Source organism: Dermochelys coriacea, chromosome 1, assembly GCF_009764565.3.
Source record: "Dermochelys coriacea isolate rDerCor1 chromosome 1, rDerCor1.pri.v4, whole genome shotgun sequence".
NCBI classification, from domain to species: Eukaryota; Metazoa; Chordata; order Testudines; family Dermochelyidae; genus Dermochelys; species Dermochelys coriacea.
This window is the reverse complement of record NC_050068.2, coordinates 87,218,002-87,287,844: the sequence shown is the minus strand read 5'-3', so window position 1 is coordinate 87,287,844 and position 69,843 is coordinate 87,218,002. Positions and strand designations below refer to the sequence as shown.

At 41.9% G+C, this 69,843-nt stretch overlaps 1 long non-coding RNA gene across 1 annotated transcript; it reads left to right on the top strand.

The window, feature by feature from the left end:
* The first annotated feature begins 31,890 nt into the window (after positions 1–31,890).
* LOC119850147 lies at positions 31,891–35,691 on the top strand. The gene is made up of 3 exons (XR_005290739.2): positions 31,891–31,951; positions 34,323–34,507; positions 35,331–35,691. It is a non-coding gene; the product is annotated as an uncharacterized LOC119850147 (long non-coding RNA).
* Positions 35,692–69,843: the final 34,152 nt, after the last annotated feature.

The window sequence follows — 69,843 nt, the reverse complement described above, 5'->3', positions numbered from 1 at the left end:
GTGAAGAAACAGATTGACAGAGCCAGAAGAGTACCCAGAAGTCACCTACTACAGGACAGGCCCAACAAAGAAAACAACAGAACGCCACTAGCCATCACCTTCAGCCCCCAACTAAAATCTCTCCAACGCATCATCAAGGATCTACAACCTATCCTGAAGGATGACCCATCACTCTCACAGATCTTGGGAGACAGACCAATCCTTGCTTACAGACAGCCCCCCAATCTGAAGCAAATACTCACCAGCAACCACACACCACACAACAGAACCACTAACCCAGGAACCTATCCTTGCAACAAAGCCCGTTGCCAACTCTGTCCACATATCTATTCAAGGGATACCATCATAGGGCCTAATCACATCAGCCACACTATCAGAGGCTCGTTCACCTGCGCATCTACCAATGTGATATATGCCATCATGTGCCAGCAATGCCCCTCTGCCATGTACATTGGCCAAACTGGACACAAGTAAAAGAATGAATGGACACAAATCAGACGTCAAGAATTATAACATTCAAAATCCAGTTGGAGAACACTTCAATCTCTCTGGTCACTCGATCACAGACCTAAGCGTGGCTATACTTCAACAAAAAAGCTTCAAAAACAGACTCCAACGAGAGACTGCTGAATTGGAATTAATTTGCAAACTGGATACAATTAACTTAGGCTTGAATAGAGACTGGGAATGGATGAGTCATTACACAAAGTAAAACTATTTCCCCATGGTATTTCTCCCTCCCCCCCCCCACTGTTCCTCTGATATTCTTGTTAACTGCTGGAATTAGCCTACCTTGCTTGTCACCATGAAAGGTTTTCCTCCTTTCCCCCCCCTGCTGCTGGTGATGGCTTATCTTAAGTGATCACTCTCCTTACAGTGTGTATGATAAACCCATTGTTTCATGTTCTCTCTGTGTGTGTGTATATAAATCTCTCCTCTGCTTTTTCCACCAAATGCATCGGATGAAGTGAGCTGTAGCTCACGAAAGCTTATGCTCTAATAAATTTGTTAGTCTCTAAGGTGCCACGGGTACTCCTTTTCTTTTTGCGAATACAAACTAACACGGCTGCTACTCTGAGAATTGTACTGGATATTTAAGTTCATTTTAATGTCACGTCTATGCCCTTTTTTGTTGATTTGCTGTGATGTTTCATGAGTGTGCATTGAATTTGCTTAGCCATCAAACTATCTGAGATATGTATGAAGTGTTGCTGTAGCCGTGTCAGTCCCAGGATATTAGAGAGACATGGTGGGTGAGATAACTGAGGTTTTACTGAAACTTTTCTTCAGCTCTAGGTAAGCTCAAAATTGTGTCTCTCATCAGCAGAAGTTGGTCCAACTGTATCATAAATATCCAATAAAAGATATTACCTTACCCACCTTGTCTCTTTAATACCTGAGATTTGTGACATTTTGGAGCAGAATATGATTTAGGCTACATCATGGCATTTATGCTGCTGCCCATTGTAAGAGGAGGTACAGTGATGCACTGCCTTAGAAGAACCACAAGGGAGATTGCCCCCCACATGGACACATTATCTTCTGGGGCTGCTCAGTGCATGTGCATGTGCGTGCACTCTGTACTAGCCACTGGGCTGGTGCAAATTGCTTCACTCAGTATGCTGGTCCTGCTCTGGGGGCTGCTGTGGAGAGCACAGAAGTAACAGAAACAGGCTAATACCTTTCTCCTGCCTATCTTTTAATGTAAACTGCTCCCCAGTGAAAGAGCAGGAGTGAGGAGTATCCAGAGCACAGGGACTGCTCTTGTAGGAGGAACATGCTCAGTTGTGTAAGTGGGAGAGAATTCTTGCATCGCCTAGCAAGCACCATCACAATTTGACCCTTTGTGTTTAATGGACATAAAAAACCCTACATTGCAGGTCTAAATGAAGTTTTGACAGAGTTAAATCCATTTCATTGTGCAGTACTGATAGACACCAATAAAAAGCAAATACAAAACAAAATATACCATGATTTCAAAAATATTGACTAACGCACAATTGAAGGATCTTATTTTTTGGCTTTGTATATTATCTTAGAGAGGCAAGGACTGGTCTGAATACACTGTGAAATTAAAGGTCAACAGTTGAATATTTAAACACAGCTATGCATTTCCCCTTTAGACATATGCTGATTAATATATCTGCGAAATATTGCCATAGAAGGGAAAAAACTCTTTTCAAAGTAGTTTAAATGTTTTTTTCATGGTTTAGTGACATAAGAAAATCTGTTTAAATGTAAATAATGAACTCCTTAGAGCAATGGCAATTGACATTAAACCCATGGTGGATAAACGTAATAGAAGTATGAATGCCTGTTTATATATGTTTTGATAGCAAACTCCTGTGATTTCTAGATAACATGGCTATATTGGCCAATATGGTAAAGTATATTTTCCGTCCAACATCCTTGAGGAATTAATTTCAAATTTTAACTATATTTAACACTCCAATATTAGTAGTAAACGTGCATATTGTTAAGTGCCAATTTTTCCCTGGGATGCACATATGCAAAGAAATGAAGGGTATTATGTGATGTGGAGAATTGGGGTCAAACACTCACAATTTCCTTCAACAATAACAAGAGAGGCAGGCATAGATCCCTGTGCACTAACAAGAACAAAGTGTGAGTTAACATCTCTTACAGGAAGTTCTCCTGCCACTACTTTAGCATGATGGTCTGATTCTACTTAGTTAGATAGATTAGATAGGACTTTTCATAGCAAGGTTAATACTCTTATGCTGAGTAGAACACTTTGAATGGAGCATTGAATATATACAAGAAATAGAGTAATTAAACTTAAAATTATATCCCCTAGTTTTGTACTCTCAAACACACTATAGCAGAATATCAAGCTCATTTTTTTAAATAGCTAGCTAATTTGAATACTCCAATTAGGTCTGACTCAGTCATCTTCTCTCTAGGTTAAATAGACAGGCACAGAGGAGTTGGAGCTTGACAGTGACCAGAGAAGGGTTGGCGGACACATCATCCCATTACTGCCATTTAATGCTTCAATAATGGAGCAAAACAAAGAGATCATAGAGGACAGGAAAAATAAATACCTAGAAAATATAGAGACAGTGGACCTAATCTCAAATCATTGAAGTAAATGGGATCTTTTCCATTAATGTCAGTGCACATAATCAAGACCAAAATGAGGGAAAATTCAGGGGAGAGGCCTGAATAAAGAATATGGAGGAAGAAGACAATAGTGGAGGGAGGGAATGGTCCAGGGAGGGGGAAGGAGTGAGATGAGGAGGAGAAAGCAAAATAAGACGTGCAGGAAAGAGATTTAACCAAAGCGAAGACTGAGAAATAAAGGTTGCAAATTAGAAAGACAAATCTAGAGGTGATGATGAAAACAAATACGAAGACATAGGCACAATGAGAGAAAAATTGTCTTGAGGTAAAAAATTAGCTGAAACCCCTCTGAAAACAAAGTGTTCACCCATGGGGAAATATTAACTGAAAAAGAACCAAAGGAAAAATACATCATATCACAGACAAAAAACTGAACAATACGGGTATAGAAAGAGAAAATGGGGAAAACACAAAAATTCAAAGAAAACGTAACAAGACTTTTTTTTATTTTATAAGTACAGCAGAAAGTTTGCTGCCAGATGGTATGACAAACAGAGCATATGTGGCTGTTCCGGAATTTGAACTTGAACTAGTGAATATTTTTGGCCAAATACAATACCTGACTGAATCTGCTGAAGCAGTACTGCTGTTGTCTTCTATCTCCTCCTCCTACAGTCTGTGACAAATGAAGGAAAATTAGGTGCTTTTATTTTCCTTGTCCCAACACCTGGCCCCCTTGATATAGGACCTCTGATGGCTTTTTCATTATTGGTACAAGGATGAGGAAATACATTCAATGCACACAACCCAGTTCAATCTACATCAGTAATGCATTATTCACATAAGAGTCCCCACATTATTCTCAGTAGAGTACCCATATATACCATCTCACCCATCTTCCACCCCACAATATGGCTAACTTTTGGTATCTTCATATATATTTTATTAGCACAGAAGGACTGTTCCCTAGATTCAGTTAGGTCTTCAGATGATGGAAATTAGTGGCACTATGCTGGATTACCCCAACGGAGAATCTTATGTGTCTAACACCAGATATGAAATTGAGCCTTTATCTGTATACTGAAGCCCATGAATAAACCTTCAAATGTAACTATATTCAGGATCAGGTAACTGTGATACATACAGCTCTCCAGGGTGTATAAACAGTTTGTGATAAATCAAGACACTTTCAGGTTGAACTACTGAGTTGAAGATCATCTATATAGTAATGGCACAAAAATGGATGTGCATTTATTTCCCTTATCATTTATAAGAGTAGTAGTAGTAGTAGTAATATTAGGCATCAGTCTCGAGAGACCATGGGTATGCACTTCTGAGAGGTAAAGAATTTACTCGGTTTTATGGCAGCCGCGAATGTGCCTAAAAAAACACACTCGAGAGAGACAATCTCTGCTGCATCTGTCACATTTAAAGGTGACGATTTGACCCTTTGGGCTTGCCTTCTGTGAGCTCTTTTCTCCTATGTTAAGATAGACTGCTTCCTCTCATAATTCCAGAGACTTTTGTTTAGCCCTTGTTTCCAAAGGCTGTTGTCTTGAGTGTAATCATATCATTTTTCCACATCCATGTCCATTTCTTTGAGGTCTCGCTTGCACACATCCTTGAAATGCAATTTTGGGCATCCTGTAAGCCTTTTTCCAGATGCCGATTTGCCGTAGATGATGTCCTTTGGGATGCACCCATCATTCATTCAGCACACATGCCCAAGCCAGCAGAGGCAACTCTGAGGAGTGTTTGAATGCTGGGTATGCTGACCAGTTTGAGCACCTCAGTATTGGTGACTTTCTCCCTCCAGGAGATTCCAAAGATTCAATGAAGACAACACATATCAAAGCTGTTGAGCCTCTTTTCCTGATGAGAGTATAAGGTCCATATCTCATTCCCATACAAAAATGTGCTGATAACACACACACGATACACACAAATCTATTTTGCCATACCCTCTTGTTCAGTTTAGACATTGTTGTGGCAGATTTTCCAGTTCAGATGCTGAGTTCTGTTTCAAGTGAAAGGTTGACTGTGATAGTGGATCCCAGGTATGTGAACTCATTCACCACTTCAAGTTTGTAATTGTTGATCTTCCTCAACTCCTTGGCACATTGTTAGACATTTCAGGATTATAGTAAGCCCGAAGTCTTGGCAGGCTTTGGAAAAGCTTTCCATTAGGCTTTGAAGATGAACTTCTGTGTGGGTTATCACTGCTGCATCATCAGCAAAGCCAAGGTGTTGGATAAGGGCCTCCTGGGTACTGGTTTTAGATCTGAGTCTTGCAAGATTGAACAACTTTCCATCAGAACTTGTGTGCAAGTAGGTGCCCTCAGTTGAGGTACCAAAAAGTTGTTTCACTAGCAGGGAGAAGAAGATCCCCAACGGAGTTGGGCAAGTACACAACCTTGCTTAACTCTGCTATGCATCTGGAAAGCCTCAGATACTGAGCTGTCATATTGGACTGTGCCATACATGTTTTCATGGAAGGATTGAAGAGAGGACATCCAATCTTTTCTAGAAGTGCAAATAGTCCGCTTCTACTGACAAAGTCAAAAGTCTTTGTAAGATCTATGAAAGCTACGTAGAGGGGCTTTTTTTGTTCTCTACATTTCTCTTGTAGTTGTCTCAGTGAGAAGATCATGTCTATAATAGATCTTTCAGCTCTGAAGCCAGATAGATTCAGAATAGATTCTGTCTGCAAGGGTCTGAAGTCTGTTCAGGACAATTTGGGCAAAGGCTTTTCCTATAATACTAAGAAGGGAAATGCCATGATAGTTGTTACAGTCACTTCTGTCACCCTTGTTTATATAGAGAGTGATGATATTGGTGTCTCTCCTTTCTTGTGGTACTTCACCTTCTTTCCAGCACAGGCAGAGCAACTCATGAAGATGTTGAAGTAGAATAGATTTTCTACAATTTATGATCTTGGATGGTATGCAGTCTTTTCCAGGGGCCTTTCTATTGGGGAGGCCATCTATGGAAAGGCTAAGCTCCTCAACAGTCAGTTCATTGTCAAGTTGGTTCAGAACAGGCAGGCTTTCGATGGTGTTAATGGCTGTGTCTGTAACAATATTTTCATGAGAGTAAAGCTCAGAGATTTGGAATTTAATAAAAGGCCAAACTCAAGAAGCTGAACATTAAATTTATTCAAATTTAATCTAAAATATAATTAAAGACACTTGAACAATGAGGTTAAATAGCTATAAGCAAAAGTGTTGTAAGTTCTGTGAACCATGCAAGTTGATTAGGACATGTTTCAAATTAATCTTGCTTTCATTCCTTCTTGTATCATCTGAGTCTTATAATTTAACATCTTTGCATTTTAAAATGTCTGATTTATGACTAGGTCTCTATAGTTACCAAAGCAGCCTCTACTGACTATTTGGGCTTGAACATTTAACTATTCAATTGCTGGAAGGATATGATGTGGAGATAATAAATATAGCATAGGGTAAGTAGGTAAAGCAATTGAAAGTGCCTCAAAACATATTCATTGGAAAGTATACCCGATGCCATTATTTTGTGCTACTATATCAAGAGAAGAAAACAAAAAACAATAGTATAAGGAGCTGCTGCAGCCTAGCTGGCTGCTATCACTATTTTGGTTATGTACATGCCACTTCTGTTCCTAAAGGCAAAGCTGCTGTCTCCTCTTCCTTGTCTGCTACTGTAGATAGATATTCAAAGGAAGCAAATGGGTCAAAATAGTCCCATCTGCCTCACTAAGTCATGAACTCAAACAACTATTTCAATATTAGTGAGATACCCAAGAGGTTAAAATCGAAGTAAAGAAAACCAGCTGCAGTGCTCATTGAAAAAAAAATATACTCCTACTGAAAATATGTTGCCTTCAGTTTTCATCAACTGGACACATTCTGAAGTTAACTACATAACACACTGAAACATAGTTCAATCTCACTTGAGGCCACCTTCAAGAAAACATCTTGTATTCTAGCAATCAACTCTATATCCTTTGATTACATCATAATTATGTTATGTCTATGCTATTCTTTTCAGATTGTAGCAACACTATTGTGTTTTTCATCTCTCCAAATTAAATGTGTTGTAAAAAGTCATGAACAAGCTAACTGTTCATGTAAATGTGGATGTATTTTTACATAAGAACTTGCAACACAAGATACAGTGTATCACTTACTTCCTTTTCTGTTTATAGTTTCTCTGATTTGCTAGTTTAGTTCTGGATAATAGACACAACAGAAAGGAGAGGTCCCTCCTATCACTTTACAGTAGTGAAAATTTGAGCTGCTATTCCCTGTTATTGGCATATTTTACTTATCTATACTCTATAGGCAGCTGACTTGCTCCAGCCTGTTCCTGAATGCTTATGTTTGGCCCAGGAAGTGTATGGTTAATGACTATGATGAGGCCTTTATCATGCAGTTGATAGAATTGAGGACATGAGTCTAATAAATCTTGATTTAAATATTTTCAAACATCAGTGGCCTCAATAGTGACTAATACTGTGCAGAGACACAACAGATGAAGTCCTGATTCTATTGAAATTGATTGGAGTTTTGCTATTGACTGCATTGGGGCCAGGATTTCAACCAAGGAGTGATCCTATAGTGTATGGGGCAGTCACTGAGTGCAAAGTAACTCTTTGAATTCCTGCAAAGTGCAAAGTCTGTTCCAATGTAGTGCCGCTGTTGGTACCATTCTCTCCAGAGGAAATAGGAAGTGAAGCTGACCTAGCCTGTAGTGTATGCACATTGCATCCTCTCTGCTAGGGTTATGCAGTGGCCTCACTTTCTAGTACAATATATTTGTGTGGAACACTGAGTCAATTAAATCCAGCATGTTCAAAGCAGAAGACATGCTGGGTTTGGCATTATAAAGAACTGAGTGATGTGACAGCAACAGCTCTCTTGATGGGAGAATGGCATTTGCAGCGGCTGTGAAGTTTCTTAGAGTCAGCCATCTACTAAACAAAGATACAGCTGTTACATGACATTTTTGTACAATTTAACATTAGCAAAGATGTTGAAAACCTGTAAAAGACCCTGCTCTAAATGGATATCATAAGAGATATCAAAACACACAAATGGAAATGTACAACCGGTATGGGTTTTTAATCTAGTTGCATTAAGAAATTAGAAATGAGCACCTTTTCAAGCAAAGAGGTTTCATATTGAAAAGAGATGGAAACTTCTTTTTCATGTTTTTATAAGAAAAAAACTCACCTTTTCATCCACATTTGGCAAGAAAAGGAATAGAAATAACCAATACTTTCAGGAGAAATACTGCAAAGAGAATGTGCCTGTTTACAAACAATTTAATCTGCAGATATTGATGGAAAATAGACTAAATTTTCAAGAACTCCCATAGACACACACACACACACAGATATGGTCAGTATAACTGTATATACCAAAAAGGCTACATTTTAATGGACAAATCAGATAATGGCAAATGGGGAGATCAGGGCACAGTTATCCAATATACCTGCAGTGGAAAGAATGACTCACAGGCCAACATGTTCCCTTGTCACTGGGCTTGTAGCAGGCTCTCCTTCTCTGGCAAGTGTGTCTATTTATACATGCAAAAATCTGCATTTGTGAAGTGGGATGGGGTTTATTCCCCACACTGGCAGAAAGCAATTAGCGCACCTTATCAATACATCAATATAATGGGTATTAATGCTGATTTATGTAATGATAGACTTGTATATGTTCATTTTCAGAAGTGACGTCAATGCGAACTGCAGGTTCTCTACATTGCTGAATGTAATCATTTATAATACCTATTGCCATGAAAGAGAGCAGGATGCAGTGGGCTGAGTATTAGACAGGAAGGAAGTAGCTCTTGATGTCTAAACCAGACTCTGCCTCGCAACTGTTGTGTGGCTTTAAGCAAGTCACTTAACCTCTCTCTATCTTAATATCCCTCTTTGCAAAATGGAAACAAAAATACACTCTCATGCCACAAGGATATTGTGGAGATTAGCTAATTGTAGCATGAACTTAAAAAAATATAAAGTGCTGTGTAAGTGCTAAGTAGTGTTGGAAGCCTGGCTTTCTTAAAATCAATCAAGATTTAGGGTGGCAACTTTTAAAATACCCAATATTGGCCAATATTTGCTCTTATGGAGGCCAGTTACATTAGTTTTATCATTTTCTTCCATGAGAACAGAGTTTGGGCAACACCTGACACCTTTGACTATCCCACCCTTACATGACTAATTTTCATCTATTTATATTTTATTTTTAAATGGGGAAAAAATGTTCTATCTTCCTCCCTCAGAAACTGAGTATTTTTCATACTGCAGACAAATTAAAGAGAAGTTACAACTATGATTCAATGAGCAAACAAATCTGAAGAGGAGATTGAAGTTTGTGCTCTCTATCCCTGTGGCCCGCCACTTCCCACAGATCCCATTGGCTGGGAATGGTGAAATGCAGCCACTGGGTGCTGCGGGGGGGCCATGCCTGTAAACAGTCAATGTCAGCAAAATGTCTCACGGCCCGCCTACCATGTTCCCTGATTGGCCTGGGGATGCTGTTAAGGCATAGGGGGAAACACTAGAGGCTATCTTTGCAACTAGATGTGTCTTCAGCTTGCTGCTGCAATAGACCTTCTTGCATGGGGTCCTGATGCCTTGCTTCTTGTTCCTGGTTTTGGCCCACTGCTCAGCTCCTGATATCTTGCCCTGCCTTTGTTCTGCTGACCTACTTGGCTCTGACCCAGTGTAGCTCCAACCTGATTCTACAATATCACACTAGTATGAATGGCTGCTTCTGACCTTGAACCTCTGGATGGAGCTCAGACCTTGTCATTAAGCCACCTCTAAACCAGCCCCGGCCTCAATCAGTGCCTGGAAGCTGGGATCCTGACAATTTTCATTTGATATCTTTTTCAGATATTAATTTTACTTGCCTAATATCCAGACTTATTTTATCCCAGGTGCAGTATCACTTGGCTCCAACTCTTGTGGACTGTTTTGGTACAATTGTGATAATGGAAACTTCTAATCCTTCACAGGATTTTTTTCTATAAGCAAAATATGATGTGACACTCATTAAGAACTTCTCCATTTATACAAACACAACAAAGTGCTACATATATGAGTTCTTTTATTAAAATAAACCAGCTTTGCCTTTTCTTTCTTTTCAATAAGAAATACATGAGTTTCAGGTTCTCTGTGATGTGCTGCTAGGGCTCCAAAATAGTATATATAAAAATAGAGAAATATATTATGTTTGTTTTTTAGTTAGGAAGAGCAAATATAAAACTCAGAAGTATAATGGAGAAATCTTTGGACATGGCTAAAATATTGGGTCCAGATTTTGGTACCTTTACATTGATTAACAAATAATTGTGAGGCAAGGTGCTTCTCAGTGCAAATAAGTGAATCAGAATATAACCCTTAATTAAGGTGTAGAAGAGAGTAGTGAGACTATAATCTTAAACATCCCATATGCCAGTAGGGAGAGGAGCAGGAGTCAATGAAAGACCTCTGGGGAAAAAGAAACAAAGTAGTATTTACAAAAAATGCATCCATTGCCCATTTTTATCAGACAGTGGCAGACCAACAAAATAATATGTGAGAAATCAAGAGAAGTTACCTGAGAATTTTCACTCCAAGAGGCAATAGGGTTCAGTGACATAACAGACGTGATGTGATTTTGCTCATTATACTGTGAGAGAGAGATCATACCACTGGTCAATACAAAACTACTCAAGATAGTTAAGTCCCAGGCAGACTGTGAAGAGATACAAAAGGATCTCACAAAACTGTGACTGGGCAACAAAATGGCAGATGAAATTCAATGTTGAATTCAATGCAAAGTAATGCACATTAGAAAACATGATCCCAACTATACATATAAAGGGATGGGGTCTAAATTAGCTGTTACCCCTCAAGAAAGAGATCTTGGAGTCAGTGGGGATAGTTCTCTGAAAACATCCACTCAATGTGCAGCAGCAGTCAAAAACCAAACAGAATGTTGGGAATGATTAATAAAAGGATAGATAATAAGACAGAAAATATTACACTGCCTCTATATAAATCCATGGTACACCCAAATCTTGAACACTGAATGCAGATGTGGTCACCCCATCTCAAAAAAGATATATTGGAATTGGAAAAGGTTCAGAGAATGGCAACAAAAATTATTAGGGGTATGGAGAGATTAATAACACTGGGACTTTGTAACATAACAGCTTGGAAAAGAGATGACGAAGGGGGGATATGATAGAGGTCTATAAGATCATGACTGGTGTGGAGAAAGTAAACAAGGAAGTGTTATTTATTCCTTCTTAGAACACAAGAACTAGGGGTCACAAAATTAAATTAATAGCACAGGCAGCAGGTATAAAACAAAAGGAAGTATTTCTTCACACAATGCACAGTTAACCTGTGGAACTCTTTCCAGGGGATATTGTGAAGACTATAACAGGGTTCAAAAAAGAACTAGATACATTCAGGGAGGATAGGTCCATCAATGGCTATTAGCCAGGACTGGCAGGAATGGTGTCCCTAGCCTCTGTTTGCCAGAAGCTGGGAATGGGCGACAGGGAATGGATCACTTGATGATTGCCTGGTCTGTTCATTCCCTCTGAGGCACCTGGCATTGGCTACTGTTGGAAGAAAGGATACTAAGCTAGATGGACCTTTGGTCTGACCCAGTATGGCCATTCTTATGTTCTAGATCTCAGTTAAGGGAAGTGTTTATGTTCTTAAGTCAAGTTAGATCACTGGTCCATCTAGTTTAGTATTCTGCTTCTGGCATTAAACATTAGTGATGCTTCAGAGAAAAAGTGATCTGGCCCACCTATACACATTCCAAATCAATCACTACTCTAGAAAGAGGAAAACAATGTTTGCTTCTAATGATATTTAAATTCCCTCATTGCATTGTCATAGCTGCTAATATTAATTAGTTGATATATGACAACTATTTGAATTCAATTTGATTTATCCAAGGAACTAGCTTCTCTGAAGATGTTCTGATTTACTTGGATAGTGACAATCAAAAATGTACATGATTCTTAATAGAATAAGGAACTGCATCTACATATTAAACTATTTAACAGAATGAAATAATCTGAGATGTATGTGTAAGAATATAGACCCCATTTTTTGTTTTTCATTGAAATGCAAAATCTTGATGAAAAAAAATCATCAAAAAGTTGACATTTGAAACTTGCCAACTATCTCTACCTTGGGGCTATGAGGAATCAGGCAACAGTTAGAGCAGATGTGAGGCTCCTCTAACTTATGCTGAAGAGCATCCCAGTCTCCAGCTGGCCTCACCAGTGACAGGAAGTGCACCTTTGTACTCCCATTTTTTGAGCTTCGCTGAGTACAGAGCAGACCCCCAAAACAGGGTCCTAGAAGTTAAGTAAGTTAAACATTGTGTTTTGTATTTCCCAAGGTACATCTTTAATATGACATAAATGAACATTATTAATACCATTATCATTGACATGAGGCATAAGTCTAATTATAGTACCCTGCACTGAAAATATACCCTTCTCTGGTAGCTTATTTCATTGGATTTAACAAAGAATACCAGAAGAGCAGGATTTCAACTCAACTCTCTGTCTAATAAAGCATCTTCATTTCTTTTATCTTCACTATTTTATAAATCACATGTTTCCAATGGCCTAGGCTTAATCACAACTGTTCATAGCTTTCTCAGATTGTGAGCTGAGTTTAGGCAGTCTTGACGTTGAATATGCAGCTACAATATGTTCATGGAGAAATACTATTTATAAACATGTTTATAAAGGAGGTATTGTTGTTGCTACTAAATGTATAAAAAGCCAATCCTTTAAAAAAGAAATTGCTATAAACATATTACAAACTACATTAAAAAGAATATATCATTACTAGTTTGTCTCTGCTTCTAATTTAACTTCAGCTTCCTGTCCCAAGCTTTAGACTTTAAAGGTCATGGAAACAGTCAGATAGGAAACATACACTGAGTGCCATGAAAATCTAGGGGCTTGAGTCTGTTTTAGTTTTTTATACTATTGCAACTAAACTTGGCACTAATGTTATCTGACTGGACACTATAGCTACTCTCCATTTTTCAACCTCTGATACATATCTATTTATTTTGGTTGGTAGCCACTGGACGAGTGGTTCTCAAACTAGGGTTGCCGCTTGTTCAGGGAAAGCCCCTGGCTGGCCGGTCCGGTTTGTTTACTTGCCGCGTCCGCAGGTTTGGCCAATCGCGGCTCCCACTGGTGGCGGTTTGCCGCTGCAGAACAATGGGGGCTGCGGGAAGCGGCACGGGCTGAGGGATGTGCTGGCCGCCCTTTCTGCAGCCCCCATTGGCCTGGAGCAGTGAACCGCGGCCAGTGGGAGCCACAATTGGCTGAACCTGCAGACGTGGCAGGTAAACAAACCAGCCCGGCCCACCAGGGGCTTTCCTTGAACAAGCGGCGGCCCTAGTTTGAGAACCACTGCACTGGACAAACCAAAGTCCTATTGCTGTTCATAAGTAGGAGAAAAGAAGACCTGTGCATGGGCCTGATGATGATATTTTGTGCTTCACTGTAATGTGAGCTCCCAGAGTCAGACTTTTGCTTCTTGGGGGGCGTGTGTGGCAGAAATTCCATGCCATGCTCTTGCCTGTCCGAAAGTGACAAATGTGATTTGAGCAGTATAAAACATTGGGAATAGATGTGATGGGGGGGACGCTGGTCATGATGAAGTTGAAAATGGTGAAATACTGAAATGACTGTTGCCTCCTGACTGCATGTAAACACTACAGAAAAAGAAGTGACTTCTTGTGTTAAAGCCCTTTTAGTTGCAGAAACCTGACCTGCTTAATAACTATAGGCCTGATCCAGAGCCAACTGAATATAATGGAAATATTTCTAACCACAATAGAATCTTTAGATTCCTTTCTGACAAGTGTTGAAGCATTTCATTATTAAGCTATATTTTTTCCTTTTACTAATGGCTGCAATCAGCTCTTCCAAAGTAAATTTTTGTTTAACACATCAGTATAGTCTCTCCAGCTATTTAATAGTTCACAGATATCCTCAATAAACCTTTTCCCCCTCCCCCCCATGAAACTCACTGTTTTGATTCATGTTACTACTGACCTTTTGGAATTCTTTTACTAAAAAGTCTACCTCTCCTAAGTTGGAGACCTGTTTCATTATTTATTATAAGACCAGGTATACATTTACTTTTACTTTATCACAAAGGCCACAATCAGCTCTTTTGAAAATTCCAACTAGGAACTCTTTTTATGGCTTAAACAGTTCCTTGATTTTGGTACTCAGTAAGTATAGGGAAGTGATCACTTCCCATTCTATCTTTTTATGAATTTCCCAGCTGCATTTACTAGCTATATTATTTGTTGCAGTATCCAGATTCAAAATAGCAAAGGATCCATCCACTGAATCAAATATAATAGGTGCTTCTAAATTCAATATTACAAGTTTACTCATATCAATACATTAGTCTATACATTTTCCATTTGGTCAGTTTTCTTACTTCCCATAGTTACTTATGATATTAAAGTCACCACAAATTATGAATAGGTTTTTGACTTTAACTATTTTTTCTAGTTCTACAATAACTATTTTTTCAATGGATTATAAACATTATAAATCAATGTGGTTTTTTTACTGCATTATATTCACAACTTTGTTTCTGTACATCCATTTCAACATAGTCCCTGTTTTATAAATATATAGATCCCCCTCATCTGGTAGCTTCTCAATCCCTCTGGAGTAAATCATAACATATTCTCGTAGATTGAAAACAAGTTTATTTATTAGCCATATTTCCTCCACACATATTACATCAGACTTTTTCCCATTTCAAAAATGGCTTTCTTAAATTCCTATCTATGCATTATTAAACTATGCATATTCCAGCTAAGCAGTTAAGAGCATGTTATTTAAAGTGTATCATTGCCTTAATTTAAAATCGTGTAAATGCAGTCTTTTGCAAGGTTGTCTATAGATATTTTTCAGTTGTTTTTGCTATGTTTTTAATCCTCTCAGGTTTTTTCCCCATCTGCAAGGTGCAGTTAATTACTTCTCTAATGAACGCTATAAACGTCTCTTTACCTACAAGCAGTACATCATCTTCCATTCCTCTCAAATTCTCCTCCCTGATCAGAGATGTGTTTTGCTGCCCCTGTACATCTTTTCTCTTACTTGTGTCTTCTCTTTTCTTTTTCTATTTTCTGCAGTGAATACCTTTGTTATTCTCTGCATAAGATATTTTTTAAATAATTTTATTTTTTGGTATTTCTCTAGCTTGTTCTGCTACTGCACACATTCTTTATATGCTGCACTGTGTTTTTCCCTTCAATTGCTGCATTTAGGTTCTGTTCCTTCTACACAGTTCTCATATAAGTGATTTCTTCCACATTTACTGCACCTCATTGTTCCCTTACAAATGGCTTCTACAATGTTCAAACCTTTGACAATTATAGCATTTTGGGGGGTGTGGGGCTTGGGAAGTGGGAATATATGATTTAACCCAGAAAGATTGATACCCCATTTAGATCCTATCTGGAAGTGTTCCACCTTTAAGTGTTATGCGTAAAGCCATAGATGACTGGTATTCTCCCTCTCTCATACTAAGTAGCCATTTTAAAAACAGTAATTTATCTGCACATATACTCCTTTTGATATCATCCTCAGACATTCCTAATGGCACTCCATACGTTACCCCCCTTGCTCCTGGCAGGAATTTAGGCAGTTGGCAAGTAACTATCATTTTCCCTAAGGTTACAGTTTTAAGAAAGGTTTCAGAGTAGCAGCTGTGTTAGTCTGTATTCGCAAAAAGAAAAGGAGTACTTGTGGCACCTTAGAGACTAACAAATTTATTAGAGCATAAGCTTTCGTGAGCTACAGCTCACTTCATTGGATGCATCCGATGAAGTGAGCTGTAGCTCACGAAAGCTTATGCTCTAATAAAGTTTTAAGAAAATGTTCAGCTTGCTCCTTATGTATACATTCTATCCATAGATAGAATTTATTTAACTCTTTGTGTATCACCATCACTTTATTTTATCCATTCTGTCATTTTCAAGGGGTTAACATCTCGTATTTTCAACTCTTCTGTCACTAATTTGACAATTATAAAATGTTGACTTTTACCGTTTTTGTTTTTCATTTCTATGTATTTCTTCTTTCCACACAGCTTGCTCCTACAGCTCAGCCTCACCATTTTCATCCAGAGTCCAGCATTCAGACCACCATCAAGAAGCCCCACCCCTTCCTGTCCCAGACTTTCCCATTTTAAGACTTGTCCCTCCAGGCAGAGCAAGTTTTTCAAGTGTGTCTCATTAGGGTTGGCTGAACTCAGAAGAGCTCATGAACGTCCTCTTTACCAGGGTTAGGGCATTCCCCTTCACACCTCCACAATATTACTCTCTGGCTCCTTCAGGTGTTTGTCAGTCTTCATCCTCTCTAGTGATTTATTACAAGACATTTCACCGCAGAAATATCACTATTAGATCTTTACTGTCCATTTTCAAACATATTTTGCTCAAATAAATGTTTTAACCACCAAACTCATAAAGACAAGAAAGTGTTCCTGATTTGTCTTCTAATGGTGGCCATATTCATTGCTATTCTTTCTATTATACTATCTATTACTCAGGGTCATTATATTTGCATAATAGTACTTCAGACTTTTCCTCAAAAGAGAAAGTTATTTGCTGGAGAGTACCTAACTTGGTGTGGAGAAAATATAGAAGAGTAACTCTATGTAAAAAACTGAACCCATGATGTGGGAATGAAAGAACAATAACTTCCATGATTAGCCTTGTCTTGATGCCATTACATTAAAAGTTACTCTCCTAATATAGAGATGCATACATTTATCCATTTTTAAATGTCTAGGTCTCTGGAGACTGTTGTAAATCAGAAACTCCACCTCAGGGATGGATTATCTTTTGCACCTGAACAGGTTTTCCTCTGGTATCTAGTATGAGTGTGTGAAGGAGAGGTGCATGAAAGAGAAACTTCTCTTTTTGATTTCACATTGAACTTTCTGGGAGATCAGATGGAACCACTGCAGAGGTGGTGCAAAATGGAGACAATGTTGTGGTTTCTGGCATGGTAATCCCTGTATTCCTTCCACTTACTTACTGCCCCAGTGATCTTCCCTAAGAATCATTACATGCTGTCAAAATTTTCAGACCCACATCAAACTCAAATTCAAATAAGTATGTTATTCTGAGATCCATATTTTAGAGCTGCGTATAGGAGTTATGTTAAGACACAGTTTTGGATATTTTCTGACATCTTCAGCAACTTTGGCACTGGAAGAAATAATGGCATTTAAATTAAAACTTAAGATTGTTTTAAGATCCAACATGAATCAGGAGATGAGCCATCTGGTTTTACTTTGTGGAACATTCTGTAAATATCAGATATTACTGTTATGACATAATAGATTACATTACCAAAATTAAATAAAAAAAAATCTAAATGTCCTTTTGGTGGTTTATAAACAACTATAGGAGACTTGGTTTTGTGGTAAGATGGGCTGTTTCATTTCATATTGTAGAAAGTTATAATATAATAAGGGGTGAGATTAACATTATTACATTCTATAATGAGAAACAAAAGGAGCAGACTTTTGAAACCAGATCACAAATAAGTTTACACACAGAATGTTGTTATTGCAAACTACTTTAACTAGTTGCATGGCCCAACTTAAATCAGGATTACATGTTTAAATATGATTGTCAGAAGGGGATAATATATGTGTTTATATTTTACTTCAGTAGATCACTGGTGGTAAAATTTATTATTAAAGGGCAAAATTCAATCCTATCACAAGCAAGCACAAATTTATGGGAACTGGACTAGTGCTGAATCTGGTTCACTGTGACTACTGATAATTATTGTTGATTATTATTGTTATTGGTATTGCAGTAGTCACGAGCCAGGACCCCAATGTGTCAAGCACTGCAAAAAAAACATAGAAAAAAAGTCTATCCGTACCCCAAAAGCTTTATAATATAAGTAGTCTAAGGCTATCAATCTGGTTTGCTAAACTGCAAGGTCCAATCTGGTTTGGTAAGTACCAGTGCAGCCCTATAGAACAAACTTGACAAACAATATTCCCTTGATTTTTTCAGTTAATACCTTACCTAGCAGGTGTGATAGCTACAAAACCATGAACAAAGGCTGATTGGAGATCAGGACATCTGGGTTTAGTTCCTGGCTCTCCTATGGACTTCCTTTGTGACCCTGGGAAACTCATTTAATTTCTCTCCCTCATTTCAAATGGGGATAATAGTATTGCCTGATCTCATAAGTTTGATGTGATGATAAATAATTAAAAAGCTCCGAAGTGATTATGGTGATAGGGGCAGCTTAAGTATCTAGATAGATACTTGTCTTACTTTACCATATCTGTACAATAAGGGTAAGGTGGAGACACTTACTTCCTGTTAAAACTCACAGGAGTTTGATTTATAATTTACTGTTTGCCATTTTTTCAATCGCCAACTGCTAAAACTGATTTTTTTTTTCTACAAGAGGCATTTGTATGTCTGGAATTGGAGGAGGGGATTTCAAATTCTACCACACTTTATAATATTTAATTTTATAATCAGAATTTCACTCTCTTTCAGTTTCTTTAAAATACATTTCACACAAATTACAGTCATCTGCATAATAAGTACTTAAGAATAAAATATCTTTGAAGTCTGTCAAGTTGATCACTAAAGCTTTTTACCCTTTGTAGACCCTGCCATTACTGCCCAACAACTATCCTTTTTCGTGTTTCTTTGACTTACCTTGGCGTGCAAAGCAGCCCAATGTTATGTGAAAGTGCGTAGGCTAGAGTCTAAATAATTAAAGTGCACATTTCCCAATCATTAGCAACACTACATTAATTTGTCAAGAAGATTGTACAGGGCAAATCAACTGTTTCTTTAAAAAATAACCAACATTCATTACAATGCTGAGATAAGGAAATAACAGTAAAAGTAAATATTAAGACAAAGTAAATGTTAACATTCTATGATTAAAAAAAGCAGCTGACATAGCAGAATGCACTAAAGCAATGAACAAAGTCTATTCAGGAGGAGAGTATATAATATAAGGTAGCTGTTTACAAGCTTGTAGACTGCACTATGTTCCATCGTGCTGCCATGCAAAAAGGCAAGATTTATGAGCAATCCTGTCTTCCTAGACTGATGGAGATTTGCTGTACAAAATAATGATGTTTGTAGTCTACATATGGCAAAATGGTGTTCATAAGTCATGGCTCATGAACCACCTGCTTCTGTGAACTAAACGTTAAAAAGGGGGTAATACTTTTTAAAAATCCCCTTGTAGGGAGGCGGGGTGGCCTCCTGAGGACCCGGAGCAGGAGGACCCCTGCACTGAGCCCTGGTGGGCAGGAACCAGGGCCTAGTTGCCCCTCCCCCAGGTAATGGGTGGGAGGAGCAGGAAGTATAAAAGGTGGCCCAGAAAGCTTAATAGGGAGGCAACCACCGGAGAGACCAGACACCTCCTGTGGCATCCCGAGCTGGGAAGTGGCTGAGGGAGCAGAGGACTGGCCTGGGCCACCAGGGCCGCTAGCTGATTCTGACCTGGAGGAAGCAGACAACTGGCCCGAACTGCCCAGACTGATGTCAGACCTAACCCCAGAGGGAGAGGATGACTGGCTCGGACCACCAACAGACCAGATCCCCGAGAACTTGCTTGTGGTCCCAGAAGCCACCATCAACCTTGACCCCTCCTCACGGCAACAGGTACACCAAGAAGGGGAGTGTGGAAGTGGCCCAGGGGTAGCAGACCCTGTCTGGCTGCAACGCTGACAGACAGTGAGTTAGCGTGTTGTGGCATGGATCCCCACTGACCCAGTGACAAAGTGCTTTGTCACTGCTAGGGTCCTGGGCCGAGATGCAGTGGAGTGGGTGGACCTATGTCCCCCCTGCTGCCCCAACTTGAGGTGGCAGTCTCCCCTTCCTCAGGCCAGAAGCCTGAGCCTTAGACACTTTGCTGCCCTGCCTTGATCGAGGGCCTAGACTAATTGACTGTTTATTTGCTGCTCAGCCTGCATACATGCCTGAGCCTCAGACTTTGTTGCCCCGCCTTGATCCAGGGCCTGGGCTAATTGACTGTTTGAAAATGAACCAGCAAGATGTTAAACTGAACGCTGATAGAAGTTGGCAGGGGTTGAGGGCCCCCAGCACCTCACAGAAATGCTTAGCTCATTGTAAAGGCAAGCTCTAAATAGATAAATCATATGTATTTAACCTATATTAACCTAACCTTCAGTGATTTATCATATCCCTACAAGAAGATTAAAGTATTTCCTATCCTTCAAGATGTTATTATCTTTGCTAAGTTAATACTCCCCAAGGAGCTTGTCAATTACAAATGTCTGTGTCCCTCGCTTTCACACTTATTCATAGATACTAAGGTCAGAAGGGACCATTATGATCATCTAGTCTGACCTCCTACACAACGCAGGCCACAGAATCTCACCCACCCACTCCTGCAAAAAACCTCTCACCTATGTCTGAGCTATTGAAGTCCTCAAATCATGGTTTAAAGACTTCAAGGAGCAGAGATTACATTCATATGTATTTTGGAGATGAAGTTTTTCTATTTTAAAGCATCTTAACTTCAGTGCATTCTCCCAGATGTCACTGTGGAACGACACCATGAGATAACTTCTTGAACTGCCAAAATAGCTGAGAGTGCTTCAGAAATGTTGTTTCTCTTTTTCTGGCAGAGATAGTTTATGTAGTACCTGAAAGGGAAAGTGGTATTACAGAAGGTCCATGATTTTGGTGGGACTCTGGGAGTGTGCAAGAGTTATTGGGGAGGTCTGGACAAGCTGGCATTAGCGTTACAGTTAAAATTCATCTCTCAGAAGGGATACTAAACAGAGGAACTGTACCCAGAGAGTATGCCTAGGCATCAAGCCAAAGACAGTGTCCAGGCTCTGCTCAGACCCAGAAAGCCAAGAGAATGTAGGATTTAGTGGTTGGATGCAAGTACAGCTAACTGCTAAGTCTTTGTGGGTAGGTCTCTGAAAACATCCACTCAATGTGCAGCGGCAGCCAAAAAGCTAACAGAATGTTGGGCATCATTAGGAAAGGGATAGATGATAAGAAAGAAAACATCATCTTGCCTCTATATAAACCCATGGTACACCCACATCTTGAATACTGTGAGTTATGGTTGCCCCATGTAAAAAAAAAATATATTGGAAAAGATACAGAAAAGGACAACTAGAATGATTAGGGATATGGAACAGCTTCCGTATGAGGAGAGATTAATAAAATTGCAAATTTTCAGCTAGGAAAAGAGATGACTAAGGGAGAATATAATAAAGGTCTATAAAATCATGACTGGTGTAGAGAAAGTAAATAAAGTGTTATTTACTCCTTCTCATGGCACAAGAACTACAGGTTACCAAATGAAAATAATAAGAAGCAGGTTTAAAACAAAACAAAAAAAGGACGTATTTCTTCACACAATGCACAGCCAACCTGTGGAACTCTTTGCCAGAGGATGTTGTGAAGGCCAAGACTATAACAGGATAAGACAAGAACTGGATAAATTCATGAAGGATAGGTCCATCAATGGCTATTAGCCAGGCTGAGTAGGGATGGTGTCCCTAGCGTCTGTTTGCCAGAAAGCTGGGAATGGATTAGTGGGTATGGATTACCTGTTCTTTTCATTCCCTCTGGGGCATCTGGCACTGGCTACTGTCAGAAGACGGGATACTGGGCTAGATGGACCTTTAGTCTGTCTCAGTATGGCCATTCTTATGTTCTAGATCTCAGTTAAGGGAAGTGCCTGGAAAGAGAAAGAAGTTCTCCTAAAGGAGAATATCTCCCAGAGAGCCACAGGCCACAAGTAGGTGGGATGTGTGATCTGTGAGCCAAAGGGTTTAGACTTTATTTCAAGTTTTTCTGTTTTTAATAAAGTCAAATCCAAGTAGAAAAATTTGTTCTTACACCCTTTTGGATTGTGTGGCATTTTAAGAGGCTCTGAAAGAAGGGAACTGAGGAACTGAGGCAGAGTGCTTGTAGCACCATATGAGGTCAGCAGGAGGCACAATAGGGCACTGTGACAGAGTGGGAGCCTTGGGCTGGCTCACCACTCTGTATATTTTGTAAGTTTCCCCATATGAGCCAAATTGAGAGAGAATTGATTAGGATTGGGTAATTAACCAGTTAACAAGGGGATATAACCTGTCAGCTGGGGACTGCTAGATGAGAGACAGGAAGGGAGAGGGGGAAGCTGGGAGGAGAAAGAAGCTGAGAATTTCATATTGGTTAGACTTTCATCCCTTCTCACTTGTCTAGGAAGTAGATAGAAGATTGGGAAAAGCCTTATGGTGATGGGACATGAAGCTGCCTAAGACACTGTAAATAATGTCCATTGTGGTGAATATACATAAGTGTTTGATGACTGCTTGCAAATAGACATTTAGGGTGAGGGAGAATGCCCTGTGACAGGAAGTTCATTGCGGGTTATAACATACTGTATGCTTCAAGAAAGACTAAAGTCTTTCTAATTTTTTGGTCCTTCTCTCATTCAAGAACAGAGCATAGAGAAGGTTTTGCATAACACCTACTATATCTCTCCAACCTACAAAATAAACATCATAGATCCCAGTAGTATCACCAAATTCATTATCCCAAGGGGATTAGAAATTAAAAATAACTGATGTAGCAACTGTAACATAATGCAGAATCAGACTCTTAGGGTATCTCAACACTGCAATAAAAAACATGTGGTACTGAATCTCAGAGCCTGGGATAGTTGACTTGGATGGTGGGGCTCAGGCTGCGGGACTAAAATAGCAGTGAAGATGCTCTGACTGGAGTCCAGGTTCTGAGATCCTCCCCACTTGTGGGGCATCAGAGCCGAGTCTCCAAAATGAGCTCAAAAGTCTACAGTGCAATTTTATAGATCTGCAGCCTGAGCTCAGTGAGCCTCAGTCAGATGACTCAGCTATGCCTTGGGTCTTTTATTGGAATGCAGACATACCCTTAGTATCTCTGTAAAAGGGAAGGCCAAAACCCTGAAGTGTCTGAGCATATTCAATTGTAGTGGTTCAAATTTAAAGTCTATATCCAATATTTGGGGTATTTTGATATTTCTAATTTACATCCCAGTGAGGTAGACCAGGATCAGGAGCTGCAATTCACTTTGCTCAAGCACATGAAGGCACAATTGGTCTTAATGTGTGCAGCACAAACTGAATCACAATTCATCTCCAGAATAGCACCAGGCAAATTCACATGCAAGCCTACAAACAGTACCATGTACATTTGTACTGTAGTCTGTCTGACTTATTCCAAGTGAAGTTGACAGTGTGTTTGCATTGTTTGTGGTTCTAATCCCAAAATAAATGGATAGGACTCAATGAAATTCTCCCTTTCTGTCTATCATGCAATCCCATCATCATGCCTTTCTGTTGCATGCACCTAGAAACTCATTTTTAGCAAATATGACAAAATGCATCTATATATGGAAGCAATCTCAGACAAGGCTGATTTGTGCATTATATTGCCTTTCTTGAGCAAGAGTAAACATTCACATAGGTATTGATAGAATTTGACCCTAGCATCCAACATTTTCCATTTGAGATAAATGGGGAGAGGGGAATATTGTGTTGATTGTTAATGAATTTCTGGAAGATGAAAGAGAAGAAATTTCAAGCGCTCCTTTACTTCATTTACTTTTATTTATCCAAGACGTTTTCTAAGGCAATCTTAACTTCTAGGAACTTTTAGTGTCTTTCCCATCCAGGTTCTCCATCAGTTTCCACTTCCATTTATCTAGATTTTGTTTTCCCACCCTGAACAATACCATTTATTTTGCACAAATGGGTTTCCATCTGGCTTTGGTTCATACCAAGGAATTAAAATAATAAAATAAAACCCCAGAAAGGACATTTCTGTTTACTGCCAGTATTTCTATTCCATATAGGTTCTTATAATGTGCTCTTCACTATTGTATCTGAATGTCCTCCAGTAGTGCATTACGTGACATGACTAACTTCTGTCATGTATTGTTGGTTTTCTCATCCTCTCCCCAAAGGGAGAAGTGTGCAGAAGTGTCTTCTTTTGGTAGTTTTTTATATATATATATATATATATATATATATATATATATATATATATATATATATATATATATATAATTTTTTTTAATATACCTGTTCTTCAATGCTTAGCCAAACAATTGGCCATAACAATCGTTCACCATTTGGTCCATTCCTTCACGGCCTCGAGGGCGTGTAGGCCTGAGAGTTTAACATCGGAACAGACTTGATGAACCCATGTAATAGGGCAGCGGTTCTCAAACTTTAGCAAGCCAAGGACCCCCATTTTGTTTTAAATTTTTTGTGGACCCCTAAGCCCTTGCTCAGCCCCAGGCCTGACTCCACCTGTTCCCCATGGCCCAACCCCAGTGGAGTAGCCAGAATGGGAAATTTGGGTAGGCCACAAATTTGGGTGGTCGGGCAATTACAGGGAGGTGGGTTGGGAGGGCAGGAGGGATGGGGGGCCAGCCTTCCCCCACATCTTGCAGCTAGCCTTGCAGGGGGTGATGGATGGACCTTTTGGCCAGGGGCTCCCCAAGGACCCTGGCACATACCCAGTTCTGTGAGGAGATGCTGCCCTCCAGCATGCATGGTTTCTGGCTCCCTTCCAGGTCCCACCGTCCCATGCTGGGCCTGGTTCCCCCAGGGGGTGGGCTACCTTTTTTTGAAGATCTCCTCTACTGCTGCCAGCCACCCACTTGCTCACCCTACTACCAGTGGTGGGGTCCCTGAAAAATGGGTGCTCGTACACCCACACCTGCTCTGCCTCCTGCACCCCCAGCTGCTCAGGAGGGCCTGGGGTGTTGGGTGGGCAGGGCATGCCCTCCTGAAGGACCCGGTCGAGGAAAACCCGAGCAGTGGGCAGTAAAGCAGACCTCACCTCCTGAAGTATGCACCGGGGATTATGAGGCCTGGACAGCCCCATGCGCTGAGCGAGTGTCAGGGGGCCCAGCTAGTCTCTCTGGTCATAGTCCAGGAGGTCTCTGACTCTGGTGACATCTGCCAGGACCAACCTCTGGCACACTGAGGGTGACTCCGCCTCCTGCACACAGACACGGAGGTTGTGCAGCAGGGGCTCCATGAGGAAATCCACCCCCTCGGCAGCTGCCATGGACCTGGTGGCCGAAACCAGTTTCCAGGTTTGGAGGAGGTCCTGGTAGAAGTCTAGCAGCCCGGAGAGGTCTTGCAAAAGACTCCTCAGATGGAGATAAAGGAGCTGCTGGCCGTATTGGAGCCCTCAGAAGCTGCACAGGAAGGCATGCGCCTGTACGCTCTATGCTGGACTACCTGAGCCATAAAGGAGCCTCTGCAGGGCCTGGAGGCAGAAGACATGGACTTGAGTGCCCAGGAACTTCAGGTCCTGCCCTCCCTCCTCCAGGGGCAGGTGGAGGACCCCTGCAGAGACCCAGTGCAGTCCTGGCCAGAAGAACTCCAGAATCAATGTCTGGAGGTTGGTCAGGAAGCCTGGGGCCGGGACCAGGGTGTTGAGCTGGTGCCAGAGCATGGACAGTACTAGCAGATTGAGCACCAGTGCCCTCCTTCCAAAGGAGAGGCATCTGAGTAGTCCTGTCCATCTCCAGAGCTGCTCTGCCACCCTGTCCTCTAAACCTTGCCAATTCTCCAGGAGAGATGGATGTGTGGCAGAAAGGTAAATGCCAAGATAGAGCAGCGGACTTGTGCTCCACCGGATGGCCTGAAGCGTGGGTGGGAGGGATCTCACCTGCCACCCATCCCTGACCACAAGGCCAGAGCTCTTGACCTAGTTGACCCGGGAGGAGGAGGCTGCCAAGTAGACAGCCTGGCAAGCCTCCACCCACACCAAGTTGCCCAGGTCCTGGACCACGAGGAGCATGTCGGCAGCATACGTGGACAGGACCAGCTGCAGCTCTGGCTCTCGCAGCACCAACCCTGTCAGCCTCCGGTGGATGAGACAGCGGAAGGGCTCAATCGCCAGAGCATACAGCTGGCCCGAGAGGGGGCACCCCTGCCGTACTCACCGCCCGAAGTTGACCGGTTCGGTCAGGGTCCAGTTGAACTTCACCAGACACTCCACAGAGGTGTACAGCACCCAGAGAAAGCCCCAAAACTGGGGTCTGAAGCGGACAACTCACAGAGTGCCCAGGAGATACCCATGGTCCACCCTGCCAAACTCCTCCTGATCCAAGGACAGAAGGGCGAACAACAGACTATTCTTACACCCAAGCTCCAGGAGGTCCCGGACCAGATACAGATCGTTAAAGATGGTGCACCCCAGGATGGTGTAGGTCTGGTTGGGGTGGACCACGTCCGCCAGCACAGACCCCAGCTACAGCAAGATGGCCTTGGCTAAGATTTTGTAGTCCATGCTGAGGAGCGAATGGGATGCCAATTCCAAAGATCGTGGAGGTCCCCTTTCTTTGGGAGCAAGGTGAGCACGACAAGGGGAGAACCCCGTTTGCCAAGGACTTGGCCCAGATGGTGACAAGGTCTGGGCCAAGGACATCCCAGAACATGCGATAGAACTCCAGTCAACCCATCCATGCTCAGGTATTTATTGATGGGCATGTGACGAAGGGCTTCCAAGAACTCTATCTGAGTGAGAGGCAGCTCTAGCTGGTCCCAGTTACCCACACTGACCGTCAGGAGTCTGTCCCAGAGCACTCTGCAAGCATCGGGATCGATCAGATCTGGGAAGAAAAGGCCCACGTAGAAGGCCCTGGCCCTCCCGCGCATCTCCTCCAGATCCGTGAGGGGGGTGCCGTCCTCTGCTAGGAGGCAAGTGACGTGCTTCTTGGCCCCCCTCTTTTTCTCCAGGGTGTAAAAGAAGCAAAAGCCACAATCCATCTCCTGAAGGAGGTAGATGAGGGATTGAACAAAGGCACCCCGGGCCTGATGGCCCTCGAGGGCCTGGAGCTCCTCCTGACACACTCTGTAGAAGGATGGATCCTTGGGGCTGGAGGCCAGATGCCTCCCTAGCTCTAAGACCTCCCATTCCAACAGCTCTATAGCTGCATCCCTCCGCTGGCTGGTGCCCTGGGTGTATTCATGGCAGAAGACCCATGAGCACACCTTGCCCACATCCCACCACTGCCGCACCGAGGTAAAGGTACGCCTCTGCCCTCACTAGGCCAGCCAGAACTCCTGGAAGGATGCCACAAAGCCCACATCCTCCAACAAGCTGTTATTAAAATGCGGCCCCGGCCCCTCCATGCAGAGAGAGGCTTTCATGGTCGCTAGATGGTGATCTGAGAATGGGGCCAGCCGGATGCTGGAGGAGTGGGTCCGTGAAAGGTGACAGCGTGATAAGTAAATGCGGTCCAACTGGGAGTGGCGCAACAGATTGGCTTCCACCTGGACAAAGGTGAACGTCGAGACATCGTCCGGGTGGTGGTCGCCCCAGACGTCCACCAGGGAATGATGGTCGACAATCTCCTGGAGGACATCTGCAGTGGCCGGGCACTGCTCAATCCCTAAGCGGTCCCACTCCTCGAGGTTGGTGTTAAAGTCCCCACCCAGGACCAGGCACTTGTGAGGATCCAAGGTGCTGAGGAAGGTGGACGCCTGCTGAAAAAAATTCAGCCACTCCGGACCCGATGTCGGGGTATAGACATTGATGAGATTGACCACCAGTCCCTCCATGTGGACCCAGAGGTGCAGCAGGCGACCCGTCACAGCCTCGGCGACACCCAGCACCTTGGATCATCGGTCAGGGGAGAACAGGGTAGCCACTCCAGCCGTACGAACTGTGAGGTATCTAAAACAGACCCTGTCCCCCCACTCTAGCAGCCAACTTGCTTCAGCTGATGGATCTGCTGTAGGAAAATCACAGAGTATCCCCCCCTCCCAAAGGAAGGAGAGCACCTGGAACCTGCGGAGACCCATCCTACAGCCCCGGGTGTTTAATGTTGCAAAGACGATAGGTGCCATAAGGAGGGCTAAGGGGATTCCTTACTGGCAGGGACACTCATAGCCCCACTTGGGCCGTGTAGCAAACCCTGACCTATCCTGTTGGTGAGTAAAGAGTCATGGAAGCCGCGGGCCCATTGGTCGGCTGAAGTGGCCTGCCTCCCAGTCCCTTTACCCTCCCTCAAGAGGGCCCTCACTGCCTGGAGGATTTGATGAAAATCCCCCTCATCACTGGAGAGTGAGCTGATCCTTTTTGCGGGACCCACAGACGTCTTTGAGAAACTCCCGCAGCTCTTCTCACAGCATTTGGGGGGAGGGGTCACTGGCCCCTGGAGATCCTCTGGTGGGGCCCTGTCGAAGCCCTGTGGCCTACCAAGATGGGCAGGGGGTGGACCCCCGGCATGGCGCCTGATGTGCTGGCGCCACAGGGCCCGCCTCAGGCCTCGGCCTAATGGGGGCAGCAGAGGGAAAATAGCAGCCCCTAGGGGGTCAGGAGAGGAGAACATGAAAGCCACTCCCTGGGGTCGTTCTATGGGAAGGGGAAGGAGACTGCCACAGGGGCGGCAAGGGTAGGGCAGAGGTCTGGGGCAGGGAGAGAGGCGGAAGTGGGATTGTGGGCCCCAGCAGCCAAGCCACTGGGGGGTGGCACCTCTCGGCCAAGCTCAGGGGTCTGTGGGGTGGGAAGGGGGCCCTTGATGATACCGGGCTCGCGCTCCAAGGCAGGTGTTGTGGCCACAGCAGCGGTATGTGAGGAAATAGCAGTGGGGCCCCCCACCCGGGAAGAAGGTCGGCTCCCCACATCAATGAGGGATGTCCCCGGTGACTCCGGTCCTGGCCGCGTGACACTGGCAGTCACCTCAATAGGCTCGGCGGCCGTTAGTGGGGTGCCATCTGCGGCTGGGCTGGTGGAAGATTCCAGGGGTCCCTTGGTGATGGGAGCAGAAGCAGCGGTTTGGGGGATGGAGCATGGGGAGAGTGGGGACCAGGGTGAGGTCACCCAGATCAAGGCCCGCTGGCAGAGGGTCGTCCTCCCCCTGAGTGACTGGGATCAGACCCAGGGCCTCGATCGCCTCAGAGATGGAGGGAAAGTCACCACCCACCATCACTGGAACCTCTTCACTGGCACCCAAAGCGACACTGGCCTCGGGGCTAGCAGGGGCCTTAGATGGCAAGGGGGTGGGAGGGGCTCCATCAGGGGTCACCCCAGGGAGGGACTCCGGGGAAGAGGCAGTGCTACCCTCCATTGCTGCCACGTCATCCCCAGCCGGCTCCGGCTGATAGGATTCACCCGGTGGGAAGGCAGAAGGCCTGATGTTGGTGGCCCTCTTCCTGGTCTTTTGTGGGGCCTCTGCATCCTCCACTTCAGATAGGAGGAGTGGAGCTTGAGCCTTCCGCTTGCCCCACTTCCACCTTAATAGAACCCAGCTCTTCATGGTATCATCTGCGGGCTGGCTAACAGGGGTCAGGCCAGGGGCAGTGGTACAGTTATTTGAGGAGGTAACGGTGGGGTGATACGAGGGAGGGAAGATTCCCCCTTGGGCGGGTCCTCTCCCATGCCTGGTAATAATCCCGCTGCACCCTCCTCCGTAGGTCCTGCCGGACTGCATGCAGCGGGGGCTGGGCTCTCCCGCTCATCTGGGCACACTGCAGGAGGTGCCCCTAGGGCCCGAGTGGGAGCAGTGGTGGGCTGGGAAGGAGGAGGGGTGGTTCTAGGCGCCAAGCAGCCAGGGGCACCGGCGATGACGGGGTCGGTGCTCTGCCGGGGCTCAGGGGTCCCGGATGCTCCTCTGTGCCGGGCCAAGGGGCAATCCCTCCAGACGTGTCCCATCACCCGGCAGAGGTAGCACTGGGTCTCCCCCATAGAGTAATGCACCAGGTAGCAGGCCCCCTGATAGGGGACCAGGAAGGACCCCTCGAGTGCCTCTCCATCACGTGCCGCCAGCGGCAGTTGAAGCTGCACCTGCCAGTGGAACGAGAGGACGTGATGGAAGGCAGGGTCTTTGCAGCCCAGCAGAAGAGGGCTCACAACAGAGAGGGGTTTCTCCAGGGCAGAGAGGATGGGTAGCAGGGCGGCATTGGAAAGGAAGGGAGACCACCTTCCCATACATTTTGGAGGCCACCACTATGGCCGTGGGCCCCACCACCGTTGCCAACTCCCACATGTAGGCCTCCACATGGCACCTTCTGGTGGGCACCAGAATTGGAGGGGATAAGGGACACGGCAGCAGTGGAGTCCACCCCTTTGCCCACCACTGCCGGTGCCCAGCAGGGGACAAGGGGGAGCAGGTGGAGGAGGGGAAGTGGGGGCTGCCCAAGAGGTCCCACCAGCCTTGTCCCCCACCATAGTGAGAGGGGAGGGAGGCAGGCAAAGGTGGGGCAGGGCAACCACTCTTCCCTGCTAGGCTGCAGGCAGGGAAGGAGAGCGCCGGAAGGGGAGGGCTGGATGGGCAGGAGGGCTATCAAATACTTGGTGGGGGGGTTCAGTCACCAACACAAAATGGGATTCCAGCTCCTCCAGCTTCACTAGGGGAGGGTGGCTAGAATAGCATGGGGGTGCAGTGAAACAGGGTTCAACTAAAACAGGAGAGGCAGAAGCGCATGGGAGGGTGGCATGGGCACACAGAGCGAGGACCTAATCAGGGCAGAGAGACCATGGTGGGTGGGGGTGGGAGGAGAACCAGGCTGGAGGTAGGACAGGGAAACCAAGGGACGAGCTCCAGAGGCTGGGGCGGGGTAAACAAACAAGCAATACTGCAGAGGGAAAAGGGTGGGGCAGGCAAACAAACTAAAGCCTGAAGCTGCTAAGGGGCTGGGGCAGAAGTGGGGAGCAAAGGCTGCAAGGTGAGAGCAGTAAGGGGAAAAACTGGGGGATCTGCTGCGGGGGGGGGAGAGCTGGGGGTAAGTCCAAGGGGAGGGGGACATGTGCCTTGGAAAGAGGCAGTTTAGGCTGTCTGCTGCTTCAGGCCCAAATGGTGGCAAAAGGGCATGGTTAGCGAAGCAAGCAGCTGAGTCCCAGACCCAGGAGCTGAGGCAGTTGGTAAGCGACCAGTGGGGGCGGTGTAAGGGGCAGCAGTGGTCATGGGGGAACGGGGGGGACACAGATGGACCAGGGATCAGGTTCCACGCCACACTCCCAGTGTCCCCACAAACACAGTAAATACCCCCAACACAAGAGCACAATTAGAAAATTACTCAGTCTTGAAGGCCCTCTCCACCGTGGTCTGCAGAGTCTCTACATGCTCCTTCAGCAGCAAACAATCCTTTTCTTCTCCATCTCCAGCAGCTCCCTGGCAGTAAGCAGAGCAGCAGTGGCTCCAGCAGGTAGCCCAGTGGCCAGGCAGGAAGGACCCTCCTCAGGGGGTAATGGTGGTGGTGATGGCGTCCACACAGCAGCAATGGCTGGGGCAGGGGTCCCTCACTCCCCTCTCCTGGGGAGCAGGCCAGCAGGCTCCACCAAGGGGCTGCAGCAGGAGCAGCAGCAATCAAAGTTGGGTGGTCCACCAGCCAGCCAGCAACCACGTAGCAGAGAGGGCAGAGCAGGAGCAGGAGCAGCAAGGGCCCAGAGCCTAGCAGCACTACCAGGAACAGCAGTCTCCACCATCCCTCCAGGCCAAAGAGGAATGCAGGGAGAGTAGCAACAGAAGAAGCAGGACCCTAAGCCTGTTCCCTGGATAGCCAAACAAAGGTTATTCCAGGCCAATCAAGACACCTGATGCCAATTAACCAGTTAAGGTCGTTAGGCTAATGCCAGCACCTGACCCCAATTAACTGGCAAAGGGTCAGTTAAGGCCGTTAGGCTAATGGACACAGCTGGAACCAATCAAGGTCTCACTCATACTGCTTAAAAGTTCTCCTTTCCAGCACTCTTCCCCCTCCTCCCCCCTTGGGGGAGTCCATGTGAAAGGAGCTAGAGAAGTATTGCTGTATCCTGAGGTAAGGGTGAAGCTAGGAAAAGGGGACAATGGGGGAAGTGGCCCAGGGAATGAAAGCAGCTGCAGTGGTGAAGGGAAATCCACCAACAGCTGCTACCATTAGGGTCCCTGGGCTGGAACCTGGAGTAGAGGGTGGGCCCAGGTTCTACAGAGATCCCCTTGAGAGGGGAAGCAGGCCTCAATCCCATCAGGAGGCTAAACTGTGCCTACTGAGCTCTACGGAGCAACAAAGACTGTGAGGTATTTCCCCTTCCCATCTCCCATACTGGGCTATGATGAAAGTAACTCAATAGGCTGTGATTCTTGCCGCTAACTGTGAAAGAAAGACCACATTGGGGCCTTAGTGAGTTTCTGAGCCCACTGAATCCACCCGGAAGCACAGGACCCACCAATACAGTTTTGGAACTTTGTCACAGGTAACTTAAGTGTCCTATAGTTTCTACAGTTTCTGAAATTTTCCAGTAATGGAGCATTTTAGTAGAATTTCATATTAACAGCTACATCACAATTCAGTTAAAAATATACAGATGATACACAATGATAACAGAGGTAACACTTATGAGTTTTCTTTCCATGTCAAATCTGAGAGCAAGTCTACACTGCAAAATTAAGTCAACCTAAATTATATTGACGTATAGCCACCCCAGTAATTGAATCAGTTTTACATGTTCACACTACACTGCTTGTTTCAGTGGAGCTCATCCTCACCAGGAGCACCTGCACTGATTTAACTGCTATGTGGGGCATTATTGGATGGTTTCAGAAAGGCAGCAACAGTTGATGTAATCAACACAGTATCCACACTGACACTGAGTCAACCCCCTAACTCCATCGACTTAACAGCAACACCTCTCTCAGAGGTGGTTATTAAGTCAGTGTAGTGGGCAAGTTACATTGGTGGGAGCTGCATTTTAGTATAGATGCTTACACAGTTAGGTCAATGTAATCTGCCTTATGTTGACCTAACTCTCTAGTGTAGACCAGGCCTGAGGCTCTACAGGTTCCTCAGGAAACTAAAAAATCCACTATAAAACTAATAAAATGTGGGGCTAAATTTGTGGGAAAATATGGCTATAATATAGGTGTCTGTCTTTCCATAAAAATTTCAGGGACCTATTCCTTCAGCAGATTTGTGATTAGTACTTTGGGTTCTATGAATGTCTTATATTTGACTTCTACTGCCTTTGCTGAAGAAATACCATGTCCAGTATTTTATATGCCAGGTAGTACATGGGAAATTTAACTTGAAATTGTATCAGTATTGTATTTATACTCCATCAGATCGTCTTTAATGCATAACTAGGATAAATCAATAATTTCAACAGATCTTGAAAAACTAATTTTTAAAGATCTTATGAATTATTACTTAATAAGTCAAATGCAGGAGCATTATAGCTCAGTTAAATGAAAATAAGAATGATGACAAATCTGATACATTGGCATGCACCATTAAGTAGTAGCAACAGTCATGATAGGATGACAGCATCTGTGATTTCTCTGTTTAATCCTCTCATCCTTTACGACAATTGTCTATTCAAAAACAGTACATATAAAAATAATAAAGCCATACAGTTTCTGCAACAGATACAGTGAACTAAGATATTAAAATGAATCTCAAAGTTTACAGAAACAAAGTATTCACTGAAAATCTGTTAGGATATTTAACTCAGAGCACCATCTAGTGATATTTTTTGGGTGGAAATAACTACATAGTATATTTTTCTGTTTTAAAACATAATCCTTTCAAATTAAGCTTTGATGGGATTGTTGTGTGCTACACTTCATCTATACAAATTTAGGAGATCAAAATAATATAATCTGGCAATTTATTGTAGTTTTAAATTAATTTAATTACAAATTACCACAAAGCTGCTTTCTTGCTTTTTTTAACTCCTCAATTAATTTAGGAATGTGAATGTTCAGCGTCTAGAATATATAATTTCAAAAACTGATAATTTTATAAAATCTGAATATTATCAAATAATTGATACAAACACTTCTATCACATTTCCATCTTCAATATTATTCAGTGATATTTGACACATTTCACATTCAAAGCTGCAAAAAAGTTCCAATAATATTTGAGACGTTCTGAATCAAAATGCCAGATTCAAATCAGCCCCTGTATTAAATCAGCAAATGGTGAAAGGCAGGATTCGAACTCAGTCCACCCAAATATTAGTGATGCATGCAGGAAGTTGGGAAAAAGTTCAAGGCATTGGCTAAATGATAACGATGATAACTCAGCCTGCATTTATGGTGTCTTCCCCCCATTCATCAAGAACAGTGTGGATTTAAGTCTCAATGAATTAACTACTATCCTCAAAGTACAGATTGCTATGGTAAATAGAAACCTTTTCTTTCATCTTAAGATAACAAGGAGATAGCACTAATTTCTCTACAATGAGGACTTATCCACAATGACACATGCATCCCTTGATCCAGGAGAGACTACAGCAATGCATTCTCGCTGGGGATAAAGTCAAGGCCACACAAAGCTTCAACAAACACAGTTTAGAAAATGAAGACAGAGGAGAGCACACAACACCAGTACTCGGTATGTTCCATTCATTCCCTATTTGATCCTGGATCCAATTCAAAAGTCCTGGGCCTCAGTTTTACAGCCCTTAATGCAATGGGATCTGGGTATCCTAGGGCTTGTCAACAGAGTGCATTAGTCCACATGAAAAGGCTGTAAGTGACCCTGCCAGTGCATATTAAAAGTTCCCTAGTGCACATTAAGATAGCACTGTTTCAAAGTGGTCTACATTAGTGCACCCTAGGGAACTTGTAGTGTGCATGAGCAGGGTCCACATGAGCCAGTTTGTGTGCAACATATTAGTATGCACTGGAATTTACAGTCCTCTAGTGCAAACAAATGCACTGTGAAGACAAGCCCTTGAGGATCACCTATCAATTAAAGGATACATGCTTCAAGGGCATCATAGTTTACCAGAGGCTAGAGAGAGACATGCCAGGAATTTAATCATAGAGCCCATTATTATGCAGCTTCCTACAGAGGAGGCCAGGATGAGCCTGGACACAATTCCGATACAATGCAATGCCCAAATTCTGCACAGTCTTTCTCTGGTACCTGGCAGGAGAATGGCCTGTTGACATTCTCTGTGGTAATATAAGAAAAGAAGAAAAAAATCTTTCCAGTGAGTATAGATGTAAGAGAACTGAACCATGGAGTGGTACAGTCTACATGTCCTTTAAAGACAATTTTTTTCACAGAAGACCCAGATATCACAGTGAGGCATATCATAGAATTAGATAAACCTGTCAAGCTTTATTTTATGAAATGTGAAGATTCAGTCAAGCACTCAATCATGTAAAAATCTTTATCATGATCTTTATCAATGCTGTTGATTTTGAAGGGCCAGACAGAAGAGAACCATCCAACCCCTGGAACTAACTACAGAGAACGTTAAAGAACATGGTATTGTCCAGTGTTGCTATGTACAATGTTAACAGAGTAACTTTATTTGTCTAATCCAAACATGGTGTTGAGAACACACAGACAGAGATATAGCCAAAGTGTAAATTAAATTATCTAATTACAACTGCAATTAATTATCTAGCCAGCCAGCACTAATAACATTTTAGAAAATGTTACTGTGAAATACAAGGACTCGCATGATTATTTTTTAAATTCCTTTAGATCTCTAAATTAAATAAACTTCCTTTGCCCATCAGAATTTCATTTGAAGAAGTTCTTTGTAGAGCTTGTTGGGATTTTTTTTTGGGCAACACTTTTTGTGGGGGGTGGGGAGTGAGAGCTGAGAGGGAAAGGTACCAAAAAAAAAAACCTCCCAAACCTCGAGAAAATAAATTAATCAAAACCAAAACTGTTTGCAGGATAGTCATTTTTGCCAAGTTTCCCAATTTGATGACTTCCTGAGGTCTTTTCAACCCTAATGTTCTATGATGCTATGAAGTGGTCCACCCCTCATTGCCAATTCCCAACTTCTGGCAAATAGAGACAAGGGACACTTCAGAGAATGGTTTTGCATCCCCGCCTATCCTGGCTAACAGCCATTGATGGATCTATCCAGTTCTTTTTTTGAACCTTGTTATAATCTTTTGGGCTGGAGCTCAGGTTCTGAGGGTGGGCTTCAGAGCCATGCTCCAGACTGAGTCTGAACATATACACATCTGTTTTTAAGACTGTAGCACAAGTCTGAGACTGTAGACCCGGGCTCTGAGACTTGCTGCCATGAATTTTTAAAACACAATGTAGAATTACCCTAAGTGAATTAGGAACACATTTTCAGTTAGATTCCTTTGGAAATTCCCATCCATAGTATTTTATACAGTATATGTATGTGTAATGAGATTTTATTAGGAGAATCACACCCCGTGATTACAGTTGCAAACACACCCAAAGTTGCTGAAATTGTTATGGAGTTCAAATGTTAATAATAAAAGAACACAACATGACTGTTTTTGCAAGACACACCCTTCTCTCCCTCTAGTGTTACTTCTTTTAGTACAAATTTTTACTTACAGCTGAATGTAGTAGAGAGAAAATGTATTTTCTTCTCTTTTTCAATCACACAATCCCTTACCTCTAACTACATGCTTTACCAACATAGTACTGCAATCATCATTCAAATGCAATTGTTCACACGTTTATAAATGTCACTAATTAGAGCTGGGATGAGCTGTGATCCTTGATGATGCGATGGAGAGGTTTAGTTGAGGGCTGAAGGTGATGGCTAGTGGCGTTCTGTTATTTTCTTTGTTGGGCCTGTCCTGTAGTAGGTGACTTCTGGGTACTCTTCTGGCTCTGTCAATCTGTTTCTTCACTTCAGCAGGTGGGTATTGTAGTTGTAAGAATGCATGATAGAGATCTTGTAGGTGTTTGTCTCTGTCTGAGGGGTTGGAGCAAATGTGGTTATATCGTAGAGCTTGGCTGTAGACAATGGATCATGTGGTGTGATCTGGATGAAAGCTAGAGGCATGTAGGTAGGAATAGCGGTCAGTAGGTTTCCAATATAGGGTGGTGTTTATGTGACCATCACTTATTAGCACCGTAGTGTCCAGGAAGTGGATCTCTTGTGTGGACTGGTCCAGGCTGAGGTTGATGGTGGGATGGAAATTGTTGAAATCCTGGTGGAATTCCTCAAGGGCTTCTTTTCCATGGGTCCAGATGATGAAGATGTCATCAATGTAGCGCAAGTAGAGTAGGGGCATTAGGGGACGAGAGCTGAGGAAGCGTTGTTCTAAGTCAGCCATAAAAATGTTGGCATACTGTGGGGCCATACAGGTACCCATCGCAGTGCTGCTGATTTGAAGGTATACATTGTCCCCAAATGTGAAATAGTCATGGGTGAGGACAAAGTGGGGGTTCTCACTGCTCCGCTGTGAGAACCCCCACTCCCAGGCTATTCACGCACAGCTTCCAGCATGTAAACTGTTTCCAGCTATGTCAGTGGGCACTTTTGGCCAGCCGCTGCTTGGATTGTCAAACCAATTGACACTAGCCAATATCTCCAGTCCCAGACACAACCCTAAGAACCTCTGTCTTGCAGTGTCCAGTTATGCCTGCTCGAAACTACAAGCGTATATGCGTTCATCAATTTAACAAATAAATTGATATGTACCAGGCATGTTATCCCACAGGGAGTTTCTGACATGCTTCAAACGAAATACACTGCTTCAGGTGGAATAAACAAACAAATGTATTAATTACAAAAGATAAATTTTATGTCAGATTTGGTCAAATGTAATAAAAGCAAAATGCATTCTAAGCTGATTTTAACACTTTCAATGCCCTTACAAACTTCGATGCTTCTCACCACAGGCTGGCTGGTTGCCCTTCAACCAGGCTCTCCCCTTTGATCAGTGCTTCAGTCACTTGATTTACTTGCTACAAGATAACATAAGTGCATACCCAATTAACTTTAGGGGACAGGATCTGGCTTAGTGTGCAGCTCCAAAGACATTATTAGTGCTAAACAAATAATGTATTAAACTATTAAGAATAATTCCCTGTAAAACAATTCCACAATTATTATATAAAATAAGAATAACTCCACAATACCTGTGCTTATTAGCGCAGTATCTCACTAAAAAATCATCGGTTGGTTATTACTAAATGGTGTGGCCTTCTTGTGAATCAAGCTGTTTGTATTCAATCAATCCCTTTTACCCATTGTTTTATTATAATTGTCAATAAAATTGTCTAGATTTATGAATGCTGTAATATTTTACCATAAAGAATAGAAGACAAATGGGCAGACTTTTTCTTTTACCTTTTGTTTGTGTCCATGCTGAACACGTAGAGAGTTGTTAGCAATTATGTCTCCCATCAGTCTTTTACAGTTCATTAAATATGGGATTTTGTAGGACAAAGTAATTAGGAAAGGAAAGAGATCTATTATACCTTTAATGAACAATAAATGGAGGAAAGTACATTAATCCTCATTTTGAGTGACTTTCAAAAGTAAGTCTGCAGCTTTCTTCAGAAGGATTCTCTCAACCATGCCATAATGTGGATTTCACTCACTTAACCTATAAGTTCTAAATGTTAAAGAAAATATTTACGAGGGCTCTTACAGTTTGTATTCGGTTATTTACATGGTCTATCTAAATAGCTTGAAAAGTTTAAACATACACCAAAGAGGCTTTATTGGGATAGATTTTTCTTCAGAAACAGAATCTCTATGCTATTTTAATAGAAAGCTTCTCAATATTACACATGAAGTACAAAATTATTATCAATATTTACTGTTTATAGCACCACAATCATAGTGTTTTGGAATACATGAAGCATATCAAAGATAGAAAGACATGTCTATTTTTAACTACTTTAAATATTATATCACTTTGCTATCTAACTTTTCACTACTCTCATGAAACCTCTTGCTCTCTTTCAAATTGGATTGTTTATTCTATATTCATTTCTTCTCTCCTTTCCCATATTCCCTCTATGGATTTTTTTCACTTGTCAAATTTCTGCTTTCAGTGTCTTATTATTGTGTTTGCATTCAATTAAATTAAACATGCTTTTGCGCTGCAATGTTTTCAAAACTCCCTGGCATATATTATTAATATAACCTCATCAAAAGCTTCATGATGTCTTTCTATTTTTAAAGAGAAAACAATAGTTAATGTAATTTAAATTGAAGTAAAGGATCTGCTTGGAGAGAATGTCATAAAATTGATTCTGGCTCAGAGTAAATAACTTTAAGGTAAAACACAGCTTCTGTCATGTCGCCCTCCATTAGCTGTTCCACAGAGGATAAAAGCCTAACACTGCTTAGGAAGCAATTCCCTTGGGTGAAGTGTTAGCTGTCTGTATTTCTGATGTTGCAGATCCAGATTTCAATTTCCACTGATGATCTGTAGTGGAGGTATTGCTAAAAATGGTGCCCTCTGTAGGAATTTTAACTCCTATGGATTTGAGATTCCCACAGTCAGGGGAATCTCATAGCAAGTGTGTTATGTGCTCCCCGAAGAGTATTATGTCCCCTTCTAGTGGCTGTCTCACAGAAGATCCACTTAGTACTGCTTCTGGTTAATAGGGTTATTTCTTCAGCTCAACTGGTAGATGCTTCTGCTTTTGGTAGTGATGATCCTGGGTTCAGTCCCTCATAATTAATTGAATCATAATGAAGGGGAAGATCTGGAAAATGTGCCCCGCTGCTGGGCACAAATCAGACATAGGGAGTGTACCAAGGTTGAGGATGGACACAGAAAACTAGCAGATATTACTGCCATTCCAAAGAGCTCATAACTCCATTCCTGCACTCTTCTCTTTATAAGTTTAAAACTATATGCAACAACCCTTACTGGAAAAAATATATAACCATTGTATTCCCAGTATGTTTCATTTGTGGTATGTGTACATAAAACATTGGGACATTAAGATTTATTGATTATAGAGAGTATAGCTCTACATAATTTCAGACAGAGACACCTACCATCCACAATTCCAGAAATGCTAGGAGGCAGGTTGGGTGAGGTAATATGTTTTATGGACCCAAATTCTGTTGATGAGTGAGAAAAGGTTTTGAGCCACACCCAACCCTTTCTCAGGTCTGGGAAGGTGCTGCCAGGTCACAGCAAAATGCAAGGGAGAACAGATTGTTTACCATAAGTATTTAGCACATATTGTAAGTGACCATTCAAAGTAGAGTGGTCTGTTAATACCTCTGCAGTCAAAGGACAAAAAGAAGGGGTTAGTGAGTTTGTTGTAATAAACCATAAACACAGTGTCTGTTCACTCCATGATTTTTAGAGTTTAGGTTTCTTGTATAACCATTGTATGTGTGGTGTGACTTATACCCATCCCCATGCTTGAGTCTGATCAACTCAGTATAGCTTTGCTGTACGCCAAATAAAAGAACCTGAGTGATGAGACTGGAGTTAAATGAGTTCTTGGGGGAACCAAGTGGAAGAGGTCTCAGAGGAACCCCAAACATACATCAATTTGAAAGTATTGCTGTATAGTAAGACTAATAATGGGTGTAATAATTTGCAATAATTTAGCAATAATTTGCTAAAATCTTCTTTTGTGGTGTATAATAGTTGTTTGGTCTTAGATAATAGAAGAAAGAAAAGAATCTCTGAGGAAACTCCATTTTATGATATTCATTACTTTATTGAATTATATGTTATGGCATTATATGATTAAGATATGACCATGTAGATCATTGTTGCTACCACTGTTATATACTTGCAACAATCCTTATACAAAGTATGACATGTAAAGTGTCAATGGAAAAAGCTGAATGTGATTATCTTATTTGTATTTCTGTATCATATTAATATCTGAAGTTATGAATATTGACTCTGTACCTGTATTTCAAATATGTTTGCTACTGTGGTAACACTCACAAGGTAGTTTATATCCAGTCTAGCCAGCACATTGTGAATGGCCTTTTCGAGTTGATAGCCCATGCGCCATGGAAGAATCTTATCCCCACCTGCTGGACTTTCCTGCTGGAGTTCCAGCCAGAATATGGATAGTGACCCCTGCTATGACTCATTAAAGTATGCAAGGGTATGTGACCAGCGCATGTGACACTGGACTCCATCTTGTGACTGTACTTTTCCACTGACTGTACTGAGAGCAGACCCACCATATGGTCCTTGAAACATCTCCATTTTGCCTCTTTCCTGCTCTAACCTCAGGACGATGGACTTGTACTAATGGGAGCATTCTAATTAAGGGGCTGAGGACCTTCCAATCATTTGGAAGCAACCAGAAACTTAACAAGCCATCAGTTCATGCCATCACTGCTTCAAACCTGATCCAAGAACTTTGCAATTATTGTATGTATTTGAGTCATTTAATCAATTTTAACTCTCACCTGTTTCTTTCTTTTAAAAAAATAAACCTTTAGATATTATATACTAAAGGATTGGCAACAGCATGATTACTGGGTCAGATCTGAGCTATAGATTGACTTGGATATGTGATTGGTCCTTTGGGATCAGAAGAACCCTATGGTTGATTAAATTGGTTTTAGATAACCACTCATTATGAAGTCTATTGTCTGGATGTTGAAACAAGAACTGGACTCCCTAAGGTGGCTACATTTCTAACTTCTTGTTAGCCAGTGTGGTGAGACAGAAATTTACATTTGTTGCTGGTTTGGTATATCTTATGGAAGAATAACCACCAGTTTTGGTGTATGTCTGCCCTATTTCTTAGCAGTTTGTCCTCTGATAGAGATGCCTATTACAGACTTTGGATGCATGGATATTAATTTCTAAAGGAAACAAGTCAAAGCACAGTAAAATTGACACCAAAATTATCAATTAAAAGAAAACTTTCCCAGAGAAAAAGAAACTTAAGCAATCCTCCAGACAAATGCCTTAGCGAGTCATACAACTGCTGTGAAAGCCAACAAACTTGGCTTCTGTTAGATGAATGAGAGAAGCCAATTCCAAAGTGTAGTTGGCCCTCACAGAAGACATTCTACCTGCAACCCTAATGTTCAAATTTGAGGACTGTTAGCAAGATTCATAGTGTAAGCTTTTCAAAAGTGCCTAAACAGCTTACAATATTTTACAAAGTGATTTATGCACCTAAGGAGCTTTGAGAATCTGGCCCTCAGACTAGTATGCAGATTGGTGCCTTGTGAGATTTTAAAAATCCATAGATGACTAACTCCCATTTAAATCAATGTGTTAGATGCCTAAACCTGCTAGATCCCTAAATATCTTTGAAAATCTGTCTCTTAGGCACCTAAATCCCATTAATTTTCAGTTAGATGGGTGTCCTAAGTGCAATGTAACTTTTGAAACTGAAACATAGGCTCTTAAGTCACTTAGCACCAGATTTTTTTAAAGTATTTTGGTGCCTAACTCCCATTGATTTCAATAGTAGTTAGGTATCTACATACCCTTAAAAAATTTAGCCTGTAGGCTGTCTTAAAAATCTTACCACCAGTCAAATTCACCACAAATGTTAACTGTAGCTAGCTCATTTTGGCTTTGAGTACATGTGGTCCACAATCTCTGACTGTAGGAGCTAAATTAATAAATGGTCATCATTGAATTTCAGCCAATAGAGATCTAATCCCTTATGTCAGGGCTGAATTTACTAATCAGTGTCTGAGAAAGTAGTACTGAATTGTCACTTTTTCCTCTGAATGAGTAATGAACCAATAACCCAGAATAGTATTAGGAAGATATTGTATTGCTGGTGGTGCTTTCTTTTAAATGAGATACAAACCAGTCCATTTTGTGTGGATTTAACACATGAGAACATAATGATTCTCCCAATATAATTCATTTTTTGAGGGATTTTAGGTTGTGTAGTTGTAGCATGGGCAGTTTAACCAGTGAGGCTCTCAACATATGGGACCGCACAGCCTAAGGAAGCAGGAAGCACTGGAAGAATGTGTGCTTTTGTTTATTTATTTATCCCCAATGTAATGTAGTGGTGAGGGGTACTGCTTCAATTCTGTTCTGGGTATTTTTAATTTAAAAGCAAAAGCTCAGGTCACTGAAGCATTAATACATTGAAGTATGGCAGATAAAGCTACAATGACATTTAAGCTGATGAGAATGGTTGGCTTAAAGCAGAACATATGAGGAATAAGTGGAGCACATACATGATCTATTCTATGGATGCAGACCCTATTGAAATCATTATTGTTACCAGATTACAATTATATTCCAAGCCTTCATCTATAGTAAGAAAGATAATACATGAAAATGTTAAAACAAATAAAGAGTATAAGGGCAAAATCCTGGTCCCGCTGAGGTCAGTGGGGATTTTGCTGTTGACTTCAATGGGGGATAGGATTTCACCCATACATTTTAAAGCTAGAAGGGCTCATTACAATCAATAGTCTGTCTGCCTGCATAACAAATACCATAGGATTTCACCCAGTTATTCCTGGACCAAGAGGACTTTTACTTCATTTTTTAATGTAAATCTGAGTTATTGGTGAAGAATCTCCAAAATTTAAGCTGCAGATGAATCATGGAATATCAGGGTTGGAAGGGACCTCAGGAGGTCATCTAGTCCAAACCCTCATGTAGTTTTTGTTTTAAGGAAGCTTTTCCAGATTTTGAAGCAACTGCAATTACCTTTGAGACTGATATTTTTTAGCTAGATTGGACCAGAAATTACAGTTAAAAAGATATGACAGAGGTGTAAAAACACAAGAAGAAGAGCTGAAAGTAGACAAAAGGGCATGACAGAGTCAAAAAAATCCTATTGTTTCCTATGTCAGTATGCCCACACCTATTGCAGCTGCAGCATTCAGCATGTTACTTTCAAAGTCATTTTGTAGCAACAGTTCTGTTAGCAACTCCTAGTCTTAGCAGCAAGAGTGTTGGATTTATTTGATAGAAGTGACCCAATTTAAGTTATAGAAATGCTATGCCAGTGAAGAGAAACATTCAAGTTACACTGAGGGAAGAACTGCCTTTAAATCCTTGTTTCCCGTGGTGACATTCTGCTACAAATATTATACAATGCACAGAACACATTCCCTTGCCTAACCACCTGCACAAAGTTCTCAACACTGTTCAATCACATAGGAAAACTATAGAAATGAGCCAGGTTACTCATCCAACACAGATGCCAGCCATTAACCAGACCCCTGTGTATGCCAGGAGTCTGCAGCTGTGGAATTTGCCTTAGAATCTACCCTTTGTTACACAAGCATGCTCTAGAATATAAGATGCTCTTTGAAGAAAAGATTGACTCTTGTTATCTGTGAAAATAATGTCAGGGTTCACACTTAAAGCATCATACAGCCAGTTTATTCATAAATAGGATGATTCTTCACTGAGTAGACTTAAGAAGTAAGCTCTTTGGGGCAGGGCACGTCTTTTTGTTTTGTGTTTGTGCAGCACCTAGCACAGTGGGGTCCTGGTTTATAGTTTAAAATATGAAGACTTTCACCCTGTGTTTTGCAAATTGGGCAACACAGGTAACACAAATGCCAATCTTTCTTCGCCCGGTGGATGCAGTTTATCAGCATTCCACACCAATCCCCTGCACTCTGAGGAGCGAGCACAATGCCTCTCAGCACACATCAGAGCAGTGAATCTATCAATGCAATGAAAGATATTTCTCTCAGTAGAACCCAGAGACGTTGCCAACTTTTAATCATCACATGAAAGCTCATTAAAGTAAATGTGAATACAAATTAACTCTGCTGGGTGGTATTGTACTTTCTTACAATATGATTTTTTTAAAGAAAAATCTTATAAATATTCTTGTATTACTATATTTCACTTTGCTTTTTCAAAAGTATCTGCATAAAACAAGACAAATGTGGCATGTGTATTTTGCTCAATATGTATTATCAGAGCAGCTGCAGAGATCAGTGAATATTTGCTGCCATCTACTGAAAAACTCTGGGAAATGTGTTTCTAATTTTTATAAAAATTACAAAGTAGCTGTGTATTGTAATTCCTTAACAGAAGACTATCTATTATATCTCAGTAATGAAATAAACTCAAAAATGGAATCCAACTAGTTACAATGTTGAATGTACTGGCGGCTAACATTTTCTAGAGAATCAGCTGCAATGGAACCAGGTGTAAGCATTTTGACTGCAAAAACATTTTGAGTTAGTTTGATATAGTCCTAAAATTGATGTATATAAAATTAATAGTAATATTTTAACTAAAAATGAAACTGACAGGTTCTGTTGCATGGGGTTTTCAGCCTGTTACATATGTTTGGAGTTCTGGATACACCAAAAGTCCTACTGAAACACTGGGCCATCCATAGGATTTATGGGCCCTATGCAGTATTAATAAACTGGTGCCCCTATGCCCGATTTCCTCTTAGCAACACAAACATAAGCTTACAGTATTGGAAAACTTGCTACATGCACTTTATTAAAAAAAACAGTTTAAACAAATTAAGCACACTATAATGCTGATGGACTATACTTGCACTAAAGAAGTAGCACTAGATAAAACATTCTGATTTGGACAGAACGATGCAAATAATATAATTTTTTTAATTTGTCAACATTTTGACTCTTCAAGGAGTGATTGACTATCTTTTCCCCCTTCCCAAATCCTTGAGGGATGATCATGGTAAACCCATTCAACACCTTTTTTTATTAGGATGGAAGAGATCATAATTCAATATGAAAACATCTTTTAGCATTTAATAGGGATGAAATCAGTAGGGACTATAGAAATTGAATAAGATTCTATAGCAGTTACACCAATAATCAATACAATTTAACAGAGGATGTCTTTACTTGTAGTATCTTGAATTATCTAGAATCCTGTTGCATAGATATGTTTATCTAAACAAGTCTATAAAACAGGCTCAAAAACCTTTAGAAAATATCTATATTTGTTTATTAAATTCTTGAGGAGACCTCCATAACCTCGGAAATTCCCTGCTGCCACCTTATTGCTGATTCTTCAGTAGTAGAATTGAGAAATGCTCATTCTGTGGCTTCTCCTTTGCCTGTCCTTCCTCAGGTTCCCCCGTAGTCTACCATACGCCTGGGTGTTTCACTTAGCCCCAGATTGAGACGCTGTATGTGCCAGAAGGAGCAGGAATTTGAGAATTGTATTAAATTGTAACTAATTGGTTTGCTTTGTGGTATTAAGTTAGTCAATTCATTTTGCTACATGGATATGAACCACAGACCCTTCTCCACTTTCTTTCATCATGTGTATTCATTTTCACCTCTCAGACCTCTGAAAAGCGAGAGCAAAATAGGAGTAAATGCTACTATCCTGACTTGGTAACATTCTACATCCATTTTCCCCAGGTACAAATAACCACACAGGGTGTAAGAATGTAGGAATCAGGCACCATTTCATTATGTTATGAGGGACAGAAAACACCACTAAACTGAAATATCAGCCAGGAAAAGAGATTCCACCCTAGAAATGGTCTTAAATCACAAAATTGGCATCTGGATTTCTATTTGAGTCATCCCATGATTCAGAGTCTCTTGAATCCTGGGATTTGGTAGAGGCTGATATAACTTACACTGAGTGCCAAGTAGGGCCATGGCTGCCCCAGAACACAGAGATCACAAAAGTAGTTTAAAACCAACTTTACCACCATATACTCCTTGTTCCTGTACTTGGCATAAGAAATCAAGATTCACTCTTAGGTCAGAACAACATATGAGAAGAGAAGGATCAACCTGGACACTAGAGGATTCTGACTCAGGCCATGTTTTTCTAAAGGTTTCAGAGTACCAGTTAGTAGTAGTTAATCTGTATCTGTACCTCCCCATTGTATTTTCCACTGAATGCATCTGATGAAGTGAGCTGTAGCTCATGAAAGCTTATGCTCAAATAAATTTGTTAGTCTCTAAGGTGCCACACGTCCTCCTTTTTTTCCCTAAAGAATATGTCCTAGTTTAACTGCAAGTTACTGGGCTTGATGCAGGAATTACTGGGTAAAATCCTAAAGTGGTATTTAAGCAGCTTGTCAGACTAGATACTGAGAATGGTCCCTTTGACTTTAAGAACTTTGAATTCAAGTGTGACCATGGGGCCTGGAAAGAACCACACTGAGCTTGCTGAATCAGGGCAAACTTCAAAGAATGGAGCAGATAATTCCCAAAGCTGGTGGTTATTCTAATAATTAGATTCATTAAGCCAGCCAAAGAACAACTTCCACAATCACTTACTGGTTACCCAGAAGTCAAAAACACAGCTCCCTTAAAGCAATCCAGCCCTAGACTCCCACCCAAACATCCAAGGCAAATATAGGGAGGATTACTTAAAATCTTGCTCACCGTATATAAAATTCTACCAATCCCAAGGCATTGGGCACATTCCCCACCAGGTCAAATGAATATTTCAGATCTTACCCAAATGCATGCTTACAGCCAATTCTTAAACTAAACTATGATTTATTAAAAACGAAGAGAGAGAGAGAGAGAGAGAGTATTGTTGTTGAAAGATCATTATACATACAGATATGAATAAAGTTCTTAAGTAGTTTCATAGCAGAGATGGTGAGTTGCTGATTTGTAGAAAGTTATCCCATAATCAATTCCATAGGATATAGTCCAATAGGCAGTCCATGTGCAGAGTCTGTTTAAATTCTTCCATGAGAAATAGTAAGGTAATCCAGACTGGAGGTGGAGACCTCAGTCTTGTGACTTAAGCTTCTCCTGTCCAAGCTTAAGTAGCTCTTAGATGATGGGATCAGGCCCTTTTATAGATCTCTGGCAGGCTACTATAGTTTCTTGATACAGATAACATAGCAGGCAGTCCTTGGATGAAGAACAGGTAATATATATTGTGGCTTTTGAAGCAATATGTCTATTTCCTATGTATACACAGGCAATTAGTTGCATTGATTAGCATAAAGTTATCCAGTTGAGCTTCTTACTTTTTATTCCAGTTTACTACAAATTTCAAAGAAAATATACACAATGATTTTGTTACACCCAAGTTTCATCTAAATGTTAATACTCCCTTTAGATCTCTGAATCAATAGAACATAGTAACAGACAAGAAGAGAATTGTATCATCTGCCAGTTAATGAGATCACATTGAGAAGCTTCTAAGAGATATAGGTAAACACAGACAAATACGAGTATTTACTTCTAAATCTTTGACAATGTACAAACTTGCATTTCAAATACTTTGGTCTATACTTTGCTTTGATAACCAGAAATGGCCCTGTTTTCCACTTCAGGATTTCCCTAATATATTTTTAAAGGTTGAATTTGTATCATTTAACCTGCTAGTTGCTTAAACCTCTATGGTTCAGTGTCACATCATGTAAGCCCCAGAAAATAGTACCCATTTTCCTCACACCAGAACTCCAGGATATCCATAGATTCAGCTATCTGCATGGTGAAGCTCAGAAACACAGATTCAAACACCATGAGCTCTTAGAAATACAGACCCTCTAGGAGCAAGTCAGATGGGACAGCCAACTAACATCATGTGTGAGGGAATTCCACTTAGTAATTCTGAGTTCTATTCACACCATGACATTTTCCTTGCATTCTTTAGGTAAATATGATACAAATATAAATATGATACACCTGATTTATGGCTCTCATACAACCAGCTTGATATCTTGGATAGCTTGTGCTAGACCCTTCAAGTTTCTGAGCACTGCAAGTAGCCTGATGAAAGTGAATGGAACTACCCACCAATTTAATAGAATTCTTTGAGGGGGTCAACAAGCATATGGACAGGGGTGATCCATTGGATACAGTGTACTTAGATTTTCAGAAAGCCTTTGACAACATCCCTCACCAAAGGCTCTTAAGCAAAGTAAGTTGTCATGGCATAAGAGGGAAGGCCCTCTAATGGATCAGTAACTGGCTAAAAGGTATGAAACAAAAGGTTGAAATAAATGGTCAGTTTTCAGAATGAAGAGAGGTAAATAGTGGTGTCCCCCACAGGTCTGTACTGGAACCAGTGCTGTTCAACATATTCATAAACGATCTGGAAAAAGGGGTAAACATTGAAATGGCAAAATTTGTAGGTGATACAAAACTACTCAAGATCGTTAAATCAAAAGCAGACTGAAAAGAGTTACAAATGGATTTCACAAAACTGGGTGGCTGGGCAACAAAAGGGCAGATGAAATTCAATGTTGATAAATGCAAAGTAATGCACATTGGAAAATGTCATCCCAACTATACATTGTGACAGGGCAAGGCCAGATGGCTATAGGAAAGTACTGAGGAACAGGTATGTTAGCCCCAGGCTAAACAAATCCCTGGTACCATGGTAACAAAATGGCAGCTGCTCCAGCTTAATCAAGACACCTGGAGCCAATTAAGATCCTTCTAGAAAGCAGTGGAGATAGCTAGGTTGATTGGGACACCTGAAGCCAACCAAGGGGTGGCTGGAACTAGTTAAAAGCCTCCCAGTTTGTCAGTGAGGTGTGCGTGTCAGAAGCTGTACGAGGAAGCTGTGCTGCTGGAGAAAATGGGCAGTACAAACCCTATCAGGGACAAGGAAGGAGGCCCTGAGGTAAGGGAGAAGTAGATATTAAGGAAGTGGGGACTGCTGTGGGAAAGTGGCCCAGGGAATTGTACTCATCCTGTTTCAAAAAGTCAGCTACCAATAGTTACAACTATTAGGGTCCCTAGACTGGAGTCTGGAGTAGAGGGTGGGCCCGGGCTCTCCCCCACTCTCCACAATTAATCACAGAGACTGTGATATGACAGAGACTATGTGAGAGAGGGTTGCTTCTTCCCACCTCCCTTGCTGGATTATGATGAAAATGGTTCAGTAGGCTCTGACCCTTGCCTCTAGAAAAAGAAGGGCTACGTGGAGGGTCACAGTTTCTGAGGCTAGAATAAATGTGCCTGGAAGCACGGGACCCACTGAGAGAAAGTAAGAGCTTTGTCACAACATATATAATGACAGGGTCTAAAACAAACAAAAGGAAGTATTTCTTCACACAACACACAGTCAACCTGTGAAACTCTTTGCCAGAGGATGTTGTGAAGGCCAAGTCTATAACAGAGTTAAAAAATCCCAAAAAACTAGATAAGTTCATGGATAGTACATTTTCTTGCTATATCTTTAGATGACCAATTTTACTTTTTGAAATAGACTGATGCTTGTATGTGCAAGTAGTCCTATTCAGATTTGGTCATGGTGACCCAACTTTTGCTAGTGTTACTAAGCCACATTTGTTTGTTTTTTGATCAAAGAAAATATCTATAATAGTTGGAGTATTTTGTGTTGTCTCCATGCTTTTCCAGAATGCATTTCTAAAACTCTAAGAAAAAATAAAGAAGAAAGCATTTCATGTTGAAAGGAATTTACTCTATAGTTATTTAAAACTGCATTTAAAACATTTCCTGTAGGCCTCTTTGTAATAAGCTATATTGTTTTGCATTAACTCATAACTCTTCCATCAAAAATGTAAATGCACTTCAGATAATGTTAGTTCAAGATAGGATATATTCTGTTGTTCAAGTTGAGCAAAAATGAAGGGCAAGTTTTAAGAATGCCATTTTGAAAACAGGAGCCTGAGCCAAGAACACAGGAATACACTGATCCCTGTATATGGCACTAGCTGATGGTTGAACACTGATTGGATGCAGGTTTGTGCCCCTCTGGAAATGCCTCTTATAATTGAATTCGCAAACACCCAGATGTGAGTATCAGACAGAGGAGGATACAAAATGTCATTAATCTTATTGTTTATTATTTGTGTAAGCAGAGTCTGAATGAGCTTTCCCCTGACATCTAGTGATGAGCTGTTGAAGAGGATTTCAGGAGCTGATCTCATTTGCCTGGGCACACCCACACTGCCTAGGTGCTCAGCATGATGAGATTGCTTGCCAAAATGATATTTTTTGGCTGGCATTGGATCCCCCGTCTCAATGTTATTGGGAAAGGAGTAATACAGCATTGCTATCCTTGTTCTGTCAATCAAGAGCAGCAGAACCGGACTTAGCATGCCTGATTGATGGACTCCCTCTCAACTAGATGGCACTCGCTAATCAGAGGACATGGGTTCCAAAGCCCACGGAGTGGAGAGAAGGAGGAGACAGGTACTTGTACCTGGTGGGATGGGCTTTACCTGAGGGCCCCAGACATCATTTGACCGATTTTCTCTCCACTGTAATAATGGAGTTAATTTAGACTCAATTGACAGTCTTCTTATACACTAAAGAGCTGAAATCAATGATACCTATGTCTAAGTGTTAGACCTGCTCTGGGACAGTGTCTCTGATGCAAGACACTGCCCAGTGTGCAGAGTAAGGTTCCTACACTAACAGTTGAAATCACTGAGAGCTGTGTTAAATGGTGGGATCTGAAGACATCCCAGAGGATTGGTGAGTGTCTGACAGGGAAGCATGCAATATGGCAGCTGGTGAAGAGTAGCATTGTGCTGATCAGTTGGCAGGATGGCTGGCAAAAAGGAGTGGTGAGCAAGTGCCCAGGGAGCAGAGCAAGTAAAGTATCTTCTTACCTCACCTCCACCCAGGGTGGGAGGTTAACTCTGCAGATGCACGTCTGAACTCTGGGTCTTCACTCACCAAGCACAACTGTGAGTGGGGTCTAGAGAAGGGACGGGCACATTAAAGGGACTTTTGGTTGCTGGACTTAAGAAGCTGACAGAAAAGGACACTGCCCAATTTACTTGGGGGGTGGGTCTTTTGCTCATGGTTTATGTTTATGAACCCTGTTTGTGGTGTTTTCCCAAATTGATGCTGGGTTACTTCCCTTCTTTTATTAAAAGTTTTTTTTCTACACTCAGACTCTGCTTGCAAGAGAAGAAGTATTGCGTCTTAGAAGCACTCAGGGGGTGGTATGTAATTGTTTATATATATGACAATTACATATCTATATACACAATTACATACTACCCCCTGAGCACCTCTAAGAGGCAATACTTCTTCTCTTGAAATCAGAGTCTGAGTGTAGAAAAACCTTTTAATAAAAGAGGGGAAGTAATCTGGAATTGCAGCACTAAAGAATATTTTGTAAAGAATACCTTCTCCACTTGAAACTCCAAGGGCAATTCAAGTAGGACTAACATTATTATCTACCTAAAATTAACTCTTGCAAGAAGCCCAGTCTTCTTCTGGGAGTTCTTCCTGAAAAAAAAAGAACATGGAATCTTAAATGATTACAAGTGAACAAGTGTGATGTTCTATACCTTGGGGGAGCATATTGTAACCCCCATATTTTTTCATTTTCATGTAATCATGATCTTACCTTACAAGGCATGCTTTATATGTATCAGGGGAAAAGTTATGATCTGCTGAAAGTCATTTCTCTATCTACATATGTGTATCATTAATGCATATGAAGTTATGAGAATTGTGTTGTATGGTGGTGATTAAAACATGCTGTAAATTGCGGAATCAGCCAGATATTAGCTCCCCAGAGGCAACAGTAAGAAAAGTAACCAAGGCCCAAGGAGCGGTGTCAAACAACCCATCAACAGCCATTGTCCAGCAAGAGAACTACAATGCAATGATTCACCTGCATGAGGCCACACCAGGCAATTGCTCAACCTTATTTGGAGAGACTCAGCAATGCCCCCCCAGACATGCCTGGACTTGTGCTCCCCAAGCACATTGACTGAGAATATAAAACAGACAGAATTGACACATACTGGGTTTTCTCCTGCCCCCACCTTCTCTGCAAGCAACTAAGACACTGAGAAGAAGACAAGTCTCCAACAGAAGAGATTAGCCCGGATTTAAGGAACAAACCTGTATATTAAGGACTGCAATATCCAGTGGGGTGAGAAAAACTGCTGAATCTAGATGTTTCCCAGTATAATAGGATTGAGAGTTTAGATTGCATGCTTATATTTTATTTTATTTTGGTAAATAAATCACTCTGAATTTTTGCCTATCACTTAATATCACTTAAAATCTACCCTTCATAGTCAATAAATGGGTGTAAATTATCTTTACCAGTGAGTTTGTATGAATTGTGGGTCAAATCTGCTCAGGTGGACAAAGGCTGGTGTATGTCCACTTTCCATTGCTGAAGTGATGAACCAATTAATTAATTTGCACTTCCCATCTTGAGCAGTGCAAGATGGTATATTCCTGGGGTACAGAGCTGGGAACTGGGAGGATTTAGCTAGCACCTTTCACTGTGTGATTCATAGATGCATAGATACTAAGGTCAGAAGGGACCACTCTGATCATCTAGTCCGACCTCCTGCACAGCGCAGGCCACAGAATGTCACCCACCACTCCTATGAAAAACCTCACCCATGTCTGAGCTATTGAAGTCCTCAAATCATGGTTCAAAACTTCAAGGAGCAGAGAAGCCTCCCTCCAGTCAACCATGCCCCATGCTACAGAGGAAGGCGAAAAACCTCCAGGGCCTCTCCAATCTGCCCTGGAGGAAAACTCCTTCCCGACCCCAAATATGGCAATCAGCTAAACCCTGAGCATATGGGCAAGATTCACCAGCCAGATACCCAGGAAAGAATTTTCTATAGTAACTCAGATCCCATCCATCTAATATCCCATCTCAGGGGATTTGGCCTATTTACCCTGAATATTTAAAGATCAGTTACTTAGCAAAATCCCATTATCCCATCATACCATCTCCTCCATAAACTTATCGAGTAGAATCTTAAAACCAGATAGATCTTTTGCCCCCACTGCTTCCCTTGGAAGGTTATTCCAAAACTTCACTCCTCTGATGGTTAAAAACCTTCGTCTGATTTCAAGTTTAAAATTCCTGGTGGCCAGTTTATACCCATTTGTTCTTGTGTCCACATTGGTGCTGAGCTGAAATAATTCCTCTCCCTCTCCTATATTTATCCCTCTGATATATTTATAGAGAGCAATCATATCTCCCCTCAACCTTCTTTTAGTTAGGCTAAACAAGCCAAGCTCCTTAAGTCTCCTTTCATAAAACAAGTTTTCCATTCCTCGGATCATCCTAGTAGCCCTTCTCTGTACCTGCTCCAGTTTGAATTCATCCTTTTTAAACATGGGAGACCAGAACTGCACACAGTATTCTAGGTGAGGTCTCACCAGTGCCTTGTATAACGGTACTAAAACCTCCTTATCCCTACTGGAAATGCCTCTCCTGATGCATCCCAAAACCGCATTAGCTTTTTTCACAGCCATATCACATTGGCAGCTCATAGTCATCCTATGATCAACCAATACTCCAAGGTCCTTCTCCTCTTCCGTTACTTCTAATTGATGTGTCCCCAGTTTATAACTAAAATTCTTGTTATTAATCCCTAAATGCATAACCTTACACTTCTCACTATTAAATTTCATCCTATTACTATTACTCCAGTTTACAAGGTCATCCAGATCCTCCTGTATAATATCCCGATCCTTCTCCGAATTGGCAATACCTCCCAGCTTTGTATCATCTGCAAACTTTATTAGCACACTCCCACTTTTTGTGCCAAGGTCAGTAACAAAAAGATTAAATAAGATTGGTCCCAAAACCGATCCCTGAGGAACTCCACTGGTAACCTCCCTCCAACCTGACAGTTCGCCTTTCAGTAGGACCCGTTGCAGTCTCCCCTTTAACCAATTCCTTATCCACCTTCTGATGTTCATATTGATCCCCATCTTCTCCAATTTAACTAATAATTCCCCATGTGGCACGGTATCAAATGCCTTACTGAAATCTAGGTAAATTAGATCCACTGCATTTCCTTTATCTAAAAAATCTGTTACCTTTCCAAAAAAGGAGATTAGGTTGGTTTGGCACGATCTACCTTTTGTAAAACCATGTTGTATTTTGTCCCATTTACCATTGAAGTCAATGTCCTTAACTAATTTCTCCTTCAAAATTTTTTCCAGGACCTTGCATACTACAGATGTCAAACTAACTGGCCTGTAGTTACCTGGATCACTTTTTTTTCCTTTCTTAAAAATAGGAACTATATTAGCAATTCTCCAATCATTCGGTACTATTCCTGAGTTTACAGATTGATTAAAAATTCTTGCTAATGGGCTTGCAATTTCAGGTGCCAATTCCTTTAATATTCTTGGATGAAGATTATCTGGGCCCCCCGATTTAGTCCCATTAAGCTGTTTCAGTTTCGCTTCTACCTCAGATATGGTAATATCTACCTCTATATCCTCCTTCCCATTTGTCATGCTACCATTATCCCCAAGATCCTCTTTAGCCTTATTAAAGACTGAGGCAAAGTATTTGTTTAGATATTGGGCCATGCCTAGATTATCTTTAACCTCCGCTCCATCCTCAGTGTTAAGCGGCCCCACTTCTTCCTTCTTAGTTTTCTTCTTATTTATATGGCTATAGAACCTTTTACTATTGGTTTTAATTCCCTTTGCAAGGTCCAACTCTACTCTACTTTTAGCCTCTCTGACTTTATCCCTACATCTTCTGACCTCAATTAGGTAGGTTTCCTTGCTGATCCCTCCCATCTTCCACTCCCTGTATGCTTTCTGCTTCTTCATAATCACCTCTCTAAGATGCTTGCTCATCCAGCTTGGTCTACAACTCCTTCCTATGAATTTTTTCCCCTTTCTTGGGATACAGGCTTCCGATAGCTTCTGCAGTTTTGATTTAAAGTAATCCCAGGCCTCAACTGCCCTTAGATCCATAAGTTCTTCAGTCCAATCCACTTCCCTAACTAATTGCCTTAATTTTTGAAAGTCAGCCCTTTTGAAATCAAAAACCCTAGTTGCAGATTTATTTTTGTTAATCCTTCCATTTAGTTTGAACTGAATTAGCTCATGATCACTTGAGCCAAGATTGTCCCCTACAACCATTTCTTCTATGAGGTCCTCGCTACTCACCAAAATTAAATCTAAAATGGCATCCCCTCTAGTCGGTTCAGCAACTACTTGTTGAAGGAATCCATCAGCTATCGCATCTAGGAAAATCTGAGCCCTATTATTATTACTAGCACTGGTCCTCCAGTCTATATCTGGGAAGTTAAAGTCTCCCATGATCACGCAGTTTCCATTAGTATTTACTTTATTAAAGACATCAAAAAGGGCTCTATCCATAACCAAATTAGATCCCGGAGGTCTATAGCACACCCCAAGCACTATCGTAGGAGAGGCTTTACTAGTTTTCTTCCCCAATGTAATTTTTGCCCAGACAGACTCTGTCTTATCCATTGCATCGCTTCTTATTTCTTTACATTCTAACTCATCGTTGATATACAATGCTACTCCACCCCCTTTACCTTTGTTTCTGTCTTTCCTAAACAGCACATACCCTTCAATACCTGTAGTCCAGTCATGACTACTATTCCACCATGTTTCTGTTATCCCTATAATATCTGGTTTCACTTCCTGCACCAGTAGCTCTAGTTCCTCCATTTTGTTACCTAGACTCCTCGCATTGGTGTATAAACATCTTAATTTTTGCTGTTTGGCCTCGCTCACATTTTGTACCCTATTAGGCACAGTCATTCTACAGCCATTATAACCTATTAGACTAGTATCCACACCGCCCTCGCTCCTTATATACATTCTCCTACCCATGGCTGTATCCTTTCTTACTTCATCTTCTTCCCTCTCAATGCTAAAATCTGGCGTGGAGATTTTCTGGACATCTCCCATCCATCTCCCCCCAATTCCTAGTTTAAAGCTCTCTTTATCAGTTGTGCCAGCCTCGATCCTAGAAGTCTATTTCCTTCCCTACTCAGATGAAGTCCATCCCGAGAGAACTGACCTCTGTCCGTGAATGCCTCCCAGTGGCCATACATCCCAAAGCCCTCCTTATAGCACCACTGCCTAAGCCATCTGTTGACAGTCATAATCTTGTCACACCTTTGTTGCCCTTCTCTAGGAACAGGAAGGATCCCGCTAAAGATCACCTGAGCCTCAATTTCCTTAAGCGTCTTCCCCAGCCTAGCATAGTCTCCCTTGATACTTTCCAGCGAGAATCTGGCTGTATCATTTGTTCCCACATGAAGGATAATTAGGGGATTCTTTCCCACTCCCTTGAGGATCCTTTTCAACCTCAGGTCTACATCCCTTATCTTAGCACCCGGAAGACAGCACACCCTTCTATTCTCAGGATCAGCTCTAGTTACAGGCCTGTCTATTCTTCTCAATAAAGAGTCCCCGATCACATAGACCTGCCTTTTCCTGGTGACAGTGCTATTCTCCAGTCGCTCCCCTGTTCCCTCTGGCTGCAAGTTCTTTCTATTCCTATTTTCCCTTACAATTCTCTTCAACCCATCCTGTATCCTCCTGGGGCTCATATTTGGTGTAGTCTCCCTTGACTCTTCCCCTTTTTCTATAGGGCTAGCCTCTCTTCTCTTCTTCCTTACCCTTCCACCTTCAACAAGTACCTGCTGAGCCCCTTCTTCATTTTCCAACTCTGCAAACCTGTTCCTAAGCTCTATTTCTCCTTCACTAGCCTGTCTTTTTCTCTGCCTGGTTCTTTGAGTCACATGTCTCCACTGACCACTTTCCTCATCCAGTCTCTCCTCAAAATTCCCCAGCCCTGCTTCCATCCGAGAGTCTGAGCTTTTCCCTTCAGATACCTCATATCTTTGCTCCATCATCTGCTCAAACCCCTTCCTAAACTCAACGAGACTTTCCACCTGCATCTCCAAACCTCGGATCTTTTCCTCCATCAGCTCTATCAGACGGCATTTCATGCAGACAAAACTCTTACCGGTTCCCCCCTCCAGGATCATGTACATACCACAGCTTCCACATCCAGTCATCCTCAATGTGTCTTTCACTGCAGGAGTCACTCCCACAGCTTCCTCTGTATCTGTCATCTCCTTCCCACCTAAATCCTGTTAATCTGTGAAACACAAGCCACACCAAAAAGACCACCCCCCCAGCAAAAGCAAAGCCCAAACAAGCACCACAAGCCAAACTCCCACTCAAACTCCCCTGTTTAGAGCTCTGTTTGCTAGCTCCTGTGCCACTGCAGCTGTCTGTGCCACTGCCTGACTGGCTAGCTACCTTTATAGGGCCCCTAGTCAGAAGCCCCACCCCCTAGGCAGGGCTCAGCTGCTCTCCCAGCACAAAACCCCTACACACACACAAATACAAATACTAAAAATACAATACCAAGTACAACTACCTTCTCCTCCAACAGAACTCCCACTCAAACTCCCCTGTTTAGAGCTCTGTTTGCTAGCTCCTGTGCCGCTGCAGCTGTCTGTCCCAGTGGCTCTGGGAGCATTCATGAAATATAGCTGGGTGTGGGGTTGAACAGTTGTTCTGAGTGACCACAGCTCCTGGAAGGGGTTGGCTGCTGGTCACTAGCAAGGCATTGTGAGAGACTGCTCAGGCTGGGGAGAGTTCAGGGGTCACAGTTCCAGGCTGCACCCTGGGATCTCATCACAATAAGACATCAATAGTAGGATGTCAACAAATGGACAGACATCATAACTATCTGGTATGAGTATATGTGACACTCTGTACCTCAAAATGATGCCATGAACCCCCATATTCATCATTTGTATTCGGTTGTGATATTTTTTTCAAAGCATGCCTTGTGAGGTATCATATGAAAGGTCTTGATCTGCTGAAACTCATTGTTCTGTCAAAATATCATTATTCTATATGGAGTTATGAAATTTTGCTATTTGGTTGTTATTGAAATACGTTGTGAGTCGGGGAGATGCCCACAACTGCTCTCCAGTGGCAACAAAGGATGTGATCCACACCCAGACAGCTGTTAAGTGACCATCACCAGCCTTTGAATTGAACAAGAGATAGTTGGTGGAGCTCCACATAATGGAGATAGTTTACACGCTCTGCTGAGCCACAGAGTTAAGGACATGGAAGACAAATGACCCTGCATTCCACCTTGGCCAGTGATTTTCCATGCACATGGAAAGGAATATAAATAGGGGACAATACTGTCATGAGGTCGCCTCTCTCCTCTGGCCTCTCTCCTTCCCCAGCTACTCTGAAGGCAACAAGAACATTTGGAAGAAAAGACTTTGGACTGGGGAGATTGGTTCCACGCTGAGCAGGGAATTCAGCCTGAGTATTAAGAAATCTGAACCGCTTACAATATCTAGTGGGATGTGGAAAAAATTGCTTGATTCAAATCTTGCTTAGTATAATAAAGTTTAGAATCTGGACTGCAATTTTACTTTTATTTTTTATGTAACCATCTCTGTCCTTTATGCATATCACTTAAAATCTATCATTCTGTAGTTAATAAACATATTTTAATATTTTATCCTTACCAGTGAGTTTGTCAAAAGTTCTTGAATCTTGAAAGGGAATCTGCTCACATTACAAAGGCTGGTTCATATCCATTATCCTTTGATGAAGTGGTGAACTAATTAATGAGCTTGCATTGTTCAAGAGGTTTTGAACAGTGAATGACGGGGTGCAAAACTAAGCTCTGGGGCGTTTGCTGGTGTTTCCATCTGTATAGTTCAAGAGTGGCTTTGAGAGCATTCGTGCAATTTAGCTAGATGTCTCTTTGTATGTTGTTGGCTGAGTGATTTCAGCACCTAGAGGGGTTTGCTGCTTATTACTAGCATAGCATGGTAAGACACAGCCCAGGTTTGAGAGTTAAGGGGGCACAGCAATCCCATAGCTCCAGATTGTATGCTGGGGTTCCATCACATTATAAACTAACAGAACATCTCTCCTTGTATTTATATGGGGAACTCTATCAAAATTAAAGCCAGGATAGTAAAGGAACTAATTAAATTTGCTAATGCATAATTTAGCAAGCTATTACTTTCATGTTCTCTACATCTCCTCTATGAAATAGTATCTCAAGATGTCAGCTAAGTGTTTCATCCGGGTACTGCTTTCAACCCTAGGATATCTTCTGTTCCAAAATCCCATACACTATAACCTCATTCTTTTCATGAATGAATCATGAAATATAACTTTTGTCAGCATGCTATGGGAAGCAAAAAGTTGGATGTATAAGATATGAAAGACATCTGAAAAATAGTTAATTGCATTTTAAATTCTTTTGAATTTGTAAAACAGCTTTGGTTAATGCAATGTCATTCCACGTATTTTATCGATTACATATTAATAACTGGTTTCAGAGTAGCAGCCATGTTAGTCTGTATTCACAAAAAGAAAAGGAGTACTTGTGGCACCTTAGAGACTAACAAATTTATTAGAGCATAAGCTTTCGTGAGCTACAGCTCACTTCATCGGATGCATCCGATGAAGTGAGCTGTAGCTCACGAAAGCTTATGCTCTAATAAATTTGTTAGTCGCTAAGGTGCCACAAGTGCTCCTTTTCTTTTTATATTAATAACTGAAATCTTTCTGAATGCATGAAACTTTTTTTGGGGGGGGGACAATATTGATGAGCATCTTTATAAAGCTGATGTCTGAACATCCAAGTTCCCAAAACATCATGAAAATGCAGCTTTCATGTTATGTGCAGTGTAACCTTTCTTATTTTATACACTTTTGAACTACAGATTATGCCACAGTTTATTTCAGTATGTATTGTAAAATGAACTTCTGTAACCAAATGTACCTCAGTGATCTGGAGCAGTCCTTGTTCATGTTTCTGTAACCATGCGAAATTTTACTAACGAGGATGTGAGAATGACACAGACACACACACAAAGGTCAATATAGCCTAATAGATGCCTTAAAGAGACAGCCAAATAAAGTTTCTTGAAATTAGACACTGAAGGAAAATATCCACTTTGCTATTTACTGGAAGATTAAAAAAAACAGATGGATTATATATATAAGTCTGAATAGAATGACAGCAAATATAGTATATTTGTTATTCCCTAAGATCTTTATTAATGTGGATGTTGACATTTCAAAAATTAACTTTGTCATGATGACTCTCTCTTTTCCCTCATACAGAGCATTAGTGGTTTAGTGAAATCCATTTAACTTGCACATAATTTAAGTAACCAGATTCTGAAAGTAGGATTGAGGAATGTGGGAGGATTATAGAGGCAAAATTCACCTCAACCTGGTGCCACATTTTGTGTGTGCAGTGCAACTTCCATGTGACTGTAACTCCAGTGTATGGGATCCTGGTGTTTGCCACTTTTGGGTACTGATTAATAAGATGATTGGATCTGCCTAAATGTAGATCCAGTGGCCCCTCCTCTAGAAGTCTCTGTAATTTCTCTCTGAATGTGCCAGCACACAAGCTTTTTTCCAGGGTGCATAGGCACATCTGTGCTATTGTTTCAGAGTAGCAGCCGTGTTAGTCTGTATTCGCAAAAAGAAAAGGAGTACTTGTGGCACCTTAGAGACTAACAAATTTATTAGAGCATAAGCTTTCGTGACCTACAGCTCACTTCATCGAATGCATTTGGTGGAAAAAACAGAGGAGAGATTTATATACACACACACAGAGAACATGAAACAATGGGTTTATCATACACACTGTAAGGAGAGTGATCACTCAAGATAAGCCATCACCAGCAGCGGGGGGGGGGGAAGGAGGAAAACCTTTCATGGTGACAAGCAAGGTAGGCTAATTCCAGCAGTTAACAAGAATATCAGAGGAACAGTGGGGGGGTGGGGTGGGGGGTAGAAATACCATGGGGAAATTTGTGTAATGATTCATTCATTCCCAATCTCTATTCAAGCCTAAGTTAATTGTATCCAGTTTGCAAATTAATTCCAATTCAGCAGTCTCTCGTTGGAGTCTGTTTTTGAAGCTTTTTTGTTGAAGGATAGCCACTCTTAGGTCTGTGATCGAGTGACCAGAGAGATTGAAGTGTTCTCCAACTGGTTTTTGAATGTTATAATTCTTGACATCTGATTTGTGCCCATTCATTCTTTTCCGTAGAGACTGTCCAGTTTGGCCAATGTACATGGCAGAGGGGCATTGCTGGAACATGATGGCATATATCACATTGGTAGATGCGCAGGTGAACGAGCCTCTGATAGTGTGGCTGATGTGATTAGGCCCTATGATGGTATTCCCTGAATAGATATGTGGACAGAGTTGGCAACGGACTTTGTTGCAAGGATAGGTTCCTGGGTTAGTGGTTCTGTTGTGTGGTGTGTGGTTGCTGGTGAGTATTTGCTTCAGATTGGGGGTGTGTGTGTAAGCAAGGACTGGCCTGTCTCCCAAGATCTGTGAGAGTGATGGGTCGTCCTTCAGGATAGGTTGTAGATCCTTGATGATGCATTGGAGAGGTTTTAGTTGGGGTCTGATGGTGATGGATCTCTTGTGTGGACTGGTCCAGGCTGAGGTTGATGGTGGGATGGAAATTGCTGAAATCATGGTGGAATTCCTCAAGAGCTTCTTTTCCATGGGTCCAGATGATGAAGATGTCATCAATGTAGCACAAGTAGAGTAGGGGCATTAGGGGACGAGAGCTGAGGAAGCGTTGTTCTAAGTCAGCCATAAAAATGTTGGCATACTGTGGGGCCATGCGGGTACCCATCGCAGTGCCGCTGATTTGAAGATATACATTGTCACCAAATGTGAAATAGTTATGGGTGAGGACAAAGTCACAAAGTTCAGCCACCAGGTTAGCCGTGACAGTATCGAGGATATTGTTCCTGACGGCTTGTAGTCCATCTTTGTGTGGAATGTTGGTGTAGAGGGCTTCTACATCCATAGTGGCTAGGATGGTGTTTTAGGAAGATCACCAATGGACTGTAGTTTCCTCAGGAAGTCAGTGGTGTCTCGAAGATAGCTGGGAGTGCTGGTAATGAAGGGCCTGAGGAGGGAGTCTACAGAGCCAGACAATCATGCTGTCAGGGTTCCAATGCCTGAGATGATGGGGCGTCCAGGATTTCCAGATTTATGGATCTTGGGTAGCAGATAGAATACCCCAGGTCGGGGTTCTAGGGGTGCGTCTGTGCGGATTTGTTCTTGTGCTTTTTCAGGGAGTTTCTTGAGCAAATGCTGTAGTTTCTTTTGGTAACTCTCAGCGGGATCAGAGGGTAATGGCTTGTAGAAAGTGGTGTTGGAGAGCTGCCTACTAGCCTCATGTTCATACTCCGACCTGTTCATGATGACGACAGCACCTCCTTTGTCATCCTTTTTGATTATGATGTCAGAGTTGTTTCTGAGGCTGTGGATGGCACTGTGTTCTGCATGGCTGAGGTTATGGGGTAAGCGATGCTGCTTTTCCACAATTTCAGCTCGTGCACGTCGGCGGAAGCACTCTACGTAGAAATCCAGGCTGCTGTTTCGACCTTCAAGAGGAGTCCACCCAGAATCTTTGTTTTTGCTCTTGAGGAATTCCACCATGATTTCAACAATTTCCATCCCACCATAAACCTCAGCCTGGACCAGTCCACACAAGAGATCCACTTCCTGGACACTACGGTGCTAATAAGGGATGGTCACATAAACACCACCCTATATCAGAAACCTACTGACCACTATTCCTACCTACATGCCTCTAGCTTTCATCCAGATCATACCACTAGATCCATTGTCTACAGCCAAGCGCTACGATATAACCGTATTTGCTCCAACCCCTCAGACAGAGAAAAACACCTACAAGATCTCTATCATGCATTCCTACAACTACAATACCCACCTTCTGAAGTGAAGAAACAGATTGACAGAGACAGAAGAGTACCCAGAATCACCTACTACAGGACAGGCCCAACAAAGAAAACAACAGAACGCCACTAGCCATCACCTTCAGCCCCCAACTAAAACCTCTCCAACGCATCATCAAGGATCTACAACCTATCCTGAAGGATGACCCATCACTCTCACAGATCTTGGGAGACAGGCCAGTCCTTGCTTACAGACAGCCTCCCAATCTGAAGCAAATACTCACCAGCAACCATACACCACACAACAGAACCATTAACCCAGGAACCTATCCTTGCAACAAAGCCCGTTGCCAACTCTGTCCACATATCTATTCAGGGGATACCATCATAGGGCCCAATCACATCAGCCACACTATCAGAGGCTCATTCACCTGCGCATCTACCAATGTGATATATGCCATCATGTGCCAGCAATGCCCCTCTGCCATGTACATTGGCCAAACTGGACAGTCTCTACGTAAAATAATGAATGGGCACAAAACAGACGTCAAGAATTATAACATTCAAAAACCAGTTGGAGAACACTTCAATCTCTCTGGTCACTTGATCACAGACCTAAGAGTGGCTATCCTTCAACAAAAAAGCTTCAAAAACAGACTCCAACGAGAGACTGCTGAATTGGAATTAATTTGCAAACTGGATACAATTAACTTAGGCTTGAATAGAGACTGGGAATGGTTGAGTCATTACACAAAGTAAAACTATTTCCCCATGGTATTTCTCCCCCCACCCCACCCCCCACTGTTCCTCTGATATTCTTGTTAACTGCTGGAATTAGCCTACCTTGCTTGTCACCATGAAAGGTTTTCCTCCTCCCCCGCCCCCCGCTGCTGGTGATGGCTTATCTTAAGTGATCACTCTCCTTACAGTGTGTATGATAAACCCATTGTTTCATGTTCTCTGTGTGTGTGTATATAAATCTCTCCTCTGTTTTTTCCACCAAATGCATCCGATAAAGTGAGCTGTAGCTCATGAAAGCTTATGCTCTAATAAATTTGTTAGTCTCTAAGGTGCCACAAGTACTCCTTTTCTTTCTGTGCTATTGTTGTTGCCCATGATCCTAAAGATACACAGGAGTTAAGTGGTGCAGAGTTTTCCATTATTTCAGAGCTGTTTACATGTTAAAATAGAATGATTTTAATTTTTTATTTCTTCTCATGTACACATTATAGAAAACAATAGTAAGGTATCCTCAGAAATAATGGCATTTTGGTTGCCTTCCATAACTTGCTTTTGGAGGATGAGGTATTTAAAACCTGAGACATAAGGTGGCAGGTCAAATTTGGAAGCTTTAGGTTACTATACTTAAAATTGCATGCAGTGTTGTTGTAGCCATGTTGGTCCCAGGATATTAAAGAGTCAAGGTTCGTGAGGTAATGTCTTTTATTGCACCAACTTCCATTGACGAGAGAGACAAGCTTTCAAGCTTACACAGACCTCTTCTTCAGGTCCGGGAAATAACTGTCACTGCTAAATACAAGATTTGTATATAAGCATTAACAGACTCAAAACCACCTCACCAAACAAAGAAACTCCACCAGAGGACTAGAGAAGTAGATTGCATCATGGAACAGGCCACCCAAATACCTGAGAACCTGCTTTAATACAGATATAAAACCCGCTCTGAATGCACACCCCCAATTGTCACCTACCACCACTCACTGCAACCCATATGGGGAATCATCAAACAACTACAACCCATACTCAATGGGGACCCCATCCTGAAAGAAATCTTTCTGGATCCCCCTCTTTTGGCCTTCAAACTATTCCCCCAAACTCGTCAAGCTCATCAGAAACAAGCTCCTTACAGACCAAGACACCAACTCAAAGTAGCACCAGCCCCTGCCAGAACAACAGATTCAAAACCTGCAGACATATCTCCACTAATGATTAACACCCCCCCACAACACACCATTCAAGATCCATGGGTCCTACACGTCTGTAACAATATGTGGTGTACCTCCTCCTGTGCATTCAATGCCCCAATTATAACTGTCAGTGAAACCAGACAATCACTATGCTCTCAAATGAATGCACAGAGGAAAAATAGTAGACACAAACACCCCATCACCTGTGGGTGAATGCTTTTCACAAAGTGATCACTCTATATCTCACACCAGACCTTACTCTCAAAGGAAACCTACACAACACTTTTAAAAAGATGAGCTTGGGAGCTTAAATTCCTGCTTTTATTACACACTAAAAATCATGGACTAAATAGAGACACTGGATTTATGCCTTATTATAACAATATGTAACTCACTAAAAATCCTCCACAACTGATTCCCTTCTCTCTTAATTCCCTATGACTCAAGAAGTGTTAATGGGCCTCTCCACCTTGAATGCTCCCTTGAAATATGCGTTAGCTACATATGCTAAACAATCTGTTCTAATCTCTTATTTAGCAGTAAGAAAATGAGTACTTGTGCCACCTTAGAGACTAACAAATTTATTTGAGCATAAGCTTTCGTGAGCTACAGCTCACTTCATTGGACGCATGCAGTGGAATATTCAGTGGGGAGATTTTATATACACAGAGAACATGAAACAATGGGTGTTACCATACACACTTTAACGAGAGTGATCAGGTAAGGTGAGCTATTACCAGCAGGAGAAAAAAAAAAAACCTTTGTTGTGATAATCAAGGTGGGCCATTTCCAGCAGTTAACAAGAATGTCTGAGGAACAGTGTGTGTGTGGGGGGGAAGAAGAAATATGGGGAAATAGTTTTACTTTGTGTAATGACACATCCACTGCCAGTCTTTATTTAAGCCTAATGTAATGATGTCCAGTTTGTAAATTAATTCCAGTTCTGCAGTTTCTCGTTGGAGTCTGTTTTTTGAAGTTTTTTTGGTTGAAGAATTGCTACTTTTAGGTCTGTAATCGAGTGACCAGAGAGATTGAAGTGTGCTCCAACTGGTTTTTGAATGTTATAATTTCTGACATCTGATTTGTATCCATTTATTCTTTTACGTAGACAAGCCATTTACAACACACTTTGCTTCTCTACAAAAGAAAAAGGACATTAAATTATCTAAACTACTACATGCCACAAGTGGCCACAACAGTGGTTCCCTTAATCCACCCAGCAATATTGTTAATCAATCCAGCTATACTCTTAGGACAGATTCTTCTGCTGGGCTATCTCGGGGCCTCTCCTTCGGCCCTTTACCCCCATAAACATAATAGAGCTCTGTGGTGACCTAGAATCCTATTTTCGACATCTCTGACTCAAGGAATATTTCCAACACAGCTCTGAACAGCATACTAACCCACAGAGGCCTTCCTACCAACACTACGAAAAGAAGGATTCTGGGTGGACTCCTCCTGAAGGTCGAAACAACAGACTGGACTTCTACATACTGTGCTTCCGCCAACATGCACGGCCTGAAATTGTAGAAAAGCAGCATCATTTGCCCCATAACCTCAGCCATGCAGAACACAATGCCATCCACAGCCTCAGAAACAACTCTGACATCATAATCAAAAAGGATGACAAAGGAGGTGCTGTCGTCATCATGAATAGGTCGGAATATGAACAAGAGGCTGCTAGACAGCTCTCCAACACCACTTTCTACAAGCCATTACCCTCTGATCCCACTGAGGGTTACTAAAAGAAACTACATCATCTGCTCAGGAAACTCCCTGAAAAAGCACAAGAACAAATCTGCACAGACACACTCCTAGAACTCTGAGCAAGAGTATTCTATCTGCTACCCAAGATCCATAAACCTGGAAATCCTGGATATCCCATCATCTCAGGCATTGGCACCCTGACAGCAGGATTGTCTGGCTATGTAGACTACCTCCTCAGGCCCTATGCTACCAGCACTCCTAGCTATTTTCGAGACACCACTGACTTCCTGAGGAAACTACACATCGGTGATCTTCCTGAAAACACCATCATAGCCACTATGGTTGTAGAAGCCCTCTACACCAACATTCCACACAAAGATGGACTACAAGCCATCAGGAACAGTATCCCCGATAATGTCACAACCTGGTGGCTGAACTTTGTGACTTTGTCCTCACCCATAACTGTTTCACATTTGGGGATAATGTACACCTTCAATTCAGTAACACTGCTATAGGTACCCGCATGGCCTGACAGCATGCCAACATTTTTATGGCTGACTTAGAACAACGCTTCCTCAGCTCTCGTTCCCATCAGCTACATCCGTATCAGCTACATTGATGATATCTTCATCATCTGGACCCACTGAAAAGAAGCCCTTGAGGAATTCTACCATGAGTTCAACAATTTCCATCCCACCATCAACCTCAGCCTGGACCAGTCCACACAAGAGATCCGCTTCCTGGATACTACAGTGATAATAAGCAATGATCATATAAACACCTCCCTATACCGGAAACCTACTGTCCGCTATACTTACCTACATGCCTCCAGCTTTCATCCAGACCACACCTCACAATCCATTGTCTACAGCCAAGCTCTACGATACAGCCACATTTGCTCCAACCCCTCAGACAGAGACAAACACCTACAAGATCTCTATCAAGCATTCTTACAATTACAATATCCACCTGGTGAAGTGAAGAAACAGATTGACAGAGCCAGAAGAGTACCCAGAAGTTACCTACTACAGGACAGGCCCAACAAAGAAAATAACAGAACACCACTAGCCGTCACCTTCAGTACCCAACTATAACTTCTCCAACACATCATCAAGGATCTACAACCTATCCTGAGGGACGACCCATCACTCTCACAGATCTTGGGAGACAGGCCAGTCCTTGCTTACAGACAGCCCCCCAACCTGAAGCAAATACTCACCAGCAACCACACAACAGAACCACTAACCCAGGAACCTACCCTTGCAACAAAGCCCATTGCCAAATGTGTCCACATATCGTTATTCAGGGGACACCATCATAGGGCCGAATTACATCAGCCACACTATCAGAGGCTTGTCACCTGCACATCTACCAATGTGATATATGCCATCATGTTCCAGCAATGCCCCTCTGCCATGTACATTGGTCAAACCGGACAGTCTCTACGTAAAAGTATAAATGGACACAAATCAGACATCAGGAATTATAACATTCAAAAACCAGTTGGAGAACACTTTATTCTCTCTGGTCACTCGCTTACAGACCTAAAAGTTGCAATTCTTCAACAAAAAACTTGAAAAACAGACTCCAATGAGAAACTGCAGAACTGGAATTAATTTGAAAACTGGACACCATTACATTAGGCTTAAATAAAGACTGGGAGTGGATGTGTCATTACACAAAGTAAAACTATTTCCCCATGTTTATTACTATTTCCCCCCCCACACACACACACACACACACACTGTTCCTCAGACGTTCTTGTTAACTGCTGGAAATGGCCCACCTTGATTATCACAACAAAAGGTTTTCCTCCCCCCGCTTCCTGCTGGTAATAGCTCACCTTACCTGATCACTCTCCTTACAGTGTGTATGGTAACACCCATTGTTTTATGTTCTCTGTGTATAATAATCTCCCCACTGTATTTTCCTCTGCATGCATCCAATGAAGTGAGCTGTAGCTCACGAAAGCTTATGCTCAAATAAATGTGTTAGTCTCTAAGGTGCCACAAGTACTCCTTTTCTTTTTGCAGATACTGACTAACACAGCTGCTACTCTGAAACCTGTTATTTAGCAGTGACACTTTGAGTTAATTTCCCAGACCTGAAGACAGCTCTGTGTAAACTCGAAAATTTGTCTCTCTCTCACCTACAGAAGTTGGTCCAATAAAAGATTTTCCCTCACCCACCTTGTCACTCTATAGTTTATTATTGGCAGGGTTGTTTCATCATCTCTCTGCCAAAGCTCAGTTTCTCTATTTTTAGTACGATATTGCCTGATCCCCCTCTCACTTATAAGTGGATAAGGAAGTGGTTAAAGGGGAGACAACAGTAGGTCATACGGAAAGGTGAACTGTCAGGCTGGAAGGAGGTTACTAGTGGAGTTCCTCAGGAATCAGTCTTGGGACAAATCTTATTTAACATTTTTATTACTGAACTTGACACAAAAAGTTGGAGTGTGCTAATAAAAATTTTGGGTGACACATATGGTAAGCTATTGCTAATATGGAAAAGGACCAAAATATATTCAAGAAGATCTGGATGACCTTGAAAAATGGAGTAATAGAAATGGGATGAAATTTAATAGTGCAAAGTGCAAGGTCATTCATTTAGGCAATAACAAGATTTTTTCTTATGAGTTGGGGACTTCTCAGTTGGAAGTGACTGAGGAGGAGAAAGACGTGGGTGTATTGGCTAATCACAGGATGACTATGAGCTGTCAATGAAATGAGGCCTTGAAAAAAACTAAGGCAGTCCTAGGAGTTATTTCCAGTAGAGACAAAGAAGTGTTAGTACTATTATACAAGGCATTGGTGAGTCCTTATCTAGAATTCTGTGTGCAATTCTGGTCTCCCATGTTTAAGAAAGATGGAACAGGTGCAGAGAAGGGCTACTAGGATGATTTGAGGAATGGAAAACCTACCTCATGAGAGGAGATTCAAAGAGTTTGGCTTGTTTAG